Raw genomic sequence first — 72,089 nt, forward strand, 5'->3', positions numbered from 1 at the left:
TCCTCACCCATCATCAGCATCTGGAGACCACACACAGGAAAGTGTCTATCGTGAGACGGAAACACCTCAGCAGATGAAAGTGCTGCTGGCCTGACGTCACACCAGGGATCCTTGATTCTCACTATCCCACTGGGGTGGGAGGTTGGGTAAAAAACATGCAAGTACATATGTGTGTGTGCACATCTGTTCACTTGTATGTGTTAGTACTTATATTCACTTTCTCCTAGAAACAAGGGGAAATCACAAACCCAGTTTCCACCCATGTAGCTAAAACACTACATTTGCAAAAGCTTTGCTTCCTGTAGTTGTGGGGGGGAGGGCTCAGGTTTCTATCATTTCAACTCCAATATGATTTATATTTAAGGGCATCTAGGGTTTAGCTGGGAAGTATCATCAGCACTTTAAAATGGTTTCTCTGGGGAAATGTTCTGAGTTTCAAGCAGAGTGTTTATATACCCTCAGCACACAACTACGTGTGAGAAGGGCCTGCCTGTACCTCTCTCAACCCCACCAGGGGACCGAACTCAATCATGGGCACATAACTAGCAAAAAATCAAGTCATTCAAGTAAAATGTAACAAAGGACCCTCATTTTGTGACTTCATAAGTCTCCCTGTCTTCCAACAGTAGGGTGACCACTCTTCCCAGATTCCACAGGACTGTCTTGATTTGAAAAGTAAGGCCCACATCTGGGGACCCCCGAATGCCCCAGCAAAGCAGGATGTGACAACTTTAAGAAGAGAGTGAATGCTTTATGATTCAGCAGGGGCTTTGAGATCCACTCTCCTCTCCGGGAATATAAAGGCTGCTCAGGCATTTCCAAGCACCTGTCCATTGATCCTCCCGAGGGGCGCGTTTCCTTGAGAAGTGATTGGAGTAACGTGCCAAGCTTTAACACGCCTGCCTCGAGGATGCTGCTCACCAGGGCAGGAGGCTGGATTCCACGGCACCACGGCACATACAACACTGTCCTCACCACTCTTGCTTGAGTCAATTGTGTGGTCAGGGCCAGACCCAGGCCTTCAGTTAGCACTTGACTCATACTTTTCTTGGAACATTCATTCACAGCCCTTCCAGAGGTGCCTCCCTAACCTTTGGCTCCTCATACACCTCCACATGGGACGGGAGAAAATAAGTGGGAGACGTGGGAAACGTCATCAGAAGCTCCGGGTCCTCTCCTCGTCCTCTTCCCCAGAAGTGATGGGAGAAGGCTTGTTCTGTGCAGAAGGTCTGAATGTGTCTGGCTAAGTCCACTCAGGAGCATTAGAGAAATGTCTAACCATGTGCCAGAAACAGAGGTCACGAGCATTCGATTGTACCATGTGAACGCATGTGCACCTACTCAGGGCCCTGAACCCATATGAGATGAATCCAGCATCTTGGCATTAAGTTGGTTCAGTTTTTCAGCCTCTGCACTATTGACATTTTGGGTCAGATAATTCTTTGTTGTGGCGAGGGAGGGGGCAACTGTCCTGTGCATTGTAAGACACTTAGCAGCTTCTCAGGTCTCAACCCAATAGATGCTAGTAGCACCATCTCCAGTTGTGATCATCAAAAATATTCCCAGACATTGCCAAATGTCCCCTGGGGAGAAAAATCACCCCTGGCTGAGAACCTCTGAGTTAGAACAGTCCAGGCATCCTTTGCGCATCCCATCCTCTTGGACCTTCACAGTGTAAGCAACATATTTTGATGCATGTTACATGAAACTAGTTGCCCAGGATGTTCATAGTTTTTGCACAGAGAAAGTACTCTGGCCAAGGAAACTCGGAGAACTCTGTGTTCCATGGTCCAACATATTAGGAAAATGCTGCCTAACACACAATAAATCTTTCCCCTCATGGACAGTCAAAATACATTAGGGCATGGGAGGCTCTAAAACGTTTGTCTGATGGTAAGAAAACCTTTTTAACACTGTGTGACCCAGACTTTGCTTTCTCCTGGCATGGGAGATTCCTGTCTTAAAATCCAGGCACCCAAACCAACTGAGCCAATCTTTCTCAGTCCCAAATCCAAAAATCCCAAGGAAAAGACCGATTGGCCCAGACTGGCTTAACTGTTTCAGGATTCCAGACCAATCAGTGGTTTCAGGATCAGTTAACTGTCTGCTTCTGTTGCAATAAAGAGATTATATCTCTGGTTGGGATGGGGCCGGGGGCGGTGTGGAGCCATTCCTCAAAGAAGGGACATACTAAGCAGACAAAACAATGATGCCTGGCCATCGTTCTTTAATAGCGACTTCCTCTCCAAGTTCTTTTCTCTTTTTCTAAATGCCCGGGCAGCTTCATCATCTTGATTCTTGCTCAGATTTCACGGAAACGGGTGGCAGCATACCTAAATTGCTGTACAAGTTACAAGGACATGGACCATTTTTCTTAAATTCCTGAATTAAAAGAGTTTGTTTGACATGTCCAGAGCCACTATAACTGGCAAGGGTGAGCTGGCTATGGATACAGGTCCACAGCTTTTGCTACAATGGTATTCCACATAGTTATCCCTTTGGAGGTTTGCCACCGTGAACAGCCAGTGAGGAAGGGTCTCTGAAGGGTTAACATAGTCCTGAGCAGACCCCAGACACCACGATCAGGCTCACTCCACTTCTAGTCTGAGGAAGGGATGCCGCCATTTTAATACTGTGTCCTGGATGGTAAGGAAACCAGGTAAGTGGGCTGCCAACACAATCTTCACTCTTTCTATGAAGATTAAAGCACCTCGTTCCAGCTAGAAAGCAGATGGGAGAGTCCTAGGTGTGAGCCACAGTTCTCATTTCCAGGAGGGGCGTTAGGCCAGGTGATGGGTGAAGTGAGACAGTTTCTGGTCCATGGGAAGAAGATAAAATGAGTAGCTACTGGCTATTTATCAAATCATAATGATTTGCTAAATCAATCAAGATAGGGGTGTCGGCCTGACTTCTACTTCCATTTCTACCACTAACTGTCTTTGTTAATGTATTGAAGTTAGACTTAGTGCAAAGTTTGGGCGGTCAGTCACAGAATGGAAAATGGCTGCGTTTTAGTGGGCCTGTTCCTTCTGGTTATTCCTATTAAATATCTCAAGCATATATAAAAATATAAAGAATAATATACCACACTCGCATGTTCTGCTCATAAAGCTTAACAATAAAACATTGTAGACACACTAGAAGTTGCTTGTGCATGCTTGCCCCCTTCACATTTAATCTCACAGAAATGTCTCACATACTTGTCACCTCCTCCTATATAGGAATCATTAGTTACGAAACAAAACATGTATTGAGCTATAAGCAACACAGGACCATTAAGTACAGAATAACTCGGGGAACCCCCTATTGTAGGGTGAGGCTTCTCTATTTGGGATTCAGCTCAGTTTTGCCTCCAACGCCAAACTCTGAATAAATGTGGGAAAATAGGAGTGGTCAGGGAGTCATGACTAGGAGTGCAAAGGCTGCACGGAGCATGACTGCATTGCAAATGCCAATTTCCTTATTTCATTCAGCCTTCTTTCATTCATTCATTCGATTCATTGAGTGCCTATTTTGTGCCCGGTATTGTGCTAGGCACTGAGGACAAAGCAGTAACAAAATGGTCCGAAGTTCCTGCCTACACAGAGCTTAGCCGTGTTTGGGGGTGAGGGAGAGACAAGATAAGCTCTATAGGAAGTTAGAGCTTGATATGTGCACATGGGGTGAGGGGGACAGCAGGTTTGGGCATAAGTGCAAATGGTAAAAAAGAAAAAATAGCAACTTTGGGGAATGAAGTGATGAAGGGGCATTACAATTTTGGATAGGGTAGTCCGTGACTCCCAAGGCCTCACGGTGAAGGTGCATTTGAGCAAAGACCCAAAGGAGGTGCAGGAGGGGATGAACGGACTTTCCAGCAGAGGGCACAGGCTGTGCAAAGGCCTTGAGGCAGCAGCATACTTGGCATGTTCCAGACCTAGCAAGGCGGCCAGCAGAGTGAGCAAGGGTCGGGGGACAGGAGAGGCAGATGAGGTCGGAGGGGTAACTCTGTGTGAGTGCACGTGCCTGCTGACCACTGCACGTAAGGAAGAAGGCCTCTTCTCTGGGTGAGATGGGAACCACTGGAGGATTCAGAACAGGGGAGATCCTCCGTCTCGGAACAAACCATAGGAGGACAAGGGTGAAAACAGTATGACCAGAGATGATGATCGCAACATTATAGGTGAGAAATGGTGAAGATAGGACAGTGAAGTCATTGCATTCAGGAGCTATTTTGCTGTGAAACTAACAATTTCCTGACAGATCGGATGTAAGAAAAAAAGGGGTCAAGGATCATCGTAGGGCGCTGGGCCACTTGGGCCTGGACATGCTATACAGGTGTAATGGCGGCGGTGGGCGTGAGAGCTGCTCAAAGGCTACAGCCTGCCTGGAGGAAGTACCCTGATCCAGCTTGTGTCTCAGCTGCACAGGTCCCCACTGGGGCCCTGGGGCCATTCTATATGCCCCCAGCCACCCACCCTGACACAGTGCAGGTTCCTGGCACATATCACCATGAAGGTGACAAGTTCTCAATGCATTTATGGTGAATCCCCCTTCAAAGAACCATAAAACCATGTGCATCTGAAGGAACCTTAAAGATCATCTATGTGGGACTGTTGGTTGTCAAAAACATAAGCTTGGGGCTGGCCCGGTGGCTCAGGCGGTTAGAGCTCCATGCTCCTAACTCCGAAGGCTGCAGGTTCGATTCCCACATGGGCCAGTGGGCTCTCAACCACAAGATTGCCAGTTCAATTCCTCGAGTCCTGCAAGGGATGGTGGGCTCTGCCCCCTGCAACTAAGATTGAACACGGCACCTTAAGCTGAGCTGCCTCCCAGATGGCTCAGTTGGTTGGAGCGTGTCCTCTCAACCACAAGGTTGCATGTTCGACTCCCACAAGGGATGGTGGGCTGCGCTCCCTGCAACTATAAACGGCAACTGGACCTGGAGCTGAGCTGCGCCCTCCACAAGTAAGACTGAAAGGACAACAACTTGACTTGGAAAAAAGCCCTGGAAGCACACACTGTTCCCCCAATAAAGTCCTGTTAAAAAAAAATAAATAAATAAGCTCTCCTTAACTAAGAAAAAAACAGTATTGATCAAAAGCCTAGGAACAGGCTAAAAATGCAAAGCTGTCAGGATAGGCAGCTCCTTGCTCTGTTGTTCTCATGGCCTCTGTACTGTCTCCACATACGTACTCCACCTGCTTTCTCTGGCCTCTAGTTTAAATTTTTGAGGGAACTAGGGAGACTGGCTTAATTACCATGGCCCATTCTTGGTTCCAGGCCACTTTCAGGGTACTGGCAGTCTTTGGCTGTGGTGGCCTTAGCAAAGAGCCCAGCCCTGGTCCAACGCATAACCATCCTTGACCAAAGAATTGCCTCACTGTTTCCCGGAGGAAGACCCAAGTTTCAGGGTCCTGTAAGTGACTCAACCAGAACCTCCCTCATTGATGAGGAGAAACCAAAAACCAGCTACTCAAGGGACTTGACCGATATTAGAGCCATGCAGAGAATGGAGAAACAAGAGCCCACGCCTGCCAGGTCCCCATGCTACCAAAGCACCACACCTTGCTTCGGACGGTGCTCCTCCCGGGCATCCACATACCTTCTACCAGGCAGAGCTTAATGCATTTTTTAAATTTGTAAATCCATGACAGACGTATTGCCCTGAGAAATAAAAGAACTGGAGGAAAATCACATAAGAGCAAATTGCTGTGGGACATCATCTCAATTCTAAAGATTGGCACACTTATCTTCGCAAATATTTTAGGCTTTGTGGGCCATGTGGTCTCTCTGGCAACTGCTCACCTGTCACTGTAGCAGAAAAGCAGCCACAGACAATATGTAAATGAATGGGTGTGGCTTTGTTCCACTAAAACTTTATTTACAAAAACAGGCTGTAGCTTGCTGATGCCCCTATCTAAAAGTTATGAAACAGTTTAAATAGTGCATCTGAAGTATTAGGGAAAGAGTAAAAATTAAAGAAATAGTTGTATCCTTTTTTTTGGCCATTATTGTTTGAATATTTGTAAAGTAGCAACATAGATCTTTCTTACCTTCCTAATTACAAATATTATGACATTTGCCAAAAACTTACCATTTACCTTACAGCACTGGTTTTGGGAAGGGGAAAGCAAGGAAAAGGAATGATGATGATGACCTCTAACATTTCTCCTACAAGTGAGAAACCAATACTTTCCAAACTTCTCTCTCATTCCTCCTTAACCAGAGCTAACAAAATTAACTACTTAAATTTCAATTCATTATCCCAGTCTCAAGACAAGGGTTTGCTAAGCAATGCAAGTGCTCTAACTCAATCAACAGAAAACTGAAAAGCAAAGATAGCCTGGGGAATCTGTGCACACCTCAATAGGTACCACTTTTACTAAGTCACTCGTCTCGTAAGAGTGCAACCAACACTGTCTCAAATCAGAGTCCCAGAATAGGATGGCTGTGGTTACCTGATCCCTCTGAACAATTTAAAGCCATGGCCAAGCTGGTGTTCCTGAGATGAAGCACTCACTCCTTCTACAGAAAACCCTACACCAGGCTCCACCATAGCTCACCAACTCGCAATTGCATCATTTGGTTCCTCAGCAACTGCATAAAGAACACTATGCTTAGCTGGGAGGTCCAAACGTCATGCAACTCAGTATCTTACTTGCTCTAACTCTGCATCCAGACTGAAATCTTGGATACAGGTAGCGAGGTTATAGCCATGCAGTTACCTGAACCATTTCTACAAGAGTAAATGTCTCTTTACTTGCGATAGGGTTGCCAAATAATTATTCAAAGTGTCAAAAAGATGGGAGGTATGGGGCGGAGAGAAATAAATACAGGCATTGAGACTGTGTCCAGAATTGGCACATCTCCCATTTTTGCACTGTGGGAGCTGTACTGGCATATCCTAGTGGCCCTGTGATCCACAAGGCCGCCATTAATAGCTACTCTGTAATAAGCGAGAGGTCGTATTTCATACATGTCAGAAGAATCCAAGAACACCAGAAGAACCCAAGCCAAGCTAAAATATTAACTGAATTGCTAAGATAATTTAGAAATGTAAAATGACTGCACTATTTAACACGCGACCAGAATGTCTTTTGATGGTGTGCTCTAAAATGAAATACCTACAGGTATGCTTCCTGAGTTCTGAGAGCTAAGCACCATTTACAGCGAAGCCCATAGTTCAGGATCTTCTATTCCCGCTCTCCCCATTGAAAAAAATTATTAATATTACATGTTAGCCTTAGACTGTTTTCAGGTGCCATGCACACCACACCCTCTTCTGGTCAGTTAGAAGAAAAATGGAACACTGTTAGGAAAGGAATTTTATCAGAAGTGGTACAAACACTGGTCAAAAAAAAAGGAAATATTCTGGTACAACTGAGAGGCATCCTGCCTTTCTCTTTGTGATAATCAAAAATTTATTTCAGGGGTGGCTGGATGGCTCAATTGGTTAGAGCACAAGCCCTCAACGACATGGTTGCCGGTTCAATTCCCGCATGGGATGGTGGGCGGCACCCCTGCAACTAAAGATTGAAAACAATGACTGGACTTGGAGCTGACAGGCCCTGGAGAAACACACTGTTCTCCAATAAAATTTAAAATAAAATAAATTCATTTCATTATGGAAATTAGTAATCCTACTATTTTCTAACAGGCGAGTCTATTCTTTTCAGATTCCCTACATTTCATTGTGACAGTGACACATTGCAACACAAGGTCTTGGACTACTCTAGGGAAAGAGTGATCAGGTGAGGCTCAATAAATACAGTCCCTGAGGTAATCAGTTTCGCCCTGGCACATTTCACATTCCAGAAGACATCTGAGGAAGCGGAAGAAAGCACTTTGCATCCTCTGAGCATTTTGTGTCGAGACACAATAAAGCACAGTGAGTAAAAGCACGGACCTTGCCATGGGACTGAGTTTGAATCCCAGTTCTGCCATTTACCAGCTGTGTGGGATCTTGGGCAAGTTACTTAACATCTCCATGACTGTTTCATCATCTAAAAAGTGAGAAACAGTATTTCCTCAAAGGGCTGTTGTGAGAATTAAATGAGTTAATATTGGCAAAAGGCTTAGAACAATGCTTGGCAGAGTAACTACCGTGTTTCCCCAAAAATAAGACCTAGCCGGACCATTAGCTCTAATGCATCTTTTAGAGCAAAATTAATATAAGACCTGGTATTATATTATATAAGACCTGGTCTTACAGTAAAATGAGACCGGGTCTTATATTAATTTTTGCTCCAAAAGAAGCATTAGAGCTGATGGTCCGGCTAGGTCTTATTTTCAGGGAAACACAGTAGCACAAAAGCAAGCTATAGGAGCTTTCTCCTAACACAAAGATGGTTTCTGGCTAGATACCTAGGCCCATGCCACAGATCACACCAACCATCCCAAATGGAGATTTTTACTCATAATTCCTTCCTGCTGATTTCATAACCTTCTTTGGCAAACCCATGAGAACACTAAGCTGGGCTTTTTTTCTCTATCTTACAGGCTGAGCAAGTCATAATTCCTTAGGTCCCTATTCTGAAATGATAGACTACATTCCAATAATCATTTTATTAGTTACAGAAGGATCTTCACTAGTATTTACATAGTGCAAAAAAAAGCAGTTATTACTCCTAAAATGTGATATAACAATTATCCTTCATACAGCAAAAGAACAAGATGAAAATCCCTTCATGTTATAATGCATACTATTTTTTCTAGTTTTTTATTAGAGCATTACAATTAAGACATTAAATTATATATTTATGTGATATATTTAGAAATTAAATTACAAAATAACACATACTTTTAAGGTGTGATGTGCCAACAAAGTTTAGATTTTTATGATTAATTAGGATTCAGATTTCCAATCAGGCAAACAGTTTGGTTGATTCTGCGATTTGTGTAAAGGTTGGACGGGGCAAAGGAGAAGGAAGGCGTCTGTAAATAAATTATTTCACAGAAAAATTTTTAAATAAAAAAAAAGATAAAGTTTTTAAATGGATAAGTTAATGTTCTAACTTGTTGGCACAACATACAGAAAATACTTAAATGACAGGTTTTTTTTTTAAAGCAAACAGCAGCTTTACAAACAGAAGTACTTCTTTATACATATATTAAAGTAATGATGTGTTAAGATTCAACAGCTTTAGGTTAAAGAGCTGAAAAATGAGTGTAGAATTCACTACTCATTTGCACATTACAATTACCACCCCCCAACGTCCCCCAGCTTATTAAGAAATCAGACAAGTACATTATTTGGATATTAATTTCTCAATATTTAAACTATGTGAATTCCTTTTGACTAATTCTTTTCCAAATACTGGAAGATATAAAATACCATCTCCACAAAAATGACCTCCAGTCAAGCCTTTAAAAACTTTTCAATGTATATCAGATTATTTTCCCATGTTTAGTCAAAAGAAATATATTACATCATTTACAAACATATTTAAACCAAAAATTAATATGAACATTTGTCTTTTGAGAAGTAATCTTCACAGCAAACAAACCTACTAAACCAGAAATCTAGTTTTGGGAGTGCAATTCATACACTGATGTATTGAAAAAGAAATCTAATATTATTGCCAGTAAAACTTCTACACACTAAAAAAAAATCACTATGGTTTTATTTCTTGTGATGATAAACCCTTACACTCACCTCTCTCTAGATCTCCCAAGAGCCACTCAACCCTAGATCCAAAAAAAGCCACCTCTCTAACTTTCACACCTTCTCTTGTATATAATGTACACAAATTCCAGAATTTATCGAAAGGAAACAAATTATAAAGACATTATTCACACTTACTTAAGGATACTTTCAACATAGTATCGTTTCCTTTAATAAATTTTGGTGTGTCCTCCAGAGGTCAGTGATCCGTCTCATATCAAAAAGGCTGTGGTCCCTTCCGTTTGCTGGCAGAAGATACTGCACGTGCAAGAGCATTTAGCGAACACATAATTGAACACTTCTAAAGTCTATAGCAAAAGGAAAAGTTATGGGTGTTTGCAAGATTTCCTCAACTTCTCTTTTGATACAAATGTCAAAAATCTAAAATGACAATTCTTATTCAGAAGAGATATAAAATATACGAAACCTTTGAAAAGCCATTACTTCAATCAAGATCAAGAGTCGCTGAACCACTGACACCGAGCAAAGAAAATTTACACCATTAAAAAGTATGAAAAGTCTTTAAATTCACTTTTAAGATTGTCAGTAGTTCAAAAACTCTATCATTTCTTTAAATCAAATGACACTTGCAGATGTGTAGACAGTAAGATCTGCCACATATAAATCCATGATTATTATTTCAGAGGCTTCATTCCTTACATGCTGTGTTCCTTTAAGTACTGGATATTTTGTGCCTAAGTCTATACTGAACAGTTTAGACAGGACAGTACAATAATGTCCCCTTTTAGCACACTAAGAAAGTTGAGAGACTGACATTTTCTACACAGCGATGCTCCTAACCTCTCACAATTCACAAATTCTAAACCATCAACCAAAAATCTGATCTCGCCAGTAATTAAATACCAACATTATAAAACATCAAAACTAGCACAGTAGTCCCAATGAGTTCAGTAAAGAATCTGTCCAAGTCTTCCTGCCTGCCTCAGTGAGGCAAAGCCTGCCCCATAAAACCAGGGCAGGGAAAATTACCCCTCCCTCCTCGGTTCAGTGCCTGCTTATGGGAGCTTGTAAATGTAAAGCTGGTGTGTGTGTGTATGTGTATGTGTGTCAGTTGGAGGGAAGGCAGAATGATAGGTAATTTGTAATTCTCTCATCATTATACAAACTTGTAAAGGTCACTCACTACCAGGTGATGACTGACTAGCAAATAAAACATTTAGCTAGTAAGTTTAATTTCTCCCAAGCAGGTATACACATTCCTAGAGAAGGGTAGAGATAAGTAATAGTGATCAAGAATTAATACCTGTGTATATCTGCATATTCTAAATCATTTAATAGTTTCAGCACAATTAGAACAACTTTCTCTTTTCTTCAAAACTTCCTCTTCCAGGCCCTGACTAACCAGGATACAAGTTATAAGTTGTGTAAAGTTCCTTTCCCTGACCTCCTATCAGTAACTATGGTTAGTGTTACATGGCAGGTGCTTGAGGCTAGAGGCAAAGTATGCATTTTTAAAAGGTGAAATGGTTGTTCACTCAGGGTAAGTTTGAATTGCCTAACAAATCCATATCTCAAATTCAGAGGGTCCTGAATCAGAAGCATGCAAGAGAACACATCAGTATAAAACTCTGTTTCTCAATAGTTTACATGTAAGTGCTGCAGTCATACAATCAGTTACAGTTATTCAATGTCAAAATTTGCCTACTTTATGTAATTATGACTATGTACAAAAGCATTCCTGAGGTAAGAAGCAAATAGGAGACAGAACCTGGAAGGTCCTATCATGGGTGACTTTTCACTATTAAAGACAATATTTATCACTTTCTACAAATAAGGCCAGCTCTAACCTATCACGGTGGCTCCTTTGCCAGCCTAAGTATCAGAGGCTCCGTTTTTACCCATCCCAAGTCTGATCGATTACAATGATCAGTGACTTCTGAAACAAGCATTGATGGACCAAATAAAAGTTGAATCAATTTTTAACACAAAACACTTTGTAGACTGTTAACCTCAGCCTTTTTTTTTTTTCAGTTTTTCAACTCTACTGCCAGTTCTTTCTTAAAGAAGCCCAAACAACTTGAAAGAAGCGTAGTCTTGAAGCAAACATTGATAACTGCTCCTATCCTTAGAACGTCAGAAAGTTGATCTAAAGATCAACTTTAGAGAGTTGATCTTCAACTTTCAAAATGACTCTAAATAGGTATTTTAAATTTATTGCCTTTAAAACGTGCTCTTGTTCTTCTTTTAATCATTATTTTCCGTAACAAAATAAGCTGAAACAATTCTGTATTTTCCACACAGTTCTTAGAAAGACACTTCTATGCTAATTAAAAGCTAAGCTATAGATCATAACAAAACAAGTAAAAAGACAGCTACGAAAATGTTGTCAGGAATTAAACATGTATTAAATACGGGACAGTGTAAAATGTTGAGATGAAGCGTAAGAGATAATGGCTGTAACCCTTACACAGCTGGAGACAGAAAGCTGACATTTCCTGAGTTAAAGATTTGGGGGCGGATGATTGGAATCGGAGAGCTCGATGTTCAGAGAGCTGCACTTGCTGGGCTTCTGCGGCCCCAGACTTGCTTGGTGGTCAGTAGTCCAGGCCTCGCTGTCCATCCCTGGCTCCAGCCCCTCAGGCACCTCTGCTTCCTCTTCCCCACTTTGCTCTGCATTGTCTTCCTCAGAACCATGAAGGGTTTTCCCAAGCTGAAGAGTTTCCATGGTTCGCTGGGTCTCGGAGACCCAAGACTCAATTCTACTATTGAGCTGTACTTCTACAGATATGGGTTCGTGAGTATAATCTTCCTCTTCCTCCTCATCTTCATCATCTTCTTCTTCAAGCATGCCAGGTACCAGAGTGCTGGTCGTGCTGGTGATGGAGGAATTCAAAAGATCTCGGCAACTGCCATCCAAAGAGCCGGTCTCCGTACTCTGCTGTGAGGCCCACTCCAGGTCATCGGGCTTCACTTCCTCTTTGTCACTCACTGTCGACTTCCCAGGGTTTGCAGCTGAGGTAGTACTGCCTGCGGCCACTAATGATGGCTGCTTATCAGCGGGGGCGGTGTCAAAAGGAAGTTTACTGGGTTTTTCAGACGTGCTGTGTTTATAGGAAACCTCTCTCTCATTTTCTGATGTTTCCAGGCCATCTGAAGTTTCTACCATGTTTCTCCAGTTTGTTTCTGCAAATACCAAACAGATTTTTAAAATCCAGAACCCAGTTTCAGAATCATGCAACTCGTAAAAGAGGTAAAAAACAAACAACAGAAATTTGTTGGCTCACGAACTGACTGGAAAAACTAAAAACTTAGATTATTCCAGTACTAGTTTAAATGTAATAAAGGGAAAACAATTCTCAAACATGCATTTAAAATAAAAAACAAGGAAGCAAAAATAAGTCTATTAGTGCTTGACAATGCATAAGACCTTATGCCAATAGGAGTTCACTGACACTCAGATATAAAATCCATATATTCATGAAAATCAACACACTGCCTAACTTTTTTTTTGGCTTTGAGGTGTACTGGGCTCAAGGATCCACAAGTCACAGATGACAGAGCCAAGATGTCCAGCAGTAGTTCTGATTTGACAAGTTTATAGAACCGTGCTCCCTGAGCCAGTTATCTAAGAGCTATCTTTTGGTCTATTAACAGGACTTGTTTCCATTCATAAGCAAAGACGCTATCCACGAATTTCTGACATTTGTGAAAATTTGCTTTATAATATATGTGGCTTGCCTTACCAAGTTAACTTTGAGAGCCAAAAAAAGTGTTATTATATATAATACAGTGGTGATAATCTAAATTATTTTAAATGACAGTAAGTCAGTTTAGAGTTAAACTAGTGTTTAGAGCTCTACTAGGAATCGGGAGACGAAAGACAGCTCTCTGCCTCTGTATTTTCTTTTCCCCCCCATTTTATCATTTTATTTTATGCATTATTACTGACGTATAATTGACATTACATTATATTAGTTTCAGGTGTACAACATGATTTGTATTTGTAAGGACTGTGAAATGATAACCACAAAGTCTAGTTAACATTATCACCATACATTTTTTTATTGTGATGAGGGCTTTTAAGATCTACTCTTAGTAACTTTCAAATATGCCATACAGTACTATTAACTACAGTCACCATGCTATAAATTATATCCCCATGACTTACTTATTTTATAACTGGAAGTTTATGCCTTTTGACCCCCTTTGCCCAAACCCTAACCCCTGCCTCTGGCAACCACCAATCTGTTCTTTGTATCTGTGAGCTTGGTATTTTGTTTTGTTAAGATTCCACACATAAGTTAAATCACATAGTATGTCTTTCTCTGTCTGACTTATTTCACTTAGCAGAATGCCCTTAAGGTCCATCTATGTTGTAAATGGTTAAGGCTTCATTCTTTTTTATGGCTGAATAATATTCCACTGTATATGTAAATATACCACATCTTCTTTATCCATTTGTCCACTGAGGTTGTTCCCGTATCTTGGCTATTGTAAATAATGCTGCAGTGAACATGGGGTGCATATATCTTTTTGAGTTAGTGGAATTACCCAGAAGTGGAATTTCTGGATATGATAGTTTTATTTATGATTTTTTTGAGGAACCTCCATACTGTTTTCCACCGTGGCTGCACCAATTTACATTCCCACCAGCAGTGCACAAGGGTTCCCTTTGCTCCGCATCCTTGCCAGCACTTGTTATGTCTGTCTTTTTTTATGACAGCCATTCTAACAGGTGTGAGGTGGCATCTCATTGCGGTTTTGATTTGCATTTCCCTGGTGATTAGTGATGTTGAGCATCTTTTCATGTACCTCTTGGACATCTGTATGTCTTTGGAAAAATGTCTATTCAGACCCTCTGCCCATTTTTTGATTGGATTGTTTGGTTTTTTGCTACTGAGTTGTATGAGTTCTTGATATTTGTTGGATATTAATCCCTTATTGGATATACGATTTGTAAATATTTTCTCCCATTCAGCAGGTTGCTTTTACGTTTTGTTGATGGTTTCCTTTGTTGTGCAGAAGCTTTTTAGTTTGATGTAGTCCCACTTGTTTATTTTTTTACAGGTATAATGATCAAGCTGTAGTAACAAAGCAAGCCTATTCATATTAATATATTCCATTTAATTGTCACCTATTAACTATATATATTGACACAGACCATATTTTGGGTAAAGTCAGAGCACATGGTTTGGAAAAAATCCTTTCTTTCCTGCAGCTACTTCAAAGCATAGAACAGGTCCTTTCCACTCTCACTCCTACCTCGTGAAAAAAATCTATTCCTCCTCCTAAAGTCTCATTCTCAGCAACATTATCTTTTTCAGTCTCAAAACAGAAGAAACCTTGTAGTAATCCTTGGTCCTATCTTTCTTCCTTGCTATATCCCTTCATTCCACTGAACTCATAGCTGTACTGTGTCACTTCTAACTCAAAAACTACTATATCTGATCACTACCGCCTTAGCTCAGGTCTTCATCTTGCTGTACCTCTGTAATAGTTTCCTAATTGGTTTTTGTGAATTGATCACATCACTGTCTAATGGGCTTCCTATTACCCTAGTAATCCAAACTCATCAGCTTGCCTTACCTGAGCCCTTCATGATCTGATCCCTATCTATCTTTCTGGTCCCATTCATTCCGACGCCCAGCCATGTATTCCATGCTGTGGATCACACTGAATTCCCATTGCTCCCAGAAGCCACACGCTTTCTGTTTACAGTTCCTTGTTTTATCTAGGTGTCCTTCCTGGGAGAGGTGTTTTCCTCCTTTACCTCTCAGACTCCTACTCATCCTTGATAAGCACCCTTAAATGTCAGTTCCTCTGTGAAGCCTCTCATGACTTTCCTAAGAGACAGTTGCTAACCTGAAATCCCACGGCCCGTTCTGCATTTACAGTTTAAAGCACTTGTTTTGTGTGCTGTCCCACCCTCTCCTCCCTCCTCATTCCCAATCCTGCTCATCTGTGTGTCCCTATGGTTGGTATACAGTAAGTGCTAGGGGGGAAAAACCCTATTAAATGAACATTTTTTCCATAATATGTATATATATATATATATATATATATATATATATATATATATGTGTGTGTGTGTATATATCATGCAAAAAAAAACCTTTAAAAGGCATAAAAAAATTTTAAACTTCAGATGTACATTTACATTTCTCTCCAACAATTTTTTTCCTCCTTCAAAAATACTACAAAAATTCACGTGGGGACCTGGAAAAAGTCCCACCTCGTCCTCTTGACAATGAGTCAAGGAACAGGAAAAAAGGAAGGAAAGAGGTCAGTAGACAGAGCCAGGCGGACCTCTCTCCAGACTTGGTCTTGCGCATTCCTCTACGTGGTAGGTGAGCTGAAAGCCAGATGGATCCTTTGGAAAGGAAAGGGGGTATGTCCTTGGAAGCAGAGACAAAGAACTCTGCAATCAGCCATCAAGAGTCTTGTTACAATGATCAAGAGCTACCGAGGTCACATATCCCCAGGGGAGGGCCCAGGCTCCCACCTTAAAGTAACAGGTAAAGCTTGATCAAGAGCAGATGACCATGCAAACACATGAACATAACAGAGAGAAACATAGCAGGTATAAAAGTGCCATCTTTCTCTAGGGGACAGAAGAGGTCTGTTGGAAGGTGGGGGGTAGAGGGGGTGTGAACGCAGGCAATCTACAGCCAGAATAGAACATCTAGAAATCCACTTCTGAAAAGGGACTAGAAAGCAAGTTAAAGACAGGATCAAAGATCTCAACAAATGGTACTGATCCAAACCTACCCTGCTTCTGAACTGTTTATTTTAGCAGAACTTATTCAATCAAGCTCTTCTTTGCTTATTAACCCCTTCTATGTGTTCCTATTCTGTTATTGGTTCTTTATGAAATTATCTTTTTAACTTTCACGTCCCTAGTGGGTTTGTCAGAGGATGAGGTGTATTTCTCCCTTTAGTCAGTACACATAATAAATAAGCTGTCCGTCTTAGAAAGTTGTATATAGTACACAAACAAGCAAATGAGTTCACGAGCCTACAGAGGAAGGAGTGGTGGCAGAGAACGAGCAGGAAACTCAGGATGGATGAACTGCGGTTGTCCTCCTCTCCTAACTGGTTACTGAATCCGTACCAATTATGTGGTCCTACTGAAAATTCATTCGACAGACAGGAAATACACATCACAGCGGCCAACGGTGCAGGTCCGAGTCGGACTTCCCAGCTTTGACACTGGCAGCTTATTCACCTCTCTTCATCTTAGCTTCCTCATCAATATTTCTTAGGCCACAGGGTTGCTCAGAGGATTACATGCCTTAATAAATGTGAAGTGCTTAGAAAAGTGCCTAGCACACAGTGAGAATTCAGTAACTGAGCTGCTGTTATTATTATTATTATTATTATTATTATTATTATTATATATCAAGGACCCATTATGTGCCAAGTCCCTAGTCTCAAAAAACTTAGTTTAGTTGGGATTTATGTTCGAAACTATTTGTTTCATGTAAATAAGATAGAATTGAGACTCAGCTCAGGGGGAAGAAAAACGTAAGCAAAGAACACAACTAAGGTGCACACGAAGGACCAGAAGGCGGGACCATCACAGACGCCTTTCTGTTTTACCAATGGTTAGCATCCCTCTCCCAGCTTTGCTTTTTACTTAAACTGTGGAAATCAAAAGAAAACATTTCAGAAATCTTGCACGAGGATGGCATGGGAGACGCTGCTTGTAGTCGACCCAGCAGTCAGTCTCCATTTTCTTCCTGGCTAACAGAACCCCCAAATTTGGGATGCACTTGAACCCAGTCCCAGGGGATGAATTCAAATAGTTCTTAGACCACTGTGGCTATCCTACAGCACTTTGCCAAATAGTCTCTCTTGCATGCAACTAAAAGTGGTCATGTGATTAGCTCTGGTCGAATAAAACAAATGTCTTATGAAAAATTTTTCCTTCACTGATAAAAGCAGCACACTGTCCAAACCTCCTGTTTCAGACTACTGTTGTGATGCCCGGAGCCATAGCAGCTACTTTTGAACATGTGCTGATAAGCACAAAAATAAGAAGCCACAGGCTGAGAATGAAAGAACAGAAAGAAGGGAAGAGCTAGGAACATTAATGACATTGTGAAATAATATCCTAAATTCGTAGGCCACATTAGATTTTACGTTTGTTGCTGAATGCATCTGATAAAAGATAGAATAACTTTATACTTTGTTCTCAATGTTATTTAAGATTTTGTTGGAGTCCTGATAAATCAGCTCATCAGGCCAGAATCTTTAAGGCTCTAAATCACTCCTTAGGATCCAACCATTAGCTCACAGAACTTTCGTTTTGAATGGAACCTTACATAAAACCCTCCTCATTTTACTCAAGAAAAATCTGAGGCCCAGAAATTAATCAATTATGCCTAAATCACCCAGCCGAAGTGTGAAAAAGCCAAAGTTTCAATCATTGAACACTTTAAATCTGGTGCTCTGTGAAAACATCTCTTAAACCTCTGAGAGACTCTTTTCATAACTTTTCTTTCTATGTGCCCAAATGAAGATCACTGCCATCTGCCCAAATCCACAGCTTTATGAATGTACCTTGCAGTTTGCATTTGATACCTGGCATGTCACTATAGAGTGATCTCATTTACAAAGTTAGCACCTTACTTCTTTATTTTCAACTAGCACCACTCCACCCAAAAAGACATGTCTGCCTCTAGGCCAGAGCCACCTGTCTCTGACCAGCAGTCTCCTCAAGGCCAACAATAACCTGATATGTTGTCTCTGGTCCGGCAGCTTGTCAAAGGCATTCCAAATATTTAATATAATTACAGACAGGAAGACCGGAAAGGGAGTGTGGGAAGAAAGGAAGAAAATGAGGATTCCGTTTTTCACATGTGAAGTTTGAGGTGGCAACAAGGTATTTGGTAAACTCCCACACAGATTAAAAAAGAGAAAAAAAGAAGAAAAATCAAAGAGCCAAGTTGAAGGAAGTGGCTATACTGTTTAAAAAAAAAAAAAAGAGTCGGGGGAACTAAGTGGAAACTAAATCAATAAAGTGGAGAACTTAAGAGGTCAAAAGTATTACAGAAACAAGGCAAGGAAACTACTAAGACGTGGAGGGCAGTAAATAATGTTATTTTAAACATTATTTAATGCTGCTTTTTTGTCTCTATTTCTTTTTGACTACAATTAGATTTAACTCAAGACAAATGACGTATGTCTCCGTTATAAAAGCTCAGAATGAATAATATTCAAGTCTTTGTTTATCTTAGTAAAATACAAAATTTTAATAATTGAGTATAAAGTATTAAAATAAACTCCCCAGAATTTACTAAGTGATAGGCCACAGTGTAGTACATTTTGCTTTTTAAAAATTAAGATTTTTGTTTTTTAAGATTTTGGAAATGGGACTAAATTCCAGGGTCTCACAGAAAGCCTCAGCCCCAAATATTCTCCTAGTTCTTAATGGACATGTTCAATACAATTTTTTTTAAACCAAAAATTTCATGAAATTTGAATAATTACTAAGATAAAAACAAAAGGAAATCATTTTCAAATGATCTTAATCACTAAAGTTATTTCAAAGTTTAAATAATTTAAAATGGTAGGTAAGAACTTACCATATTCCTTCTCATTTACTTCAGAGATGGGTTCAGAAATAACACTGCAGAAAGAAATGGCACTCGCTGCAGAGGGATTCCGAGAATGGCCCATGTGGTGTGGCACCTTTTTCACGTTCTTTAAGGCTTCCTCCGCCTGTTCTTGTTCCATTGCAGCAACCATATCTTTATATGCTTTCCTGGCTTCCTCAGTGAGTTCTACTAACTTATTAAACAGGCTCTACAGAGAAATATTTTGATTAGCCCATTTTTTTGTTACACTTTTTATTCCTATTATTGGCAATAAATATCTGTTTCACAATCAGATACACTTTCAATCAGGACAAAATCCAAATGGTATGCAAACCATGCACAGTACCTTATAAAACATTCTGTAACTTACATATATTGTTTATTTAATTCTCACAAGACTGAAGAAATTTCTTGATTCAATACTAGTCACTAACCGTGATATATTAATTCTTGTAGAGTTTATCAATTCAACGACTGCACCCTTCAGCATCTGGCACTACAGTGGGTACAAAGACCAATGGAACACCACCCTGCTCAAGGTAACTTCTATGTGGCTAGAAGGAGACAACAAGAGGCAGCTATGCTTCAGGCACAGTATCTGAAGTGCCCTGAGATGTACAAAGTGTTTTGGCCTTTGGAGAAAATATCAAATCTAACTGTTGGGCATCAGTGAAGAATTCATGAAGTAATATGACAGCTGATATAGGCCTTCAAAAATAGGAACAATTTTGAGATGAAGAGAGTGCATTCTTAGCCTACCATGCAAAACCACAAATAAAGATACAGACTTAAAAAAGTACAAAGCTCGTTTGGGGAGCAGTGAAGAATCTTATTAGGAGTTAGAATATAAGGGAACGAATGTATGGAAGGTGATGTCCAAGGACGTTAAAGAAGATGGCAGGTCTCCGTAGAAATGAAAAGTTCCCTGTAATGTTTTCTTGTTGGAAAAACTTGAAGAAGACCAAAAAGAAGTCAGTGATGGTATGGCTAGCTGGGGCCTTGAAAATAACGAAAATATGACACATAAGATAGACAAGCCAAAGATATTAAAACAAAGGCAAACTATGAAAACAGAGTAAAGAGCTTGGAATGTGGAGCTAAATAATCAGAAGTTCTTACATCAGGGAAACACAAATGAACATGAATGGAATTAGTAATTCCAGTGAATTAGGTGATAGAGCATATTCACGTTAATAAAAACGGCAAAATTCACATAGCATTCAAGTTGTACTTCAACAATGATGTTTGATGATGTCCAAAGAAAACTGAAGTTTCCACAGCCCAGAAACGCAATCAAATGACTTTTAGTAGTTCTTACATTATAATTCAGCAACACTCTACTCCTGTTTAATGTCCTGATTTAGTATCACAATGCAACATGCCCATTCATTAAGTAAAGAATTTCAGATGGTAAACACGACCTGGACATTTGTGAAAATATGTTCAATTTTACATATAAAATTATGTTTTCAGACAGAGATTGAAAAAATACAGTATACTTTGTTTCCTTTTACCAAGGCACTGCCATTTAAGTATAAACTGTAATAAGAAGAAAGCATGGCAAAAAGTGTCATATTGCTATGAAATAGTATCTCTGAAAATTAAACTTACAAAAGACAAACATAAGTAGCATGCTTCACCCAGCTGCAATTTAAACTGTTTAAAGTAGCAGGTACAATACACACTGTTGCTAATTGTGTTGATTTTTTTAAGAGGGTGGGGTGCTAACTACTAGTAATATGAGAAATATGTTCAGGATTTATTTATTTTAAAAAATCAGGGATGATGGATTCTGTTAAAAACAGCCCCTATGTATTACATGTAACAGACTTCATAAATAATTGCTTGCAATGTTTAACAAACCACGCACTGAAGTGAAGCCAACAACAAAAAAATAGGCATATGGACATGTGATTTTGAGGTTAACATTGTTTTTACAATATAAATAAAACAGAAATTTTGGGGAATAAAAGAATATGAAAGAGAAGAAAATGAAATTGGAGAGAGAAGCTATCAGGGAATAAAAGCCTTGAAAGTCAGTGTAAGGACAGGAAGCTTACTTACTTCAAAGGTTAGTTTTATCAGGTGGCAAAATAACTAAGGAAACATTACTGTGAATGGATCCACTCGATAATATATCAGTATTTCCTTTACCTCCATTTTAACAGTGTGTTTTGGTTTAAACAATAACTTACGTACCTAAAAACGTTAGAGGGCAAGTAAAACAATCTACACACAAAACTGACAAGCATACAAATAACCTGATACGTATAATTCAGTAGGAAGTCAATACAATTAAAAACAAACATGTCTTTTCCTGACCCTGATCTCACTCATGTTCCTTAAACTCTAACAGTGAACAAAAAAGGAGTACATTTTTATCAGGTGTCTTATATATGACCCTTCTTTCTCACAGGGGTATTTATCACCCAAATTCTCACTTGTCGTTTAACACGGCAGGCAGATATACATTGACCACAGAATTTATTAAACAAACATTTATCGCCTACTGATGCTCAAGTAATGTGAAAGGTGCCAGGGAAACAAAGACAAGGGGCCTGCCCTGAAGGAATTCACAGTTAAGGGGGAAGAAATACATCAACTACAGCAAGGCATATGTGTAATCGAGAAAAACATAGGCTACTGTGGGAGCAAAATATTAATTATATACTCATAAAGAGTAGGTGAGTATGTGGATAACTTCATGGGTGATCGGGGAGAAACTGAATGGATAGGGGGATGGGGGTATGCAAACACAATGACTAGACAGGAAAGGATATTGTATTAGCTGATTGCAAGAGGAAGACGAAGGTATCATGCGTGCAGAATTACTCTGACAACTGGTTTAGGAACTTTACTTTCTAAAGAAAAAGCCTCTCCAATTAAAGGATTCTTTTCTCTTGATTCTTAGTAGCACAAAATATACCCAACATAGAGACTGAAGAAAATTATTTTACATTGTATACATCAGATAACCTTTACCCAGCAATTAAATAAATTATCAAGTACTACACAGTTGAACCCGGAAGAAAAAAAAACACTGATAGAAATGGGAGCTAAAATTTTTTTCAAAATGCTGTACAATTAACTTATATAAAATTAACATAAGTTAACCAACTTACGTAAAGGTTAAACACTAAAAAAGGAAACATAGTACCCAAGAATTTTCCACTCATTCTTGGAGAGTCATCATCTCACTTCTTCAAATGCTTAAACACAACACTGGCATGTGTCAACAGAAAATGTAGTATTTGGGGGCGGGGTGGGGGGAAGTGAGGGAGTATATGTCTTCTAAAGCCTTACCTCAGCACCAGAGTAGTTGAAGATTCCCACTACACTAACAGGAACTAGCTTGTTCACACAGCGTCCTAGAGCTTTTCTTCCAAGGGCAAACACAAAAGGAATTTCTTGTTCCCGTGCCATGGCGATAACATTATAGAGAGCCTCATCCAGGCCACCTGAGAAAGTAAATCCACGTAGAGGTTTTAATTTAGTTATTTCCAAAATGGAGCTACTTTAGCTAAAGCATAAAACAGGAGCAAAGGATTCTGTGAATGCCACACATTTTCTTAGGCCACATTTTCCTATTTGAATTTGCATTACATGTGGATATATGTACATATTTTCTTTTTCCCCAATTAAATTCCAAATTCCTTCAATGCTAGTATTTTTGTCTCTCCATAGGGATTAGCATAGCAGGAGAGAAATTTCAAAATAATAAATATTTGTTACAAAAAATTCATTAAAATTGTTAATAGTGGCTGATTGCTTTATCCAATCTCTCAGCTCAAGTAGCAACCTATCACATTTAGTAAGATTATACATTACTGGTATTTTTGGTATTTCTCTCCTATGGAGACTATGCCTGCTACTGCTACTTGATGTAACTGTCTACTCCAATCACCTGAAGGGCCTCCCCTTCATGGAAGGACAAGGAAGTGTGCAAGACACAGGATAAAGTACTTGCGAGCCAGCTCACCCGAGATACTCTATATGTAACTACGCTTCTCTGAGGGACAAAGCTCCACCATAAGCAGGAAAAAGAGACCTTTATCTTTTTCTTAATTCTTTTTAAGAGAAGAAGGCCATCAAAGAAAGGTAATATAAAAGTGTGAAAAATAGAATATATTTGCAAAGGTAAAGTAAAGAAAGCACTCTTATTAGTCCCCACTCTGATTACAACAGAAGGCACACTTGATCGGGCCAACCTAAATCTGTCACTAGTGTTCACAGATGAGGATTTTCTTTACAATCCAATCTCAATTTTATTACTTAATTTCAGGTACTGAAAGGTTTCATTTTCTTTCCTCATGCTCTCAATATTGTTTTACCGATACTCTGCTAAGATTGACACTTTAAAATTCACTGTATATCCTACAATTATGCTAAATAAATATCAAAACACTTCAAAAGTAAAATGTTCATACCTTTTGACTGGATTTTTTCACAATTTGGAGAAATTATAACACACTTGATCTTGTTTAACTTCATATGTTTCGTAACTTCCCTTAGGCCCATAACCAGGCGTCTCCTTGCTTTGGCTCTTACAGGATCCTTTTGGTAGATGCGTTCCTGGAAACTGACAAGCTCTTGAAGAAGAAGAGTCACACATTCATCAATCTCTTTACAAAGAACCTGATTACAATACCTACAAAGGAAACCAAAAATAAGTTAAGTCCATTCTAATTTACTTTTCTAGAATTATAAATTTAGGGAAAAAATAGATCCAGTAAGAGGTTTTCATTTAAAAAAAAAAAATCAAGACTTTGAATCTCTTATTCCTTTAGTCAATTAGAAAAACAGAAGAGTTTTTCTGAATTACAACAGGCTGGCTTTTATGTAAAGGATAGGTCAGCCTCAGGGAAGTACTATCCAAACTCCCAATTATGAAATGCCTAAGGATATAAATGAAATGTTAGCCTGCTATTAGATAAAAAATGCTATTAGAGATAAAGCTTTTGGTAAGGAGATACAGAGTTTTCATTTCAATGAATATTAAAGACACTTCCAGCAGGAAAGGAATATAACTTTGCAGATGCTAACTGAATGCCCTAATACCAACAATTCATCCTCCATGCTTGGGTAAGTCACCATCTCTGGGCATTAGCTTCCTCAACCATAAAGATAAGAAGTTAAGTGAGATGGTCTCAATGGTCCCCTAACTCCAAAAATCTATGTCTATGGAGAATGAATTCAGCAATTAAATTGAAGCCAAGACATATTAGATTGGTGCAAAAGTAACTGTGGTTTTTGCAATTATTATTATTATTATTATTATTTTTTTTTTTTTTAGATTTTATTGGGGAAGGGGAACAGGACTTTTATTGGGGAACAGTGTATACTTCCAGGACTTTTTTTTTCCCCAAGTCAAGTTGTTGTCCTTTCAGTCTTAGTTGTGGAGGGCGCAGCTCAGCTCCAGGTCCAGTTGCCGTTGCTAGTTGCAGGGGGTGCAGCCCACCATCCCTTGCGGGAGTCGAACCTGCAACCTTGCGGTTGAGAGGACGCATTCCAACCAACTGAGCCATCTGGGAGCTCAGCGGCAGCTCAGCTCAAGGTGCCCTGTTCAATTTTAGTTGCAGGGGTGCAGCCCACCATCCCTTGCAGGACTCAAGGAATTGAACCAGCAACCTTGTGGTTGAGAGCCCACTGGCCCATGTGGGAATTGAACGGGCAGCCTTCGGAGTTAGGAAGATGGAGCGCTAACCTCCTGAGCCACCAGGCCGGCCGGGCAATTGTTTTTAACCTTTTAAACTGTAATTACTTTTGCACCAACCTAATATCAGGCAAAGCAACCGAATGAGGCTCTTTGTGATACGTATGGCTATAATACAAAAACAGAAAGGAAATAAGTTTAAGGCCACTATAGCTATTTCAGAGATAAGGAAGTCATTCAAGTTTACGTACTCTTATATACTCTACTTTTCTAGTTCTCATTCCTAATCTCTACCATAAGCAGCAAGTACTTAACAAGGAGAATTGGTATAATTTCTAATCTAGGAATAACAAGGCAAGCAAATTTTCACTTCTAAATTACATTATATAGTGGAAAAATCTAGGCCTGCTCTTTTTTTTGGTGAAAAAAAAAAAAAAAAGTTCTGCTTGGGAATTTTTACGTTGATTTAAAAAAATATTTACATAAGTATGACACTACTTCAGAACAGAAGATATAACTGGACAGATTGAGGAAAGACTAACTAGCATATTTAAAGTATGCAAAATTAAAGAATGCAATCAGAGAACATCAAAAATGTAATTTTCCGGCAGCCATATAGCTCAGTTGGTTAGAGCGCAGTGCTCTTAACCACAAGGTTCCTGGTTCGATCCCCACATGGGCCACTGTGAGCTGCGCCCTCCACAACTACATTCAAACAACTACTTGATTTGGAGCTGATGGGTCCTGGAAAAACACACTTAAATAAATTTAAGAAGTTAAAAAAAAGGTAAATTTCTTCACAGCTTTTCTTTAAGCTGTTTATTTCATACATATGTAACATTTTATTCTCCAAGTGTTTCCTTTGCTCCACATCTGTTATTTGACATTTAATTAACTTCCCAAATCTAGGCACAAATTATTTACTCAAAAGCAATAGCATTAAGAAAAGGAACAGAACAAACCGATGCCGTTTGGATTCACACAGATTTTACTTTCACCCTGGAATTCCTTCATATGTCATTGTTAAAGGTAAAATTAATCCATCTACACAAATGTTAAAATCTTAAAATCCTTCACAGCAAAAACTGTTAATTCAAAGTTACTCACAGACGGGCAATTTAAAACATAGAAATATCTACTCAAAAAAGAAGAGCTTTATGTAATAAGTTCTCTTCATGTAACAGGGTCTGAGAAACTTGGTATTAATTGGTTAGAGAAGTTTTTTGAAGGGTCAATAATATAAACAAAAAAGCAAAAGCATTTGGAGAGGGAAAACTTCATAGTACAGCATTTTATATACAAGATGTAAGAAGTCAAATTTCCAAGTCATGAACAATATCTAATATAAAAAGAATATATTTACTGACAAATCACTTTCACGTGAACACTGATAGCTGACAGAAGGCAAATGCTTTAAACATAATAGAACAAACTGTTAAACAAAAATCAAAGAACAACTGAAAGATCTTCAGTGTCTTTGTCTGCTCAACCCACCAAGTAATAATGACAATACTCTATTCAGAACTACAATCGAGGTACTTAAACTATTCAACCTCAATAATGAGACTAAAACTTACTCTCTAAATCTTTTGCTGTGGATTTTGGTTATTGTTGAAGATGCCATTGGACTGCCTATTCCAGAACTAGCTGGAGAGCCTTGTGACACAGGTGTCATACAGTACGGAGAGTTCTGACTTGCGGGAGAGAGTGAAGTATCACTGGGCATGCTCAGTCCAGTATCTGTGGAGATGTGAGGTGAGGGGAAAAATTTAGAAATTTCAAATGCTGAAAAGCTCTACATTAATCAACACAATTTAGAATGGTAGGTGTCTTTTGTATCACTTTGGAATTCTCCAGAAGCTAACAAGTTGGACAGTGTTCATATTACAAATAGACATTTCTCATATACTACAAAATGAAATCTTCCTATTATCTCTTAAAATATACTCTTAAAAATCAAGCACAGCCTACAAGTCGCCACAGAAGAGATGAGAGAAGGCCAAATTATCTAAAGCATGTATTCCTAGAAGATTTAAATTGAAAAACAAAGGTATTAACTTCTATACCATAAGATCATATTACCCACTTCCTTCATCTCTATTTTTCCACTTATTTCTTAGAAATCGCTTTTAACTGCCTAAAAATTACCATTGCTACTGGCAATGATGAATTCTACCTCACTGATTTTCTCTACACCACTCCTGATTCTCCAAGCACCACCCATTTCTTTCTCATTTGGTCTTCACTTCTGTGCTCAGGCAGCCACATTAGATCCCATCTCTCAACTGCCTCCTTAAGTTACTGCTTCTTTCTGAAACAGCTAAACTAAGGAAATGAGTTAGTATTTGTATATCCAGTCCATTAATTAGTGGTTACACACATAGCTTATCTCACTACGAGATTATAAGCTTTTTATATAGCAGGACCAGTCAACTATATATCTTTATTACATTTTCCGACCTTCTCACCCCCATATGATAGTGTTCAGTAAACAACTTCTGAATGAATAGATGGATAATTACTCCCAAATACAAAGAGAATGGTATGTAATTGAGAGTAAAGGGGAGCCAAGTATGTCCTAGCTGAACAATCCTTAGAAATAAACTCATTTTTCTAAACACAATGGAACACTACTACTTAATCTACATATAAATCAGATGGAAATGCTTTAAAGAAAGTTGAGGAATAAATACTCTACACCAGCAGAAAAAGGGACCTAGCCTGATCTCTCTTAAAGTCTTTCTTCCATAGCAGTATTATGTTACAAGGACTCTATAGTTTTGCTGTGGTCACAGTTAGAATCTTGATATGATGGCTACTGAATGGGACTGAATCTTATTGACCAACTGGACTCTGCACTACAACAGACTGTATACTTCTCTACTCATTGTGTCATATGTATTAATTCCATAAAACCAAGAAAGGAAATCAAGAAAAATACTCTTTAAAGAAAATTAGTCCTGCGAAGAGAGACAATAGTGTTCTAGATATAAAAGAAGACAAATGAAAAGAACTACAACAGTTATAGAGGATGCATTGGTGAGATCATAATTATGAGGGTTTACAACAAATTCAGGATTTAAGTCTCAAAAATGCCATCGACCTACCACATAACACTGCCGCTTCCTTTTAAATATCTCCCTACAGAAGCATCTTCAAAAGAAATAAAAGCAGCACTCTCAAAACTAAACAAATTTAGATCCAATTAGGAGAATAATGAATGATGGCTTCCCTAGCAATTAAAATACTCTAAAGCATTCCATGAGAAGAAGGGGGAAAGAGGTGATCTTACCTTCCTGGGAAACAATCTCCTGTGGCAAATCATCAATAAAATCTAAGTGCATTTCTATTGGTTCCTCAGATCCCAAAAGATTGTGGTCCACAGTTAAACGGCCCTTCTTTTCCTCTCTTTCTTTCAAAATAACCTAAAAGTCATTACCAGTCTTTAATTACTGATCACTCTTTAAGTATGTACTAATGATTAAAATGGTCACTATTACACAGGTACAGTAGTTCACTTAAAAATGGACATGAAGATTTTGGTTGGCTACGTGTTTAGTTGGCTACATAGAACCTGACTGGCAAAAAAGGTAAATGTAATTTTAAGTACTGCAGTAGAAGGCAGCATTGTAGCCAAAATAAAGGGAGGCAATTATGCTATATAATACTACAGCTCTAAAATCACGTCTGCTTCATCCTTTAAATCCTGGCTGACAAACTAATTTCGCCAAATGGATAAAATAAAGTTTGGAAAGCAGGTCATATAGTTACATTAGATTTACATTTTGCAGTTTTCTACTATTTGGACATGGATTACCTCAATTCTGCTCCTCCTTATAATAACAATACTGAGTTAAACAGAGCAGATATTACCCCCAACTTACAGAAGAGGAAGATGAGGGTAAGAAAGATTTGCCTAAAACTACATAAGAGCTGAAGTTAGTAGTCAAATCCAGGGCTTCTGAGTCCAAGGTCTGATATTTTTGGATGCTAAATGTTTAACTTTTTAAAAAAAAATCTTATAGAAAAAATTCATTCTCCAGGGCTTTGTTCAACACAAAAAGATGGTCATAATGCTGACAATGTCCCCATCATCTTTATGATGACACCTCTGAACACTTCACAATAATCTGTTGGCTAAAACGCCCCAACTACATTTGCAAAACAGATTTAAAGCCTTATTTATCTTGTAAAACAGACATCCCAGATTCTGGTTTACCTTTTTAAGTGCTGTGGGCCGTTTTAATTTTGCAATTTCCTTCTCTTTTCCTTTTTTTGCTTTAGAGGAAGTGATGTCCAAAGAATTAAAGGATGTCAAACAGGGCTGACTTTTGGTTAAAGGTTTTCTGTTAGTAGAGTCTTTAGTGTGAAAAGAAGCTGCAGTGACCACTACAAACAAACAAGAACATTAGTTTTTACTATTACGGCCAACTCCTCATACTTTCAAATTCTCTAATGATAAATCTATGAAAACAAGAACATCCTCTTGTGGAAAAATAGACATCAAATTGTTGGAGCAGTACATAGCCATGCAATACCCGCTCAGACACAGCTTTTACCCATTTTTTCAGCCTCCTAAAAAAAAAAAAGACAAAGCCAATGCAATTAACTAATTTAGCAATCCAAAGTAGGGATATGTAAATTAGTACTATTCTACTGCAGCAATTCCTTGGAACTGGTCTCCAATCAGAACCATTCTACCTCTGAAATTTCAAAACTCTGCACCTCTACTTATTGCTTCTAACTCCTGTCTTACATAATAATCACCCTTCTCTGTAGTCTAGTCTATTACTCCTCTCCACACTTCAGTCTGTCAGTAAAGAATGATGATTTCCACCCCCACTCCCAGCCGCATTCTCAGTACTATTAAAGCAATTCTTTTATGCCTAATCCCCTCATTCTCCAGTGGCTACCCCCAAATCCTTTAGCAATCCCAAACCGCTCATCTCAGTTTCCCTCTAGGAGAAGAGCTTTTCCTGCTACTTCCCTCAGAAGATGCTAAGAAGATGCTATCCAATATAGATTTACAAGCCACCTGAGAGGGGGTGGCAGGCATCCTTACTCCTGTCCAAGGCTCACCAATCACCTCTGCTCTTAATCCCATTTCAGGATTAATTCCTTGAGGATCACTCCTTTCATCCGGCATCTTTCAAGTTCCTCCTTAATACCCTCTTTTTCCCTAACTCCCAAGGAGAAGCTAAAATCTCTTCTACCTAATGGAGCACCATGCTCCTAATGCCCATGTCGCAGTCGCAGGTTCTATTCCCATGGTTCACCCTGGAGTGGGACTGCCGTGAGCTGCCATGAGCTGCTGCCGACCGATGACTGGCTGGGGACAGACGGGGGTGGGGGGTGGGGGGGGCCGCGGACAAGGCTCCTAATACCAGCACGGGCCAGGGAGCTGTGTCCTACACAACTAGACCGAGAAACAACGACTTGAACTGGAGTGGGGGAGAGGGGAGGCCAAAGAAAGGGGAAATAAATGAATGAATGAAAAAACCCAAAACAGGCAAATCAATAAAACCTTTCCCTTGACTGGCTTCCCCTCAAACTAAGGTACCATCACTCCCCTTCCCTTCCCTGTTAAAATTCTTAAGAATATGTTTTTCATCACCAATTCCCAAATCATTACAATCTGGCCTCTGCCCTACCCACTCTCTTGAAACTGCTACTGTCAAGATCACATAAAACCTTGCCGTTGCCGAATTTAATTCTTGGAGTCTTCGTTCTATTCTCGTTCTTGTTTGTTTTTTCCCCAGTATTTGATACCAAAGACCATATCCTCTTCCCCAACACTCTACCCTCGCTTTCTGTGACATTACATTCTCCTACTTTTCTTACTCTTTCTCAAACCTATTTTTCTGGTTTTCTGAATCTGAGCATTCCACAAGGCTTTATCCTGGAACATCTTTTTCCTAACTTCTCTCTCCCTGACAATCTTATGTATTTCTACTGCTACAACAATCCTCTCTATTTGAAACTCACTGACTTCTAACCTAAACTGCATATACACAACTGTAAGTTAAATAGGAACCACCAGGATCACCCTAACTAGCATTTCATACACAACAGGCCAGAGTCTGTTCTTCCCAGCAAAATTCTCCCATGACCCTCATTTTGTTAGGCATCACCATCGCCCTCACAACCACAGTCCTGCAAGCCAGTGAGTTCAGTCATCTTTGATCTGTTTCCACATTTCATCAGTAAACAAAAACCAAAACCAAAAAAAAAAAAAAACAACCCTACCAATTCCTTACAATCCTTTCGCATTTCTATCATCTCATCCTTGTTGGACTTGCTAAGGAAGTTGGTTTCTTTGTAATCAACATTTTCCAATTTAAACACGGATGCTAGGCTACAAGTTAATCTCATTTCTATCAGCCTAGAATCCTACCCCCCTTCAAAGCCCAGTCCAAATGCTATCATATATGAAGTCATTTGTAACATTCTCCCCATACCTCCCTGTTGATATAAATCACTCTCTCTTCTACAAGTTCATAAAACTTTGCTGGTATCTTTCCTAAGGCACTGCTTTTTATTAGTTATTTGTGTGCAACTTTTTCTGTGACTAGAATATAAACTTCTTTCCACAGGTATATCTTAATCATTATCTGTAATTCCACAGTTCCTGACATCATGCTTTGCATGTAGATATTTATAATTGTATCTATTAACACTTGCTAAATGAATCAAACTTGTAACAATAAGTCATTTGAAGTATCACAGATTAATAATCTCTTCTCCATAATAATTAACATTTATTGCACGATTATAACTCTGATACTCTTCTAAGCACTTTACATGTATCATCTCATTTATTCAAAACAATCCTGAAGCAGATACTATCATTACTTCCATTTTAATGTGAGGAAATTGAAGCACAGGAAGGTTTAATGACTTGCCAAGGAAACAGATGAAAGAACAGGATTCAAACTCCAGTCCCTGCTTGTAGCCATTAGGCCACACCACGTCCCGAGCACTGCTCAGCCCCATTCCCCGCAGTCCTTTACTTAGTGAGGGCTCTCCCCAGCTCAACAACATGCAACTCGAAAGCTTAGTATGCATTCAGTATTATGTTTACTAATAGTTACTCAAAGCTAAGTTTCAAACTGGATGGATTACTGCCCATAGATTTTAAACATTTTGCCCATAGTATTAAAGTCATACAGTTATCTTTTCATCTAAAAATAGACCCTTTACAAAGAAACAGAAAATTAAATTTTGCCTCTCAACATCAGTGTGTTTTGGTTGGGTGCCTTTACCGTCCCTTTATTTTATTCCTCATCGTCTAAAACATAGACTATCAAAGAAATGAGGGACCACATCAGAGCTGCTGAGCTCTAAATTTGACAAGGTTTGCTAAAATATAAATTAGTGTTTCAGTAGAAAGCCAGATCATGCTCTCCCTCTCTTTCCCTCTCCCTCCTTCCCTCCCTCTTTCTCTCTCACTCAAATAAACACACACACACACACACACACACACACACACACACACACACAATTTGATCAAAACTCCCATGTTTCCCATTTGGTTTTAAACTGGGTAATTTGATAGTTATAGAGCCAAATTACTTATGATTCTTATTTCAACCTTTGAAGAAAAAAAATTGATTGGTTCAAAATGTACATCAACTGACAATGGAACACAGACCTGAGGACCTGAGGAAACAAACTATACTGGTATCTGAGGAAAGAGAGTTTCAGGAAAAGGAAATAGCAAGCACAGAGACACAGCTAGGAGCACGCTGGGTGCGTGTGGGGACAGTGAGGGGGCTAAGATGGCCGCAGAGTATGTGCCAGGAGAGGATGGTGATGAGGGCAAAAAGGTAACAGGATCAGCTAAGATATGGCCCTAGCAGGACTCTGGCTTTACTCCAAGTGAGACGAAAAGTTACTGCAGAGTTCTGAGCAGTGGAGTGATATAATCCAGCTTATATTTCAAAAGATCACTCCTTGTAAAACAGACTGGGCTTAGGGAGAAAGAAAGGTAGGGGATAGTTAGGAGGCTACTACATACAGTGTAGTACAATATGGGGCTACTAGGGTAGCAGGAAAGGAGCTGGTGAATACACTCTGGAGTTTTTTAGATTTATATAATTTAGACTAATAATATCCAAAATATATTACCAAAGCCAAATAGCAAATTGCTCAGACTAACGATATCACCTGTATATGACAGAGGTCTGGTATTAGTTATTTGCCGTGCTTTCATGGCTTGTTGTTGTTTTTCCAGAGCTGCTAACATGTCCCCCAAATCTAGCTGCACAGGTGTTTTATTCTTTTTTCCAGCTGCCTTTGATAAAGCTTCCTACAAGGTAAATAAGAAAACATTTATTTTTTGTTTTAGTATGTAAGTGTGGCAATTTAAGATGATTGTATTTGTCACTCCTATCCATCCCCCCAAACCTACCAAATAAATGATTACATTTGTTCACAAAAAGCAATATACCTGTAATTTCTTTTGCTCCATACTTATTTCTGAATATTCTTGAGCTGTGGCAAGGGCTGCTGCTAAAGCTTTCTTCTTCTGACTTTTTGCACGTTTAGGAACTGAGGTTGTAATAGGAATTGGAGTCTGAACTATATTGATTGGTGAGTTTTCAGGTAAATCATCCAACTATGATAACCAGAGAAAAACATCTGTCAGTGATTCCATGAAAATCTAATCGTAAGGAAAGATAATCCAGAATGTGGGATGTTATACAGTATAACTGGACTAGACTCTTCAAAGAATTCAGTGTCATAAAGAACAGGGTGAGACAGTGGGGGAAATAATAGACAAAACAGCGTAATGCAAAAGGTGATGTTTGTCTGCACCTCAGACTGAAAACAAAATAAAATAACTCCAAAGTAAAGTTTTGCAACAACTGGGGAAGTGTTAGTATGGACTGTATATTGTACGATGTCATTTAATTAATGGTATTTTCTTGTCTGTCATGAAACTATGGATTTCATAGGAGAGTATCGCTGTTCTGGCTATGTTGAAAAGAAAACAAACTACTAAATGCACCATTTCTTCTATACTATTCTGCCCTGTGTCTTTATACATACCTATCATATTGCTTTTCAACAGCCATAGTTCAAAAGATGTTTAAATATTTTGCTTATCTTTTTAAAGTCACTTACTACTTTTGAAGAAAGTTTCTGTTGAATATTCTCTTCTTTAGCATTTCCATTCTCATTTAGTTCTCGAAACCCATCTTCATCCTGAAACAGTTTCACATTTTAAGTAAAAACATAGTTCAAAGAAATAAACTCTTAAAAACTTTTTATAATGCTCAAGAGTAATGAAATACGGGGGCATTAATTTTTTTAGTTCTAATATTAAACTATTTAAAGTTAGACTTCAAAAGGAAATCTCATTCTCACATGCTAAAACGTTGCTAATTTAATTGTTCAAGGATGGGGGCATAGCAACACATACCCACCCTTTTGATTTCTGCATCCCTGTTCAATTTTTATTAATAAATTCTACCCTAATAGAAAAGAAATTTAAAAAGGATATTATCACATTTCAGATAATCTGGAAAACATTTTAAACAGATGGCATAATATGAATTTCATTAATATAGTCCATCTTGCATTACTACACACACCTGTCAATAGGTTAAAAGTTAAAAAATAAAAATTAAAGGGGCAGCCGGATGGCTCAGTTGGTTAGAGAGCGAGCTCTGAACAACACAGTTGCTGGTTCGATTCCCACATGGGCCAGTGAGCTGCGCCCTCCACAACTAGACTGAAGGACAATGACTTGGAGCTGATGGGCCCTGGAGAAACACACTGTTCCCCAATATAAAAAATAAGTAAGTAAGTAAGTAAGTAAATAAATAAATAAATAAATAAATAAATAAAAATTTTCCTATTCAAAGTAAGTTCTTAACCAATATCTTCCTTTACATTGAAAATTATATCTAATATCTTTAACTAAATGTTAGTATGGAACCAATAATATGCTTAAGTGCAAATAACAAATCTGCCACACGTATTGTTCCTGATAGAATAATTGAGATGCACTGTCAAGTCTTTTAGGTCAATTACTAAGCGTATCTAATATAATGTTCATCTCTAGCCTCTGGGCTCAAATGTGTTTTCCAGTTTAATCTCCATCTACTAACGTAACCCTGTTTCCCCGAAAATAAGACGTACCAGGACAATCGGCTCTAATGTCTTTTGGAGCAAAACTTAATATAAGACCCGGTGCCACGCCACGCCACACCATGCTATATTATATTCTATTATGTAAGACCCGGTCTTATATTATAGTAAAATAAAACCGGGTCTTATATTAATTTTTCCTCCAAAAGACACATTAGAGCTGATTGTGCAGCTAGGTCTTCTTTTGGGGGAAACATGGTATTTTATGAAACTATTATCCAATAAAAGTGAGTTACTCAAGTGAGGTACCTGGGATGCTGTTTACCATCTTGACACAACCAAATCCTACTCATTCTTTAAAATCTATTCCAAATGTTATCCCTATGCTGCCCAAAATCCAAAGGGATTTGTTTCTCCTTTCAACTCCAAACACTCAATCAAGTATTTAGGCGCGTCCACGTCCATATTAGTCCTCTACACAGCAACTTCCCTAAGGAGAGTATGTTTATTCACCTTAATGTATCGTTCAGAGCACCTTATTTTCCACATATAAATAGATCCCAAACAAGAGGCAGTTAGATGAATAAACAATAGAAACACTGCAATTAGAATATAAACTTGCCTGCCTGTTAGAGAAAGTAAAATGAACTTTTTTCTTCCTTCTCCAAGACTCCCCTGGCTAGCAACTGAAATTAACAAGACTGAACTACTCAAACATGAAAAACTTAACAAACAGACTGAACAATAGAAAGAAAAATTACAGAGAAAGTTTTACACTAGGTGAAATATACATAAACTACGTATACATAAAATATACGTACTAGGTGAAATATATGTTACTACTTGATACAAGTTACCTCAAAATGATACTCATGACAAAATTTATAAAAGTGAAATTAATGAAGTTAATGTTAGATTAACTATAGATAACCAAGACAAAAATGAGTCAATACTTCCAAGTAATTTATAATCTAATTATAGTCACATGTTAAAACATAAAAAGTACTTACCATAATGTAAGAAAATTAGTATCTTAATGGGAACATTTGCTATAACAGTTTACAAAAAGAGTTTGAAAAAATACCTCCAAATATAAAGACTCAGAATTTGGGTCGCCTCTGTGAGACTGACTGGGGTTTAAATGCTTATTATCTTGTCTCTTTTGCAAATTCTGTCTTCTTTCTGAGGAAGTACTATGTCCTCGGTATCTGAATCCAACCTAAGTAAACCCCAGAGGGAAAAAAAAAACATGTCTTATTATTTTTAAGTAAATGTTTTATTGAAATAAAAACATACATACAGAAAAGTACAAAAGCATACAACTCAATGAATTTTCATAAAAGTGTATAATTTATCATAAAAGGTTAAAACTTTTGAGAAATATGGTCATTAAAAGGAATATATGAAAATGAGGTAATTAATGCACGTTACTTCCGCCCCCACCCTCACCCCATACATGAATTTATTTGTAACAGCTAAACACTGGAAACAACACAGATGTCCTTCACTGGGAAAACAGTTAAACCCACTGTGATACATCTATATACTATGAAACAGCAGTCAGCCACAAAAAGGAATAAACTATTGACACACCCAACAATCTGGATAAATCTCCAGAGAACCATGCAAGTGAAAGAAAGCCAATCCTAAAATGATTGTACGAGTTCATTTACACAACATTCTTGAAATGACAAAATTATAGCAAGGGGGAACATATCAGTAGATTCCAGGGGGATGAGGAGAGGCTGGTGGGGAAGGGTCAGGAAGGGAGTGTAGCTATAAAACGGCAACATGAGGATCCTTGTGGTGACAGATCTGTATCTTGACTGTATCAATGTCGGTATCTGAGCTGTGATGTTGTACTATAGTTTTCCAAGATGTAACTATTGGAAGAAACTGCACATTACCTTTGTATTAAACTATTGTTAAGTCTTTCAATATCTGCTGGTTTGTTCAAAAAAAAATTCCTAATAAAGACTAAAAATTAAAAATTTTGTTTCCAAGAAAACAAATGTAAGAGAATAAAATTTTCATTCAATCATATAAATTATTATTATCTTATGAAATTTATAAAATATTCAACTGTTCTAGGGGCAAGAAAAAACCAATTAAGCATTTTAAGAATCTTAAGACATTTCGAGTTTCCCCTCTTCAGTACACAATGCCGCTAATATGAAATTCCTCTTTTAACCAGGACACTTGGAAGACATGAAAAGTGTGATGTTTATTATCGGTTAGCCTAAAATTCTAACAATAAACAGAACTCGAAGCAGACCTAGATGGAAGGTGCTGGCTAGATGGAAGGCTTTGGACTATGAAATCAAAAATACGCACAACAAAGACTGGAACCACCTAGCAATTCCCACGCTAAGTAACTGCTCTAAAAAGACTTGTTGTTAAGAAACAGAATTTGTACTCTTTTGGGAAATAGGGTGCATGGCAGAACTAAAGGCCAAGAGGATAGTCACACAGCGAATTTAATTCTTCCTTAGAATATTCACTACAATTACTTGGCTACTTCCTATAACCTATAAGCACCTATTAAGCAATTAGATGACTTCCCAGATACCCAAGAATTTCTTGATTTTAAATATTTACCTCATTTTAAAATAGGCTCATGAATATGGATAGAGAGATGGACAGAAGAATACACGTGATGAAGCAAATTTTAGTAAAATGTTAGATAGCATCTAGCTGGTAGCTATATGAAAGTTCTCTGCAAAATTATTTCAACGTAATGTCTGTTTAGAAATGTTTGTAATAAAATATTTTTAAAATTGGCTCATAAAAAGCTATTACAGGGTGGTGAAACGAATGCAATGTATAATGTGTAGGTACTAAAAAAAAAACTTAATTCACATAAATTAACATGGAAATTATTACTAATAATTAAGCCCCAAGTTAGGGATGAATAAAAAGAGAATAATTCCTGAGTACAACTCTTCATTATTTCAAAAATGCAAACCTGCCCTTCAACCAGTATGATAATTACATAAAAAATTAAGCCCTGTTGTAAACCAGTTAATATATAAATATTAATGTTGTCACAAACACTAAAACAATTTGTTTAAAAAAAAACAAGTGCAACTTGATTCTTACACTTGGAGATATAAAGCTCCAATTGAAATTTTTTAAATTTAAAATCACCAAACAAATGGTCCCAACAAAGTTCATGAGGACCAAACACAAAAGTATTTCAATTATCTCCTGGAATATATAACCTCGTTTTTTTTCAGTTCTAAGAAAGAGTTTTGTTGCTGGAAAGTGGGTATACAGAACAAAAGCAGAGAAACCACAGCTTCAAATATATATTAAGATTCTTCAAGGACTAGCGCAAAATTAATACTGAAACATCAAAGTTTTCATACCCCATATATGTAACAAAAAAATATCAGGAACTGACGTACGAGAAATATGTACAAATTTATTTTCAGAAAACTATGCAACACTTCTGAAGAACACAAAAAAATGACTCAAAAAAAGGAAGACATACTATTTTATGCATAGAAGGATGCCACACATCATAAAGGTAATTCTTTCTCCCTAAGTTGATAGATTAATGACCAATGGAACAAAACAGAAGGTCCAGAAATAGATTTCAATAAATATGGGAATTAATTTAATAGGTGACAAGGGTGGTTATCTCAAATCAGTAAAGAGATGGATTTTTCAATAAATGGTGCTGGGAGATTTGGGTAGCCACCTGGAAAATACAAAGTAGGATCCATTATCTCACACCATCCACCAAGACAAACTCCAAACAGAATAAATATTTAAATGTAAAAAACCAACAGCATAAACACACTAGAGGAAAACAGGCAAATTCCTTTATAACCCTGGAGTAGGGACAAGGCTTTTCTAACTGCAATTTAAAACACAGAGCCATTTTAAAAAGCAACAACAAAGTCAAGGATATAATATATATCCTTATAAAAATAAACTTCTTAATGGCATTTAAAACATAAACTTATGCATGGCAATAACAATGAGCAAAATCAAAACTTAAAATAAAAACCTAGAAAATATTTGCAACTGACATTACAAACTAAAGTTCCTAGAAATTTTAAATATTTCATAAGAACTTGAATTAAAAGATTTTAAAATGTATAAAAGAGAGATCAAGACACAAAAAGTGAGCAAAGGATATAACTGGACAAATTCACAGAAAAACACAAATGGCCCTTAAGCACATGGAAAGATGCTCAACTACATTAATACACATTTTTAACCTAATTGGCACAAATCCAAAATCCTGAAACCACATGATTTCTTAGGATATGTAAATATGCACTCTCCACATTATTGTTGAGAACGTAAAATGGTACAATCTGATGATATTTACCACATAACACGACTTTACCTTTTCACCCCAGCAGTCCCTTATCTACGAGTTTATTCTACTGCTATACAGACACACATTTCTAAATGACAATGCAGCATGTCTAAACAGCAAGTTTTCAAACAACTAAGTGTCCATCAATAGAACTACAGCGATCAATAATGATACATCCATATACACTAGGCATTGTTTTTTGAAAACGTATAGAAACTCTCTACGTAATAATATGAAAATGTCTCCAAGGAATACTGGATGATGAAAGCATAGCACATAGCACAGAACGGAGCGAATAAAAAATAAGATACATACTTGTATGTACTTGTAATTACATAAAGAAACTCTGGAAAGAAACTCTGGGAAAATACACAGTAAACTAATTAAAATGAAACATATATAGGGGACAGATACAGGGAAGAGGGGAAGACAAGAGGAGACGGGTGAAAATGAGATTTTGTATAACCTTTATTTTTCAACCTATTCACAAAGCAAAACCATTTATAAAAACTTAAGTTTTAGATTATGTCAATCATTTAAAATTAAAGCTTTATTGGGTATAGAAAGAATCTGCTTTTCAAATGTTAAAATACTCATAAAAATATTAAAAATCACTGCATGGTACAGTAGTTAAAATAGCATGGTGCAGCTGCAAATTTCTGATACATGGAACAAAACAGCCTAGAAATAGCAAATGACGAAAAGGGCTGCACAAATCAGAGAAAAGAATGGATTACAATGTTAGGACAACTGGTTAACTACTTTGAAAATCTACATCATTATGTTGTACCATGCATCAAATCACTCTCAGATGAAATTCTGGAAACATTATGCTATAAAAAAGCAGAAAATACAAGTGAATATTTCATTACTAAAAGACTTTTTAAGCCTAAAAATAATCAGAAATTGCAAAAGGGGGAATTATTTTGACTTAAAATAAAAAGATTCTGCATGTCAAAAATCAAACAAACACAAGCTTAAGAAAAGTACAAGAAAACATCAGAAGCAGGAAAGAAAACAAACACATTGTTCAACATCTTGCTCCAGTTCTTTTGGAGTGAAGAGAGATACAAAATAAACAAACCTTAACATACTCATACTACACGTATCTTCATAATTTTCTTTTTTGTTGTTCTTTCCCCATTTCTTACCAGTTTTGAGGTAGAGAGAAGATGTTTTTCCCTATCAGTAGTATTTCCTCTCCAATGGGCTACTGATATCAAAAGCAATAGTAGCAAGGCTGCAAAGTTGGCAGTTCTAATAGAATTTCAACAAAATTTTAGCACTTAACTAAACATTGTGTAGATTTTGTTTATCTAATCTATTTAAACAATTCTTGTTTTAGCTCTTTTGTTTTTAATCAAATAAAGCTAGACTGTCTCACAAGCCTGCCACAAACAATTACTCATTTTTGCAATAACCATAGGGAAGAGGGCGTTATTCTGCTTGTTTCCCTGACACCCTAATTAATGTTAGGGCACATCTGAAATACTTCATTTTAGGGAGACAAAGGAACTGGCAAGTATTTGGTCTACATAAACCATTAGTAACTTACTCTAATTTCAGTTCATCCACAGATCTAGTCATATAACTTTATTCCTTAAGGAACCCAGGAAGTCTATCTAAAAGAGGAAAAGGAAAGATACTGACCAATGAAAAAGTCCTGATTTCACAGACAACCAAATGCAGGAAGCCCGTGATTGGAGGCTTGTGGCAGTATGGAACTCGCTCTGCAGTACTACAGCTAGATCCTGCTCCCCAAGCCCAGGAAGCTGCCAGTCTGGCCACACTGTGGCAGGAGGCAGTCATCACTAAGGCATCACTAAGGCATCACTAAGGCTTGTGGTGTCTGCAGTCAAGTCACGTCACACGGACAAGGCTGCAGTCCACAAGTTCAAGAATCCATATTTAAGGCATTAAAACGCTTTAAAATTTTTTATATGGATAAGTTAGCAGGTGAACCAGGACTGGAGGGTATTCTGTTTTAAAATTATGAAATATCCAAACATATTTCTTAAATACAGAAAAGTAGAAAATGGTACAATATGCACCCATATATACACCACGTACTTTCAACATTTTTGCCATTTTGCTTCATTACTTAAATAGTAATTTTATTGGCTAAGCCATATTAAAGTTATATATTTTATTTTTAAATAATTCAATATGCATCTCTAAAAAAGGACACTGCCCTCTAAAACCACTATACCATTTACAATAATCCATCTCACACTAATCAAATTTCTCCAACCTAATTCAAATTACCTGTGAGTTATTTCTTTGTTCAGTCTGCCTTCCACCTCTAGAAAATGTCTGACTTTTTTCCATCCAAGGTTTTTTCTGAGTTGCTTGGCAAGTTACATTGGACCAATTTACACCACCTGTAACAAATGAGATTTAAAAATATGATTTACTTATAAAGGATGCCAAAACCTAAACTACCCCCTAAATTCATATACTGAAATTCAGTCACTATAAACGTAATAGTGGAAATTTTTCTATAAACTTTAAGTGATAGTCTAGTTGTTAGTAATATAAGTATCATTTGCAGAATACCTCTGGCTGGCATTTTCTCAATTTTATCCGCAAAATTATACTTTCAAATTAACTTGAATCTCTCTGGAAGAGTTCTAATTTTTATGCAGCATCAACAAACTTCATGCTTAAAAGCAAAACTTTGACATGACAAAGAAGAAAGTATAGGAAAAACACTATGCAGAAAAATAAGTACCTGCACATATAGATGATTCCACATGCTAAAAATAGAAACAAAAAAGACAATTATTTTCCACTTAAGTTTCATAATGTTTCATTATCTAGTCTAGTGTGAAGCATGCTTATTACAATCTTAGAAGAAAATACTTCTTCATAAATGAATCTTTTTCATATTAATAAAATACACAAAAATGTTTGTAACCATCCTATTACCACAGGAATTGTTAATGAAAATAGATACTTAACACGTTGCGTACGGATCACGAGAATCTTCACGAGGGATTTAAACCCCGCCGTATGCAACGTGTTAAGCTTTAGCAGAGGACACAAGAATACTGACGTAGCTCACTGATCAAACAAAGCAATGTCACACATACATTCATGGTGCCAGAATCAGGATTTCGCAAAGCCCCTGCTGAGGGCTGGCTGGTGCCGTGTTTGGGACTGCAGTAACCACTATCGCTGTCAATGTCAGCTTCACTAGCCCCCTGCTCACTGGAGGATTCGGCAGTAGGGTGAGATGTTCTTCTCCTCCTGCCTTTGGACTTCCAGAGCATCGTGGCAGAGCTCTCAGAAAGAGACTTGTTAGCGATGTCGGACGGGAAATCTACAAGGCGAGCAAAGCGTGACAACTCTTTGTGAGGATCCAGTTGATAAATTCTTGTTACACTATCGTTGAGGTTGTAAGAAAATAAAGATAGCTAACATTGTAAATGGTGAAAAGTTTTTGAAAACATCATCAAAAGGTGAGCTATTCCTGACAAGTTGGTTTATAACATGTTTATTATGAAAAGTGAATAAGATACTAGCATATTAAAATATTAATATGTTAAAACTAAAATTACCCATTTGAGGACATCACTAATCCTTTGAAGTACACTGCCTGGCCCCTCGATGGCTGCATCCTCTTCCCCCCTTGGAGGTTACCTCTATTATGAATTCTGTGTTGTCAGTCCCTCACTTTAAAAAATAGATTTACCATGAATTTTTGTATTCCTAAAACACAGATCATGTAATTTTTAAATTTCAAGCTATAAAAATGAAATTATACTGTTCTTATTCTGCTGTGACTTGCTTCCCACCCCGCCTCCTCAACACTGGTTTTGAGATTCTGATACATGTGGCTGTAATTCATTAATGTCCCTGGAATCTAGACGGCCTGTGTATGACTACCATAACGTATTTACCCTTTGTACCACTGATGGCACTCTTGGATTGGTTTGGGGTTTTGCTGTTATGAAAAGCAATACTGCTGTAAACATTCTTATACAGACATTTATGAATGTATATGTGTATATGTGTTTCTCTAAGGTAAATATTGCTGGGTCTTAAGGAATACATACATTCAACTTTACTTGGTAATGCCAAATAATTTTCAAAGGTGGTTAAAACAGTCTACACTCCAACAGCAGGATAAAAATATCCCCACTGATTCACACATTCACCAAATACTGTCTTCTAGGCTATAATTTTTGCCAATTGTTGGGTATAAAAAGATGGCTCATTGTGAGTTTTAATTTGCATTTTCCTGCTTAATAATGAGATTGAGCATTTTTTCCTGATGCTTTTAGCCACTAATGTTTTCCCTTCTGTGAAATACTTTTTAATTTTACTTCTGGATTGTTTGGCTTCTGCCTATTTTTCTAATGAGTTATCTGTTTCTTATTTTTCTTTTTCACAAATTGTAATCACAAGACATTAAAAAACAAACAAACCTAACAATTTCCACCCAACCCAACAACTCATAAATTTTCTTTTTCCACGTTCCTGCCCATAATTTTTAGAAATCCTCAATATAATTTTGAGTTGTGCTATTTAATATTATGTATATGTTCTTCATAATTATAGTATAAGAAGGTTTTATATTATTCCACTGAGTGGATGTCCTGTACTTCTCTTGACTTGTCACCTGCTACTGGACCCTGGGAAGTTCTCTGTGTTTTTGTTGCACATCTTTAATCAAATAGCCCCTTTTCTTTCTAGGGAGAGATTCTATTTGGATACATTCACAGGAGTGAAGGGAAGATTCCAATAGTTCCACCAAATTGTTTCATCCCACCCCCCGCCCCCCACTGTGTCCCAGGGGCCCTGAGGACAGGTGAGATCATGTTCTTAGTGATTCATATGAATTCTTTATATGTTTGTCCTCATACTAATCTGTTGCCAGTTATATGCACGGTAAAAATCTTTTCCAAGTTTATAGCTTATTCTTTCATTCACTTTTGATAAGTAGAAATTCTGAATTTTAGAAACAGTTCCCTCCCTGCAGTCATAAAGATATCTATCTATATTTTCTTCTACATGTGGTTTCTTCTACATGTGGTTTTCCCATTTAAATCCATCTGGAATAGATTTGCATAGGGTATAAGTTAGGAATCTGTAGTGCTATCTCTGTCATTTTTTATGTATGTGTCTCCACATACGTGAGTCTTTTTCTGGGCTCCTTGTTCCATTTTTGTATACTGCATTTTGTATACTATATTTTTGTATAAGTCTACAGGAATTAAGATGGCTTAATAGGTCTTGATATCTAGAGAAAAAGTTATTTTCGAGGGATGTCCTGGCTCTTCTCAGACTAGTACTCCTTTATTTCAGAATTAGTTTGTCAAGTTCCCCAAAATTTCTATTGGAATTTTGACTGGAACTTCAATGAATCTACAGATTAACTTAGGGAAAAATGACATTTGCAATGTCAAATCGTCCTGCATGAACATGGTATTTAGATTTCTTTTTAAATGTCCTATAATGAAGTTAGTTTTTTGCATAAATGTCTTGTACATCTTGTATAAGTTTCACTGCCAGAAACTATATTTTTGTTGCTACTGTAAATGGCATCTTTTCTTAAACTTTGTACGGAGCATACTGAAATGCAATTAACTTGTATAGTATCTTACATCTACCCATCTTACTAAATTCTTATTGAATAATACAAGCTTGTGTTCAAGAGTAAAATTTGTTTCAAATTCCTTTAAACTATAGTATTTCATTCTACCTCTGACTGATACCAATTGATCCTTAGAAACTAAAAACAAACTAAAGAATAAAAACACAGAATGTACAGTCTTCAGAATCTGGAAACAAACTAAAGAATAAGAATACTGACAGAAAGTATAATCTTCTACTTAAATTACACCTCCATCCTTTCCTTTTATAATTCTTATTATTCAGAAGGCTATCTTTATGGTCATAATAAGCAAACTAAAGAATTTTTAAAAGCAGTCCCAGGGTTGAGAGCGTGTAGAAATGGGTCACTATGACTAGGAACAACCAAAATACAGCAAACTTTGCAATATATTACACTGTGATTCTTTTCCATATCAATTCCAATCGTCAGAGTCTGTTACTCTCACTGTTTGCCCTACAAATCACACAATAAATGTACTATCAACAAGACTGTTTTTTAACTGATTCCCAGGTCCTTTCTTGGTCCCAATGCACTTAAACAATTGTGAAAGAATAACTGACTACATGTCGAAACGAAAGGTGCAGCCCAATTGAAAGTATGTGCCATACAATTCATTTTAAGGCAGACTACATTTGAGTGGAGAGTAAAGGGGTAAAAATCAAATGTGCCTTTGAACAGATATAATTCTTGGTCTTAGATCATTAACAAGGAGTTGTTTTTTTTTTAACTAGTGTCAAAGACAATGGGTGAGAAGAGATAGATATCTATTCTATAGCCATAAGGCTAAGATCAGAGATACATACTGCAATTTCATGGTATAAACAGAAAAATAGATGGAATATTGTAAGACTAGTACCAGGATAAAGCTTTTTTATTTAATGCTTATGCCATCCTCTAGAACACTTCTGACAAAATTACATCCTACTGGTCCAAAATTTTTACTTGTTTGACAGGATATACCGGGAGTGCCAAAAAAATGTATACAAGTGGACACTTTGGTCAAAATTGTTCAAGCAGTTGTCTGCCATAATCAGAAGTGTCTGGACGCTGATGGTAACCACTTTGAGCACCTCTTGTAATTGCAGAAGTCAAACGTGACTTGTATTCATCTTTTGTTATTGGTATATATTATTAAAATTTTAATACAGTTTTCCTTTCTTAACATGTATATACTTTTTTTTTTGACACCCTCTTAGGAGTTGTCACTCCTAAGTTTGGTTCAGTTTTATGTTAAAGTATGAAACAGAAAACTTCCTAAATTCTTTCTATGTAAGTATCATAGAATGTTAAGATGTTTTATAAAGGGTTTTAATCTAGTTATGAAAACATGTACAAATCTGATTTCTATCAAAATGAGTCCCTCATATTTCTACAATGTCTGCAAAAGTCCATCTCTGATTTCTGAACTGCTTCACCATTTTATAAGGAAACCTCAAACCCTTCTCAAAAATTGTGCATAAACCAGCAAAGCAAGTTGAAAGACTATTAAGGACATGGACTGTTTCATCCTTCCTAGAGAATTTCACAAAATGACAGGATAAATGGAAGGATGAAAATCTAGAATCATGAAAAGTGGTACAGTCCACAGTTATAAAGTCAATGCATGACAACAGATGAATATCAGTGATGAATATCATATACAAGAACCCTTGCCTTACCGGTTTGCTGTGAAGCATCTACCAGAAGCACAATTTTTGATCGATTATCAGGACCTGCTGCATTTGTCTCTTTCTGAGTAGCTACATTTTTCACCAGTGGCCTTTTGCTTTTTATGTGCGGTTGTAAAAGCTGTTGCTGATTTAAGTAAAAATAACAAAACAAAAAATTAAGATTCTACTCAGTGTATTAAACATCACAAAATACACATTCACTATAAAATACACCTAAATGTATGCTCCGAATTAATGGTTTCCAACCCATGGGGAAACAGGTTATTGTTAGGATTTCATGAAATTATCTGCAGCCAATCAGAGGCTAAATAAGGTATTACACACATTTATACAAAATTTTTCAAATAACCATTTACATTACTATAATTAAAAAAATATGAATTCATTTTTAATTGTTTTTTGCATTTTTAATTTTCTCAATCAATAATTAATAAATAATAGGAGTAAAATGTCATATATAAGGGGATGTAAGTTTTTATTTAAAAGAGTGATAAAAAGGGTGGTAACTTATACAAAGGCCAAATTATAGTTTCATGATAGCAGTGAAGTACAAAAGATTTCTGTTTTAGAGTTTACAAATATAAAACAGCTAATCCTTTCTTTTATTTTTTAAAAATACGAGTATTCTTCGCTTAACAGCAATTTATACAACAAAACTCTGAATTTAATTTCCTAATTTCAAGTGCTGGGAATGCACTCTGAGAATCATGCTATTTCAACATCTGAAAGTTATATACTATTATCTTATCTCCAATATTTATTTCTCTTCATTCTCAGAGGTCCCAAAAGGATTTCCCTCGACCCATGGTGTTACCTAGAACAAACCTTAATTCTCTTATGATTTCAAGGCCTTCATGTTTTGGGGTGTTTTTTTTTTTCAACTTAGTCAAAAGGGTGGTGCTGACCTAAAGGTGGTTTCACACATTTATCATTCTCCTTTTTTTCAACCCTAGGAGACCTTGTGTTCATACAGTAAAGCACTCCTTAAACAACAAAATGCTATTCCTACTAAAAATTCACAGGCTAGAAACAATGAAGTTGAAGGGATTTAATGAATCAGAAATATTCTTCTCCATAGTATCTCCTGCTGATTTTGGAAGACTGACGTATCCTGAAGTGCATGAGCCAGTCAGCACTGCTAGCATAGGATCCAAACTGACCACCGATTAACACTGGTGTCACTACGCAATGTTTATCACTAAATCAATATGGAAATATTTGTTCATTACATTTATGCAAATTTAAGTTCCTCTTTGAAGGAACTTAAAGATGACTGTAAATCATATTATCAATTAAAAATGAGGAACAATAAAAAAATGGGAAAAATTATTTTATAAATGCTATACCCTTAACTATTTTATAATAGTGAATGAAATGTTCTATAGTAAATTCTGCATTAAAAGCTAATCAATACAAGTAGCTAATTACTTACACTAACAGAAATATCAAACATAAAAGCCCACCAAAATCAGTCACTTACTTTTGGTACCACTGGCCCTCTGTTACTGTTTCTGCTTCGATGACTGGACAATGGGAAGACCTGTCCAAGCTGATTTGGATGCTCAGTGCATTCTGTGGTTATAGTATTTACAGTACTTGCAGCCTGAAAGGTGTTGGAGTATGGGGTAGGAAAAGGATGATAGAAACCCATAACTTGGGCACATGGTGCTGGCATCAGCTGATAATATGTATACTCTGTAGAAACAGGTGGCTGAGCAGATATAATGGGGTAGGCAAGGTATGGTCCAGCAGGGTTTGGATTGGGCTGTTGCCATCGTATATCATTGTTATATAATGGAAACTGTCTGTAAAACCAAATCAAAAAATAACAATTTCATTGACAATTCTAAAAGTAATGCTAAAGCAAAATCTCATTTTAATGAAAGAAAAAAACAGTACAGAACAGTGGCTTCATAATAATTCTGGAAAAGGAGATACCGTTATCATCTAACTTTCTTTGCTATAGAATTATGTACATGTAGTAACAATTTAAATGACAGTATAAGGGAATTCAACCTGACAATTTCACTGCATTCCAAAAATTTTAAAGTATATATATCATTCCTATTTGTAACTCTCCCCTCAACATCCTCAGGATATTTCTGCCTAACAGTTACACACTTAGCAGATGGATGTGCCAACAGTCCCAAGTTCCCATCCGATGCTAATGCCGATGACAGCCTTCTGCAAAGAGCAGGGTAAGGTGATCATCGTGTAAGGTGATCATTACAATGGGTGATTTGGTTGCTCCTCCTCTCCTTCTTCAGCTCAGTCCCAGGGCCTCCTAGTCCTCTCCCACACTCCCCTCACCACTTGGCCAAGTCCAGCTCTTTTCCTGGCTCCCCTCCTTGGCAATGGAAGCAGGCTCCAGGTCCAAGGGAAAGAAGAAAAAGACAAGCCTGTCTATTGCGATCTTATCCCTAGCATCAGAGCTTCTTCTAGTGCAGTTCCTGTAAAGCACCAGCAAGACTCTTCCTTTCTCACCAGTGCTGCTCATGGAAGGCTGCTGCTGGCGAAAGAGGGGTCCTGGGGAGCTGGAGCATAGGGCTTTTCCTCACTACTCCCATGACAAAGCAAAATGGAAAAACGTCTACTGCCATAATTCTAAAATTCTAAAAAATATGCTGCTGGCTTACTCATGAATTCTCAAAAGACTATCTGGTAAGGTAAGAAAAATTTAATTTACCATACTGTATACACTTGGTTACTTTGTCAAATAAAAAAATAGCATTATTAAATACAGTTTACAAATCACTTTGAACATAGTCCATACAGGTCAATACCGGTGGTGCCAAAAAAATGTATACCAACAAGTGGACACATTGGTCAGTGTTGCTCAAGCAGTAGTTTGCCATAATCAGAAGTATCTGGATGCTGATGGTAACCACTTTGAGCACCTCTTGTAATTGCAGAAGTCAAACGTGACTTGTATTCATCTTTTGTTATCAGTATATATTATTCCAATTTTAACAGTCTTCCTTTCTATTTTTTAAAATTTATTTTTATTTATTTATTTCCCTCGCTGCTTCTGCCTCCCCCACCACACACTCCAATTCAAGCCGTTGTTTTTCAGTCTAGTTGTGTAGGACACAGCTCCCTGAACGATGCTGGTATTATGAGCCTTGCGCTCCCCCAGCTGAGGCAGTCGGTCAGCTGCTCACAGCAGCTCATGGCAGCCGAGCTCCAGGGAGAGTTGCTGTTCACAATCTTAGCCCATTTTCCTTTCTTAAAATGTGTATACATTTTATTGGCACCCTCTGTATTTTTAATATAATGCTAAATTTAATTGAGAAGGACCCCTTAGCTTCTACTATTTGTCCAATCCCTAAAACTATTGGTCTTCAGAATACTGACTTGAATACTTAATTTCTGAGAAAGTTGTTTAGTGATTTCATATCTCACATATCCAGAATTTCTCAAGAATGTGCTTTGGCACACAAGTGCACCACAATGGGCTACAGATATGTAGAAATATTGCTTTAGTCCTCAGGGGTGGTTGGGCAGAGGCTAGAGCCCAGCTACCTCATCCATTTATTCCATCGTGCTAGAGAATAGAGAAGTACAATTTTCTGTGTGTGACATAACTTGAAAGAGTCTAAAATTACTTCTATATGGCATAAAATGAACTGCACCAATGAAGTGCTAATCATGCAGACAATCTAAGCAGAGTTAGAAAGGCTATCACAACTATCACAAGTTACACCCTAGTGGTTACGAAGGTCACACACATTATCTGGATTGCTAACTCACCCTGTGACAATAGCACAGAGCTAAATTTAAACTAGAATCAGTGTCTAGAGTTATATGCTGATGAACCATAAAAACTTCAAAGTTAAAGACAATCTCTTGGTATTTTCTTCTTATGTCAATTTTGGTAATTATGATTAGATGCCTAATCTCCAAAAAAGAAATTCTGTTTACCTCTTTCTGAGTAATTCTTTCCTCCTTTTAAGTCAACTTATTTCAAACAAATTTCAATTACTTATTATTAGAGATACAGCCAAAGAACTCAGAAAGAATGAGAAAGTAATCCATGTTAATAATTTTCAAATTTCCACATCATCTGGTTTTATTTACTCCTCTTAAAAAAAGAGAGAGATGGTTAACGTTTAGAAGTCATAAAAGGAAAAATTAAATAGTGTGCTTTGGCAACTTCTGTATTTCCTTAACCCCCCCCCCCCCAAAGAAAATAATAATAAACAAATTACCTATTAGATTGATTTTCCTGCACAAACGGATAACAAGTAATCAAGTAGCTGGGAATTGGAGTTGGTTCCACACCAGAAACATTTCCGTTATCATTTGGGAGTGCCATAGGGATCATAAATGCATCGGGATTCTTCTTCTGGGGAATAAATGGCTCTACCTCAGCTGACAGCTTGACATTCTTCAAAGAGAAAGTGAAACATGTTATTAACAAATGAGCAAAAAACTTAAATAAGTTCACAATTTAACAATAAGAGTCTGTTTTTGCAAATAGTAATTGGATCTCTTCTCAGTATTTGCCAAACATCCAAACAGCCAATGACAAATTGAAATAATTAAATGATTAAGTTATTTAGACAAAGCCATTAAATAAAACAGGGAATGACTTATCCAAGGTTACGACATTTCAATGAAATCACTTATGTAATCGAAGCTGTTAAAACAATCAAGAGTATAAGGAAGTCATACCACAGAGTCCAAAAATAAAGCTGGTAGTAAGAAATCTAGCTCTTTGGACATAACAATGTGTTTTTAACTAATTTTGTTAGGGGAAAAAAAAGCATTAAACAGAGTTCTGAAGGATAATTATATATGTTTGAATAGACTAAAAAGTAGTCTATTTCTGCCCATTTCAGGAAATTAGATTAGTATGATGAAATTAAAAGGAAGGAAAAAGTCTGAGATGAATTAAAAAAACAAAAACAACATAGGGAGGAAAAAAACTTCTGGTTCACAATTAAACTGGGAAAAAATGAGTACTTCAGTTTCCTCTTAGACAAGCTGAGCAAACTAAAGTAATCCAGAATATTTTATTTTATTTTGTATCTTTTCTTAACAACATGTAAGGATGCACATGTGGGTGACAAAACTATAAAGAAAAGTAAGATCCTTAAAAGTCAGGATACGAATTAGAAAAGAGGGAGTAGTGATTGGGAGGAGAGAGCTGGAGAGCTTCTGGGGTGCCTGGCAACGCTCTACATCCTAACTTGGGTGATATTTCCAAGGTACTCATTCACCTTATAATAATTTATTTGGCTATACATTCACTTGATGCAGTTTTCTTTGTGCATTTCTTATATTTAACAACAAATTTTTAAAATTGTAAAAAGAAAAAGAAACTGTAAGACATTCTGTAAAAACAAAACGTTAAAAACCACATAAATATTACAATCTAAAAAGATATTAAACACTTCTTAATGAAACCAGTAAGTGAAATGCAATCCCATGTTTCAACCACTCAAACCAATGACCTCAAAGCAACAATTCTAACCAGAACTTTTTCCCAACCAACATGCCAGGGTGGCATTTATTAGCTCTCATCAAAGCATAGTTCTGAGAATAAATTTCAGGCATGTTTCTCACGAAAGTAATCAGTAAAAAATCCAAGAAAATCTAAAAAGAAGATCTGATGTGCTCAATATAGCTTTATTCAGAAAAATTGTTCTCCAAAAAGATTCCACTGTAAATATTCAGAAATGCTTATAAAAAGAGGGAGAGAGAACAAATCTGAACTGCATAGCAGTACTAATTCAATATCCTTTCTCTTTACCTGATTTAACTTTGAAGTCTACTTTTTACTATTAACCAAATCTGAAGTAGACATAGTAATGACACTTAGAAATTGTGAACTGAACTTGGTTTCTTGAATATCAACACAGAATGCAAAAACTTCAAATGCTAATAGAATAAGTCAGTAATTTTCACTGTGATAGTCATTAGAACTCAAAACTTATTTACATAAGGTATAAAATATCAACCTAACAAAAGTTTCTTCAATTAGGGGAAAAAAGCTGATTTCAACAATAATTCACAGATAATGGAAACTTTATATAGTTCATACATATGCATACGAAAAAGGAAAATTTAAATCACATTTTAACCATACTAAAAACGCAATTTTCAAGATTTCTTTTTAAAATCAAAAAGTCCTTCTGAACATATGAGAACTCTCTGAACCGTTTTATAAATCTGAACTAGAAGACATTAGGATTTGTTTTAAAGCAAGAAATATGGTCACATCAAACTCTCAGTCTAATATAAAAAAGGAACAATACTAATATAATTCTGAAGAAATAAGAAAAATTTTAAATAACTTTTCCTGACACTCCCCTCAAAAAATAATACCAACTCATAAGTTGCTTTGGTAACAACAAATTCAAATTCTAGCTCAAGTCAAAAGTTGCAACAAGTTTTCTATATCTAGTTTCATCTGTACTTTTACTTAAAACTTTTATGAACTTAGGCAAGCCACTGTTCAAACACTGTCATGCATAATTTATAACTAATGTCTGCACATACACACAGTATATACCCTTAAATATTAAACTTTGTATTTGTTTCTATTCTAAGTGTAATCCTAGGTATCTGAGTTCAACAATAAAATTCACAAACACTGAAATGGATCCTTTGTGTTTAGCAAAAAAGAGAAGCTGCTGTAGTCAACAGCTGTACAAACAGAAGATGTCACTAGTAGGAACAGACTGGCAAACTTTCTCCTATAGTTACAACTCTGTATGGTTTTTAAAGTTGTTTATTGTGACTTTGGGGCCTTCAGTATCATACATCAAAATGCAGCATCTGTTGTTTTCAGGCCTGAAAAATGCTAAGATCTGGAACTATTCTTAAAATTCCACATAATAAAGCCCATATAGATAATATGTTAAGTAAACAATATATTCTGGCAATATTTCAATTATATTAGTATAGAAAGCAAAGAAAAATGGCTTACATAGTGGACAACAAAACATTATGAGAAAATTAGACTAGTTACTTCATATGGTAATATGCTTCAGTTTGAAATTCTGTGTTTAGTCTCTACCTTTGCCAAAATCTATTTTTTAGAAATCAGAAATTACACAGCAAGGAACTGTCTTCTTAAAGAAAATATAAACATGGAAGAAGTCTAAACTACAAAAAAAAATTCCTGTACTATTTGCTTACAAAAAAACTACACAGTAAAATTATCTTTATATTTTAGAAATTTCAAAATTTTCCAAATTAAGTGAAAAATCAATCCCAGAAACCTGTATTTGAACAAGTTATACATTCATCTTAAGTTTTGCATGTATTAAAGCAAATGTTAGTAAAACTTCTTTAACGTGAATAATCTAGAGAACCCAAGAATTTATCCAAACATGAAACTATAAAAATATTGTTTAAAGGAGTTTATTGAAAAAATGCATTCAGAGCTCTAAGAGCCTATATAATTCAATAAATATGCATTAAGCACATGTTCTGGAAAGAGTACTGTATAGACAGGTTTTGGGAAAATGGGCAAACATTACTACGAAGCAGCCATCAGCAGGAAATATACACTAAACTCTTCCAAGATAGAACCTCTAGAAGAGTGCAAATAATCTTCCCAGATTAAGCAACAGGAAAATGACACACACTAAAATGAAAACTGAACTAGAACATAATAATGCACTCTCCCACAGTGATTTTTCAATATGTACCACACCTACAGAAAAAATACGACCATGGAAACCCTCCACATTCTTTCTATGTTAAGGTAAAACTATGATATACCAAACACTAACATATTTTATATCTCATGGCCAAAGGTAAAATAAATGTCTTCTGAATGAAAAAAAATGTTAATGCTGAAGAGATAGATACCTGCCCGCTGTCTTGTTTTCTGATTGGAATGGCTTATACTGAAAACAAACCACTTGCCAAAACAAACTGCAGTAGTTGTATGTTTTGCAAGACTTCAGAAAATAGTGAGGGGAAAAAAATCAAAGTATTTAACTTATACTCTGCTCACTTGCTTTGCTATCCAGACATTTCCCCCTTTTCTTAATAATCCTGCATCTAATCCTGTTAAAATCTGATGGGGGCCGGCCCGGTGGCTCAGACGGTTGGAGCTCCATGCTCCTAACTCCGAAGGCTGCCAGTTCGATTCCCAAATGGGCCAGTGGGCTCTCAACCACAAGGTTGCCGGTTCGACTCCTGCAAGGGATGGTGGGCTGTGCCCTCTGCAACTAGAAATGGCAACTGGACCTGGAGCTGAGCTGCACCCTCCACAACTAAGAATGAAAGGACAACAACTTGACTTGGAAAAAAGGCCTGGAAGTACACACTGTTCCCCAATAAAGTCCTGTTCCCCTTCCTCAATAAAATCTTTAAAAAAAAAATAAAAAAATCTGATGGTACTTTTTCTAAAAACCAGTTTTCTAAATTTAATAGTTTTTGTATTATCTAACTTATTAATTTGATTTACATGTCTTTACTCTCTTGCTTAATTTTTATTTTCCTTTAAAAATGTTTAACAATGAAAGCATTTATGACTATGCATTTGCCTCAGAGTATAGCTTCAGCCACATCCTGTAGGTTTTCACACGTAGAATGTTATTACTTTTTCAATAACATATAATTCTACTTTTTTACTTCCTATTTGACTTAAAGGCTTAGGGAATAATGCCTTTTAAATTTTCAAATGGTATTTTTCCTAAATGAGATTTACTTTCTTTTTTATTATAAAAGTATTATTTAAAAAATCTATTAAGACAGATCACTAACTTATATCCATAAAGGCGAACTATAAGTCTTATACACATTTTATAGTAACTTATCTAAAATATGTTTAACTTGTAGTGCTGATTACTATTTGAAGTTTATAAATTATTTAAAGGAAAGAATTATAAGCCAGATAATTTTGTATATTTATTGGTGAAAAGTCTTTTTGCTAGAAGTCCTATATATTTGTTACATGTTTGCTTTTCTAAGAATTAAAGATGTTAGTGATCAATAATTTTATAAATTCTTTTAAAAGAACCTATCTAATGTTAATGTACTAAAAATGAAGCCACTGTTTAAATTATATGATAATACAAAAGAGACTCTAAACCTCAAGTGTTCTGCCACTTCTAAGGCCATTGTTTATTTTACGAGTTCTCAAAACACACATCTTAAATTTCCTAAAAATAGAAACACTAAAGCCTTTATAAACAAAATGAGCTCCATGATTTATTCTCTACATCCCTTTTCTCCAGCTTTTTATTTTTAAAGACAAAAAAAAAAAAAAAAATGCATTACTCCAAGTAATATCTGTTCTTAGAACATCTAACTTTAGCAGTCAAAATTAAGCCACTTGTTTTGATTGAACACAGTCTTGCTAAAAGAGATTACTCCTGAGATTCTCTTCTGGTTACAACATTCTTTCAAATAGTCATTATTGCAAATATATATATATATATATATATATATATATATATATATATACACATATGCATATTTTTTTTAAGTAATCCAATAACAACAACATGAATACCTGCAGGAAAAACATTAACTTAGATTTTTTTTTTTTTAAAGTTATATTTGTGCAAAACTCCAGGGATTTCAATTAGGTTAAGATGGAATGAAGAAAGTTTGTTTAAGTACTATTTAAAAAAAAATCAAACTTCTGTGAATTTCTAACTATTTGAATATTATAATGAGTAAGTTATAATGCTGTAGGCATTCCCAGAAATTCTGAATATAAACCAACACTGGTTTAAAATGGAAAAACAAATGTTTGTGAAGAAAAATGAAAATTTAACATATTATACTATTTTTCATATCTTTTACCTAACTAAATTCACTTTATTAGTAAAAATATAAAAGTATATTCCAGATAACCTGAAAAAGCCATTATATTACTCTATGTATGGAATAGTGGAAACAAATGAAAACTCCACAAAGTTGAGAAATCTCAACTAGCCACTATCTAGCATTAAATTAATGGTTCTTAGCTTTTTTCAATGATGGATCCCTTTGAGAATATTATGAAAATAATGGAATCCTGCTCCAGAAAAATGTTAATATAAAACGAAGCGCACTCCTTCCAGGTCATCCAGAGACCCCTGAATTAACTGCCTACAGCATGAACTAGACAAAATAGCATCACTTTTTTGGATGTCAGTTTCCTGTGAGTATGTGTGGGGAGAGAGGGGTGGCTGAAATTTTTCTCTCATTTAGGATTAGGCTGGGAAAGAGGCAAGAGGTACCCAGAAAAAAAATTCTTCAAAGGAAAAACCTACATTTGTGACTGTTTTCTAATTCTTAGATTTCTACAAGATTTTAAACAGGTTGTGGACTTTGGAAAGATGTACGATGAAAGGAGAAGAGGCTCTCCAGTTCAAATAATTTGCTCATAGCACTTGCTGTTAAGATAATCACCCACAAGTTACCATCCAAATAGTTAATTACATTTCCTCTAGGATGAAAGGAACCATAAGTATACATATGGTAGCATTACTGGTTATAGCTCTGGTATCATGAAGGACCAAAATGTTTAACCCTTTCATTAGTAACACACATACAAGAAAATCATTAAAGAAAATTTCCTATTCGTCAGGCATTTTTGATAAAATGTGTTTTATGTCAAACTGGACATAGCCCTTACATAGAATACTATGGGTCACAGGAAAGCCTTATATATTTCCCAATCAATTTTGCTTTGATAAATCCATGTATTGTTTCATGAAACTCATTAGTGTTTTCAGACTCATATTCACATAAAGCTATTTATAAGTACAGCTTTTGTAAAAACAAATATACACAACTAGGAAACTGTACTTTGCCTGCTAACAGAGACCAATTTCAAAATCAAAACTGGCTTTCACTAGCTACATATAATCATATACAAGAATTTGGGACATCCTGTCTCATTTACTAAGGTGCAAACTATCCACTTGTAAAATAATTAGGCAAACCACTAATCTCTCTTTTTCCTTCATCTATTAGCCGAGTTGATCACTGGACAAGGCCTTCAGTTGAAGAGGGGAATAGACAAGTGAATAAACTTTGACTTCATCAAATTTGTTTCGCAGAAGTCACAAGAACTGAAACTTTTTCGGAGACAAGAACCCTTATTTTAGTTTGTTTTTTATACTGTAATGACAAAGTAAAATCCCTGCCTCCCAGCACCTACTGGTACGGATAACCAAGAACTTGATGCAATTAAAAACAAGATAGAATACTACTGGGGACTCCTTGTGAATATGGAAACGGGCTCGGAAATGAATTCATGCTTCGGGTCCTACACCCTTATGATATAAGGCTCGATTTAAAAAAAAGTACACACTAATTTTTGCAAAATAATTGGGTAGAAGGGCAAGGGGAACCCGTACTGTTTCACATCTTAAAGGGAACACCTCCCTAAAACCACTGCAAAAACAACGCTTCGCTCAATGGAACGTAGCTCTAAAAAGCCCATAACCCCCCTCCGCTGTAGTTATCACACATTCTCTGACATTCTGGATGAGAAGCCTTCAAAAGACTTTCCACCTTGAAAACACATTCCAGAACTGAAGGGAATGGCTTGGGGAGAGGGGGGAGAAGATTCGCTAGAAGTTATAAACCTTTCTCTCGGGAGAGCACCGGCAATTTAGGTCTTCTGGCCCCTAACACCAAGCCGGGAGGAGGGGCAAACTCGAGTCCCCAACCTTGGGGGGTAACCAGGGCTGAAAAAGTCCCCAGGCTCCAGGCAGCATCTGGAACAATGCAGGAGAGCGGGGCGCAGCTGGGCTCCGGGGCGAGGGACGTCTGCTCCCTCAGGAACCCAAGGGCTCTGGCCGTCCGGGCCCGCCCTCGGAGACCAGGGCCGGCCTCGGGGGAAGCGGCGACCCGCGGCCCCGGGCCCGGTGGCCCAGCCGGAGCCCGCGTACCTGGTCTGCGGGGGCTCGGTCCATGGCGCCTGCAGCCGCAACGGGCCCGCTTAGTCGGTGTGGAGAGCGCCTCGGGCCGCTTTCTCCATGGCCCCCCGCTCGGGTCTAGACCAGGCTCCGGACCGCCGCCCCTGTCTGGCTGGTCCCGACCCCGAGTCCGGCTACGCCACTGACCGAGGAGGTGGCTACCGCTTCGGGAGATGGAGGAGGCGGCGGCACCCTCGGGGAGGGATCATCTGGGACGGAAGCCGAGCAGGGCCCAAACGAGCCGGAGGCGTAGTCGGAAATGGCGGCTCGCGGAAGGGAAAGGAGGAAGAAGGGCCCGGAGAGGCGGTGGGCGGAGTGACTGCAGCCGGCGGTGGCGGGAGCCCGGGCGGGCTCACCTGGAGGCTGAGGCCCGGTGGGGCTTCCTAGCAGCCGGAGCTCCAGCCGCTCTGCGCTTTGCGTGGGACTCACCTTGCGCTCTGGATGTTGAAACTGGAGGGGTATTGGGCCACTTGGGACCCAGGACACCCGCGTGCCGAACTTCAGGGACCTCAGAGACCACGTCATGATCCCAAACTACCTCTTAGTGAAGTTAGAAGAGCTTTTAGCTGCCCACTGTACATATGGTCTTCTTTCTGTTACCCAGCAAAAGGGAGTCATGACCTTAAAGGAAAAGACTATAGAACGGCCACCAAAGAGAAACCGAGTCAGGAGGCTCCACCAACACTTATTGATTAGGTAATGCATTGTCCAGGTCCAGGCCCTAGGCTCAAGTCTAGGCCGATCTCGCCGATCTCATCTCAGAATCCCTAATTTTACCCAGAGTCTGTATCACACCACCCAACAGATAATTATGTATACTCTGGTATGTTACTTTTTCCACTGTACTTATTTATTGTTCCTTTTATCTCCAGTTCATTAGCTCCATGAGTAAAGGGTTTTTATGACTATGAAATAGTGCTCATTGAGATTCTTCTATGTACAGGATATTTATTTAAACTTTAAGAATAGAATTATAAGGAAGTATAATAAAATGTCACAGTGCCCTTCTTTTTTAACACAACCTAGAAAAGATTGCAATAGCTATTAGAATACAAAAAATTAAAATCTATGAAGAAAAAGAAGACATTTTTTAAATTCCACTTGTTACAGATGATATGATTAAATTTTATTTTATGCAGCAACAAATATTTAATGTGCCAGGTGCTATGCTAAGTACTGGAGGTATTGCAGTTAACAAGACACTGTAAGAGCAGAGAACATGTTTGTTGTGTGGGCAAGACGTACACAGAACAAGTAATTATGGTGAACTGAGCGTCATGAAAAAGAAAGTTCAATAGGTTTTACCATACTGTGGGACGGAACGTCAGGGAAGTCATAGCTTAGTAAATAACACCCAAGCAAAGACCTGAAGAACGAAGTAGGAGTTATGATAAGAGGAGGAGAAGTAGGGAAGTTGTTCCAAGAAAAGGAAATAGCGTGTGTGAGGATTCTGAGGTAAGAGAGAAGAGAGTCCAGCATTAGTACTTAAACAAGCTCATGTCTTGAAATGAGGTTCAGGATGAGAGGGATAACCCAGTAGAGCAAGACCTCTGAGAAGGTGGAAGGGGATACTGTACAAAAGCCAGAGGCAGAAATTGACCTCAGATGGGAGTAGGGACAGCCTGTTTAATGGCTTCTATTTTCTCAGTGAAGCAGGAGGCTAGGTTATCCGTTGACAATGGAGGGAGGCAGAGTTGTGATGATCGTGCATTTGTCAAAACAGCAAACATATTTAAGACTTGTGCATGTCATTATATGTAAATTTTACATCAAAGGGGGGAAAACTGTAAATACTGAACTCTAGTTTTAACAAATGCATACCTATGTAACTCAAATCTCTATCAAGAGATAGAATGTTATCGTTATTCCCAGTGGCTTTAAAAACTTTGCTGCTTATATCAAATGTTTATCTTATGCACTGTTGCATCCTCACTATCTATACCAATGCCTGGCATACAGCAGGTGCTCAATAAATATTTGTTGAATAAATGAACATGTGTTATGATATTAAATCAGAATTCTTTCATCCAGGGTTGGGTTTTGTTAGGCATGTGCATGTTATTGAAGGAGGATTCAGTAGGATGCGAGCACAAAATTCTTGTATTTTTCACCCCACTGTCTTCAAATTTTCTGAGAGCTACTTCTTTTTCTGCCCTGGATGAAATCTCATGAAGATCATGCAAACTTCATTCCAAGTTCAAGCTTTTCCTTTTCCCAAGCAGTCCTATTTCAGGCTGGAAGCCTGCAATGGGGAAAGTGGTCTTTTGTTTTCTCTTTTACATCTCCATCTCCTCCACCTTAACTACTTGCTGCTTAAGTTTTAGATTCCTCCAGTTTTGGGTTTTGAAGGGGAGGGTGGTGGAACTTCTCAGATGTCTCAGATGCATGACATGCATGAAATTGCTTACGGGCAACCGCTTATGACCCTCGCCCTCAGTCCTTGGGCTTCTGAAGGTTCAATCCTCTGCTTGAGCCCTTAGGTGGTCAGCTAAGCTGCCTTCTTAGCTGGACTCCCATTTAAATGGCAGAATTCCACATTTTGCTACACTTGATTGATCACATATCTACCCATCCATCAGCCCATCAATTCATCTTATTTTGGATGCATAACAAAGTAAATTGCCAATATCAGAACACTTTTCCTTGGGAAACGTTTATGTATCTACAGTTGGTGAAAGTGCAACTCGTTTGCAGTGCCTCTCTGTCTCTTTTTAGTTTGCCTCTGGTTTTCTCAGGAAAGTATCAGATCCCAGGTCCCTGTATTCCCCCAGACCCCAGGCGACATTATCAAGTTCTACAAGTGTTTCTCTAAGAGCTCTCATGTAGCTTGAAGTAAAAGGAAGCATCTCTTTTCTTCCCATGGCAGGTGTGGGTAGGTATCAGGTGTCTCCTCCAAAGCAATACTCTTCATGAGTCACCCCACCCCCACCCCCTATGGGCTGGAGATGAGCGATGAATAATGCTAAGCCACAGTTTCTAACGTATCGTAGTTATACCCCTTATAGGCTATGTGTCCTCGAAAGTCACTTAAGCCTCTCTGAGCCTCAGTTTCTTCATCTACACATTGCATAGGGTTTTTGAGAGATTCAAGTTAAGGTAAGGAATGTGAGAACACACTGCAAGCTCTAGAGGAGTTGTTCTCAATTCAATCTGGAGCACTTTTAAAACTAAGATGCTTATGCTCCTACTTAAACCGATTAAGTTAGAATCTCTGGAGCAAATCGTACAGCCAACCAGAGCAGCCACAAAATCTTAGATTATGTCACTCCTCTCTTCAAAACCTGCAATAAAACTTCCCATCTTAGAGTAAAAGCCAAAGTCCTTAGAGTGGTAACTGAGGCCCCATGATCAGACCCCCACCTCGTGCCTCGTTTCCTACTCTTCATCCTCACTCAGTCAGCTTCAGCCACACGGGTAATTTGGGGGTTCTCCCAACATTCCAAACATATTCCCACCTGGGAGACTTTGTCCTTGCCGCTGCCACTGCCGGGAACACTCTTCCCCCAGTCATCCCACATGGCTCAAGCCCTTGCTTCAGGCCTTTGCTGGAATGTGATCTCTGAGTGAGGCCTTCCCTGACCATTCTCTTTAACATATCATGCATGTGTGCAATCCCTTTTCCCTTCCAGCTTTTTCTTCCATATCGTGTTTCCCTAAAAATAAGACCTCGCCAGACAATCAGCTCTAATGCGTCTTTTGGAGCAAAAATTAGTATAAGACCTGGTCTTATTTTATTATAAAATAAGACCAGGTATAATATAGTATAACAACATAACATAACATAACATAACATAACATAACATAACATAACATAACATAACATAACATATAGTAAGTCTTATATTAATTTTTGCTCCAAAAATATAATACTGGGTTTTATATTAATTTTTGCTCAGCATTAGAGCTGATTGTCTGGCTAGGTCTCATTTTCGGGAAAACAGGGTAGTACTTAATCACCATCTAAAATGCTATTTATTTTACTGGTCTGGTTTATTTGTTGAGTATCATTTTCCACTAGAATGAAAGCTCCGTAAGGGCAGGGGTTTTGTTTGTTTCATCCACTGCTGGGAAGTTCCAGTGCTTAGAACACTAGCATATAACAAGCCCTTAGTAAATATGTATGGTTGCTATTCCAAATGGACACTCTGAGCAGGCACCTTACTCAGCCCAAAACCTTCAATGATGAATCACCACCTACTCCAAGTGTATTCCGTGCTTTCCTTCATCCCTGACTTTGCTCATGTGGTTCTTCCTACTTAGCATACTCTTCCCATCTTAAAACTCATTTCCTTCATTTCCTGGATGAAAGAATCCTCAAAATTCCTCTAACTTGTTGTGCCACATACTGTCTTAAATTGCTTGTGTGCTGTCTATAATTATTTATGTAATTGTTTCCATTCTTGGAGTGTACTGTCCTTGAGAACAGTGTTACCCAATAATGTTTGTTGAATGAACAAATGAGTTTGCCTCTATAGCTGACTCAGACATTCACCAGAAGAAGAGAGGTAATTAAATGGTAGTTTAGGATTTAACTAAGTAGTTAAATCCTAGTTCAGGCAAGAGTGAGTTGAAAAGGAATGAGTTTACTGAATAAATGGACTCTGAGAGCCAGATGAAAAGTTAGACACGGCATTCATCTTTATGGCAGTGAGGTCTTCAGGCCAAGCCAGCTAAAAACAGGAAATAACTTCCCAGATTTAATATGATGTCCTTCGGATTCTTTTTATGAACTATTCCAAATCTCAATCTTTTTTGGAGGACACTATCTTATGACAGTAAAAAAACAATAAATCTTTGACATTTCCCCTTCATTCGGAAGTGCTATATAATCTGAAATTGAAAAATCTCCTTCAACTCAATGTGTTTCTGTCCTGCCTTTAAAAACCTTTGTTAATAAGCTATCTAGTTTTTTCAAGTCAGTGACTCATACCCTCAGTTCCTTAAACCTAGGTTCTTTCTGGAATGTCCTTTCTGAACCAGTAGGAGCTCACTTCATCAGCAGGGTCTGATTTTCGGAGCTGGGAACTTACGAAACTCAACCTGTGAATGTATAACACTTGTTCGCCTTGGTATGTTACCAAGTTTCCCTAAGGCTTCCAACCAATTTGACTGAGCAAGACATGTATTACCAGTGTCAAGAGGGAAAATAAGAAATGCTAGTTAAATAACTCAAGTTGGTAGAGACAAAGCCTCTGAAAAAATCCCCACTCCAAAGAACACCATCAAAAGAAGCATACATTACAGATGAATTTGTTTTATTCTTTTTTTGAGTTTTAAATGATTTTGCATAAATAACATCAAAGCAGATGGAAAATCACCTGCCAACTCACCTAACACATGAAGAATTTTTTCGTAGTCTCTGTTCATCTATATGCATAGACACCTATACAAGGATGAACAATTAAGTTCAGGAACTCATCCTAGAAAAAGTGCTACATACCTCATTGCTGAATATCACTACAGTCACCTTAGAAGTACTCCCCTTGGGAAGCTGGGCACCGATGCCAACGCCTAGTCCACCCTTCAAAGCAATTTTGGAACTCTTTTTCTGGAATGGCCATCAGAGCTGTCGTCACATTACTGTTGATGTCCTGAAGGTCATCAAAATGTCTTCCTTTCAATATTTCCTTTATCTTCAGGTAAAGAAAGAAGTCATTGGGGGCCAGATCAGGTGAGTAGGGAGGATGTTCCAATACAGTTATTTGTTTACTGGCTATAAATTCCCTCACAGACCGTGCCGTGTGAGCTAGTGCATTGTCGTGATGCAAGAGTCACGAATTGTTGGCTCGTCAGGTCATCTAACTTTTTCACACAGCCTTTTCAGCACTTCCAAATAGCAAACTTGGTTAACTGTTTGTCCAGTTGGTACAGATTCATAATGAATCAAAAAAGGTATCAAAAAAGGTTAGCAACGTCATTGCAACAAGTTCACGAACTTAATTATTAGAATATTGTATATTAGTATTCCATTAATATACAATGGAATATTACTCAGCCATAAAAAAGAATGAAATCTTGCCATCTGGAACAACATGGATGAACCTGGAGGGCATTGTGCTAAGTGGAATAAGTCAAACAGAGAAAGACAAATGCCATATGATTTCACTTATAGTATATGGAATCTAAAGACCCAAATAAATGAACAAACAAAATAGAAATAGACTCATAGATACAGGGAATATTTTGATGGTTGCCAGAAGGGAGGGGAGTTGAGGGGCTGGGTATAAAAGTTAAGGAATTAAAAAGTACTAATTAGTAGTTACAAAATAGTCATGGGGATGTAAAGTATAGTATAAGGAATGTAGTCAATGATGTTGTAACTATATATAGTGTCAGTTGGGTACTAGACTTATTGGGTGAACACTTTATGAGCTATATAAATGTCTAATCACTATGTTATACACCTGAATACAGTATTATATGTCAACTATAATTTAGAAAAAAAATAAATTTTAAGAAAAGTGGCAGAACTAGAATTTGAATACAGCAAGCAAAGCAACTTGCATGGAAGGAGATCACTATTTGCTGTTGGTGAAACTAGTGCAGGAAACCCTTAACAGTTTGCCTTGGATCTCAAGCCTGTTTGGTACTGAGCTGGGTAAGGCCTCCTAAATGGTGCCTATCATCAAGAATGCCCTGATCCTGACCATGGCTGGTCTTACTGTGCTCCTCCTTCCAGCCTGAAATGCCCTGAAGTGGAAAACAATCTCAAACCTAGTGAAGTAATCAGACTTGGGCAGAAAGAGGAAGTAGGTGTTGGGCAGGGAAGGGGTCCTTCTGGCAAGTTCATGCACCTATCACAGGAAAGTGGTTTTGGATGTTCCCTCCCCCGCCCCAACTGGTATCAAAGAGTGTGGCAGCTACTGCAGCACAGCTGCTCCAAAGACTCAGATATCCATATGTCTGTTAATATATTTTCCCAGGTGCAAGAAAATCTATTGTCTTTTTTGCAGGCGGTAGATGTGTCCATTCCAAATAATGGAAAACCAGTGTGTTTGTGAGGAGGGGACAAGGCATATGCAGTAAGGGAACAAAAAAAAGGAGAGGAGAAGTAAGAAAAAACAGAGTGAAGACAAAAGACACTTCAGGACACACCATGGACATCACGGGCATGGCATGAAGCTCTCTTGCTTCTCAACCCGCCAGTTACCAAAGTCTACGGCAGAGCCAGCCCCAAGGCCACCACCAGGACCGGGAAGGGACGTAGGGAATAATAAGTGGCCGGGAGTTCTGACAGAATCCTGCACACACCTCCCATTCCTTCATCTCTTCCCAACCTAATCAAGTCTCCCTTTCTTTCTCTCCAGCTCTTCCTTTCCCATTCTGCCACTCCCTTTCCGCTTTCCATCTCTCCTTCCTTTACTTTTTCCTTCTCTGCCTATCTTCTCACCCTGTAAGTGCTCTACTCAGAAGCATGCAGCCCTGAAAGAGCTGCGAGCCCTGGCTCTGGAGTGTGACTCATTACTGTGTTGTTATGAAGTGAGACATTTAAGCCCAAAGCATGCAGTGTCCCGTTCTTACCGAGGTCCGGTTCTGCGGGTTATCAGTTGACAGATGGCTTTGCAGCACTTTCAAAAGTGTAACTCAGTCCTGAGTCTGCCTACTTCACCCCGGACCCCGTGGCAGCCTTTGGCCTAAATCACGTGTAACACCTTGTAATTCCACTGCTGCAGGTGAAAAATGTTTGATGCTATGGGGATCTATGACTCATTGCTATTATTTTCATTCCTTCTATGATCTAGGTTGGTGGTTTTGTAACTTTATGTTCTTGAAATTGTATGTTAGTGTGATTAGTTTGGATTTAGTTTGAAAATCATTAAGGTTTTTTTTTAACTGCCAGGGGAAAGTGTATCAGAGGGATATATACTGTATTTAGAGGGAAAAGATGCAATGCTATAGAAAGTTGGACAACTTTAGATGGTAAAATTTACTCTTTAGAGCTGTTAGCAAGAGTGCTAGACCATTCATTCAACATATATTTATCAGAAGTGATACATGCTATAAATAAAATTAAAGTTTGATAAAGGGATAAAAAAATGCAGAAGGGCTATATTGGATAGGTTGGTCAGAGAAGACCAACTGAAAAAGTGACATATAAGCTGAACTGAGAAATAAGTAAGGGAGTGAGCCATGCAAACATCTGGGGAAGAATGTTCCAGATAGAAAAGACAGCATATGCAACATCCCTGAGATGAAAATGTGCTTGGTGAACTTGAAGAACAGCAAGAAGGCCAGTCTAATGAGAATAGACTCAGGAGGACAGCAGTGCAGTCACAGAGGTATGCAGAGCCTACTAGGTTATAAGAAATAATTTTGATTGGATGAGAAACATTGGGAGGATTTGAGCAGGAGAGTGATAAGATCTGATTTGTGTTAGAAAGATCACGCTGGTCTCTGGTTACATAATAGACATAGGAGAACAGGGGTAGAAGCAGGAAAAGTGAGAGAGGATGGGGCTCTGAGGTTTGAGATACATTTTATAGACGGAGATGAGAGGACTTGATGATGGATTTGGACGTGGGTTGTGAGGGAAAGAAAAGATTCAAGATCACCTTTACATTTTTAGCCTGAGCAATGGGTGAATGATGGAGCCATTTACTGAGTTTGGAAAAGCTTGAGAGGAAGGTTAGTAAATCCAGTGTTCAGGTTTGCACACATTAAGTTTGAGATTGCCTGATACCCAAATGGAGATGCCAAGTGGGCAGTCGTAAAGCAAGTCTGGGGCGCATTGAGAGTTGCCATTTACTGTAATGTTGACTAAGACATACTTCTTTACCATCACTGTTAGTCAATAATTACATTAGATTTCAAAAATCCTTTTTTGAAAGGATTCACCTCCTACGAGGGCACTGCAGTGCAGCTTGCAGAGCCCGCGGGGCTCTCTGTGTCAATGCTATATGTGGGGGGGATTAGACATGAAGGAATCACCTGGCTTACGGAGTTCACAGTCAAATCCTCCAAAGCGCCTCTTGAGCAATTAATACTTAACATTTCAAAAGGGCCCTACTAGCGAAACTGTGCTCCTTTAAATATTGTTTGTAACCTAGGCAGCAACTCTGGGCAACAGAAGCCCCTGAGCACAAGGAATGTATGTTCCGTAATATCTGTAGATCATTTTCAGACATACTAACCACTTCTGGAGGATGTGGTGAGTCAGATTTAAAGATGTGGAGCATGAGTTCTGGATGAGGAAAGAGCTTATTATTCAAATGCGATGGATGGAAGCCCAGAACTTATGCCACAGGGTCACATCACCTGACATCACATGATCTGGACTATTCCAGATCCAAGGGTTGCATCATATTCAGAAGGTTGAGGATATGTGCCTCAGGATATGTGAGAGTATTTCACAGGATAAATAAATAGCCATGCACAGAGAGATGGAAGATTTTTCTTCAGCCATGGCATTTCAAGAACCAGTAAACACTTTGCCCACAATATTTTGTCACAAGGTGTTTTGTCAGAATTATGTTGAAGTCCTTCATCTTACTTCTTCAACATAACGTTGTTCACACAGCTGATCTTGCCAAGGACTTCGTTGTGGAGAGAGTATCCATCATTTTTCTCCCTAGAGAAGTTTCTGGGCAGGAACACAGGGACCTAGGTGCAGAACATCTGTGCCATTAGAGCTTCTGATTGAACTGTAATTGGAAAAAGAGAAGTCTGATTGTAAAAGGTGTCAGAAGTCTCAAAGCATTTCCCAAGATACTGGGAGCTTAAAAGGCTCATTCTGGCTCTGCCGCCTTTAATGGAGCTTGGCATTTCCTCCTCCAAGGGAGTTGCTCACCACCTAGATCCCATTCTTGTACTCATTCACTTGAAAACTAGACAGGTATATATTTGCTATTAGAAAAACACATAAAGAGCTTGGTTATCTCATCGAACAAGGTCTCTTCACATCAGTTGCATGTACCACCATAGGCTGTATCAATTGTGTGCCCAAAGTCATTAACAGTGGGCATAGACTGTGAATGGGCCAAATCAGGGTTTCGAGTCCAGCTTTGCCACTTACTGCTCCGGTGGGCTTGAGCAAGTATAATGACAGTACCCACCTCATAGGGTTACTGTGAGAATTAGAAGCATACCTAGAAAATGGGAAGCACATAATAAATGTTAGCTAGTATTATGATTAACATCATTATTTTTAAAGCCTATTGGCAAAGAGATTTTTTGGAATTATAGACGCAGTACAAATAAGGTACTCATGTAGGCCTTCATTAAGTTTCTGCAGTTAGTTAACACCATGTTAGTATCTGTAACCTCAGGGAGTGAGATTTGATGTAAGTCTTGACCTAGCTCAAGGTTGTCAGTGACTTACTATTTTTTTTTATTGAGGTGAAATTCATGTAACATAAAATTAATGATTTTAAAGTGTACAATTTAGTGGCATGTAGTAAATTCACAGTATTGTGCAACAATCCCTTCTATTTAAATCTGAACAATTTTCATCATCCCCAAAAGAGACCCCTACCCATTAAGCAATCATTCCCCATACCCCTCTACTCCCCATCCCTGGCAACCACTAAACTGCTTTCTGTCTCTATGGTTTTACCTATTCTGGATATTTCATATAAATGGAATCATACAATAGGTGATTTTTTTGTGTCTGGCTTCTTTCACTTGAGTGACTTATTCTTGAAGATGAAATTGCAGATCCCCAAAGAATCACCATCCCATCATCCCATTACTGCTGATATCCTTGGAATTTTCCAATGCTTAATGGAGACTCTGTTCTCTAGGATTTCAGATTCTGTCCTCTGTTAAAGAAATGCTTGGGTGGCCGGATGGCTCAGTTGTTTAGAGCCCAGTGCTCTTAACAACAGGGTTGCCAGTTTGATCTCTGCATGGGTCAGTGGGAGCTGTGCCCTCCACAACTAGATTGAAACAACTACTTGACTTGGAGCTGATGGGTCCAGGAAAAACACACTTAAAATAAGTAAAAGTTGAAAAAAAAAAAAAAAAGAGGAGAAAATCAAATTTAAAAAAAAAGCTCAAATCAACAGTGTATAGATTCTTAGGGAAACTTAAGGAAGTTCCAAATCATTTCAACATATCAAGTATCTGAGACACATGATGTCCTCTTAATCTGGAGATTTTGACAACAGTGCAGTTTAACCCTGTTATTTTATAGAGAAGGACTTTAAGGCCCAGTATTGTTTTCTTTGGCTATGATGATCAACAAATACAGTGAATGCTTAAATTTTTAAAAAGTCATTACAGTAAAAGATACATTGCCATTAATCCCCCTCAAAATACTCCCTCTCACTTTGAACACACTTATCCCATCATTCTTGCCACTTTCTGAAGCAGTTCTGGAAGTCCTGTTTTGTGAGTGCCTTTAGTTGCACTGTTGTGGCTGCCTCTATGTCCTAAATTGATTCAAAACGTTTACCTTTCATGGTCATTTTCCCTTTGGGGAAGAGCCAGAAGTTGCACAGTGCCAGATCCGATGAGTAAGGTGGACGAGGACACACGGTAATGTTTTTATTCGACAGAAATTGCTGTGCCAGAAGCAATGTGTGACACAGAGTGTTGTCATGATGGAGGATGAAACCATTGGCCCATTTCTCAGGCCGTTTTCTATGCACATCATTTCTTAAATGCTCTAAGAATTCATGAACTGCACCGAACAAGTTGAAATTTGTCACACACTGTTACTAAGGTTCTACGGGCCACTTCCCCTACGTATTGAAGATCCCTGCCTTTCCATCGGATGACACTCAGAAACAGCATTCACCGTATTTTTTTTATCACACCTCTTATAAGATACATACAATCCTTGATGTACTTATTACAAAAACAGTTCTGAGAAGAATGTATAATGTGCTAGAACCTAATGAAAGACTGTCCCTGACTTCAAGCTGCTCACTGGAGAGAAAAAGGACAACTACTCAGACGTTGAAATACAATAAGTGCTCTGCCTGAAATAAGCACAGGGTGCAACGGCAGCACATCTGAAAGTACCTGGCTCCATAGGAGTCATTGGAGGGGTACTCCTTACACTCTTTCTTCTGCAAAAGCCTGAGTATTGCTACTGGAAAAGTAAATTGTATGTACCACGAGACAATGCTTTTTAGAATGTTAAATTGTTGTGTTACTTTATTACCATAAAGCAAGAGCACTGTTAACCATGGGTGCTTCTCCTTGCATTACTGGTATTCTGTTTGGCCACTGATGCCAGGTGGCATTAAGGGATAGATTGCAACGTAAGGATAATGTTCCTTATTGTGTAGAACTAGATGTTTATTGACTAGGAAATCCTTGCTGGTATTGAGGGAGGCAATTTCTCCTTAAACTATTTATCAATTTAAACACATCACAAGTTTTTGGGGGGACATTGCTCTAAGAGTAAGTGTATTCTCTTATGTTCTGTATCAACCCTCTGCTACAATCATGCCTCATACCCCCACTGTTTGCAACCTACAAGTGTTGTCACACTTGGCCTTGTCTATGCTCAATATCAGTCTCCAGCTGGTTACCAGCTGATGGTATCACCAGTACTCTGGTGAAAATGCGCACACCCATTTTCATAATATATAAATAAAAGTGGCTCTGAGCACCATCTCATCTCTCCTTCTCCCCAGGGACTCCTGGGCTTCTGTCTCCTAGTCACTTCTGATTCTGATGGCCTACTTCTGCTGAAGTCTCTATCCTTGCCCTGGGTCTCACCCTCTGTCTGTGCTCTCTCTTCTCTGCACCACATCACACTGTATTGGGCACATTTAATCTCTCCACTTCCCAGAATACTATTGACCAAAGCGATATCCAAATGGTTAGAGACAATTGAAAGGGCTCTAATGATACACAGGGGAGCGAATAACTTAAAATTGAAAATTTTCAGTCCATTCCAAAGTCCCTGTGGCCATTTCTCTCTAGCTATTTTTTCCCCATCTATTTTTTTCTCTCCCCTAATTTCCCTCAGAAAAAGTTTTCTCCCACTGTATTAGTATGCAGAGCCCCCTAGGTCATTCTGATGCATGCTGAAGTTTGAGAAACCTTGACATAAGCCAACTTTTAAATATATATTTATAATATGTACATACCTAGGGATCCAACACATCATTTTTAATGGTTGTATTTTTTTAATGATTCCATACTGATGGACATTTAGATTGCTTCCAATTTTAATATATGAACATACACTACAAGAGTATATGGAAAAATCAAAACAATTATGAGAAGATCCAGTTATTTTAGATGAAATTTTTTCTTTAAAAAATTACTTCAATGTCATACTATTGTTTAACAAAAACAAATAGGAAGGAGAGAACAATGTTGGAGCACGCTGCGGTAGGCTAGAAGCAGCATGGGGCCAGGGCCTATGTCTGATTTGTTTGCTTCTCTATACGCCCAATGCTTGAATCATGCCTGACACAAATTGTCTTAATTTGTTAAGACTTAGTTAAGTCTATAATGAATAAATGGATTATTTAAGTGCTGCTGAGTCTGGATTTGCCACAATTCAAGCTCTGGGACTTGAAATTTTGCACCAGCGAGGACTATACCTGTAGCCCTACTTTGTGTCCAGGCCGTACCTGTGCCGAGGGCATGCCTGCTTTGGGGAGATGCTCATGACAGCACTGCAGTGAGGAGCCAGGTGTGCATTTCAGCACAAAGCCTTGTTTGCTCCTTT

At 37.9% G+C, this 72,089-nt stretch overlaps 1 protein-coding gene across 2 annotated transcripts; it reads right to left on the minus strand.

Annotated features, from left to right (window-relative positions):
• Positions 1 to 8,529: 8,529 nt before the first annotated feature.
• SECISBP2L (SECIS binding protein 2 like) lies at positions 8,530 to 58,637 on the minus strand. 2 transcript variants are annotated; one of them, XM_019730681.3, is made up of 18 exons: positions 58,430 to 58,631; positions 50,783 to 50,961; positions 48,055 to 48,379; positions 46,563 to 46,698; positions 42,377 to 42,606; positions 42,016 to 42,040; positions 41,550 to 41,665; positions 36,036 to 36,170; positions 33,983 to 34,063; positions 33,306 to 33,473; positions 33,023 to 33,164; positions 29,076 to 29,245; positions 28,149 to 28,281; positions 26,434 to 26,596; positions 23,631 to 23,851; positions 22,507 to 22,661; positions 19,192 to 19,411; positions 8,530 to 12,787 (listed from the first exon to the last, which is right to left on the minus strand). In XM_019730681.3, the coding sequence occupies exons 1-18, from the start codon at positions 58,451 to 58,453 to the stop codon at positions 12,105 to 12,107; spliced, it is 3,306 nt and encodes a 1,101-aa protein (XP_019586240.3). In that variant the 5' UTR covers positions 58,454 to 58,631; the 3' UTR covers positions 8,530 to 12,104. The 2 variants fall into 2 exon arrangements, with proteins under 2 accessions (XP_019586240.3, XP_019586241.3); XM_019730682.3 differs by lacking the exons at positions 28,149 to 28,281; positions 29,076 to 29,245 and having other exon boundaries at positions 11,966 to 12,787; positions 58,430 to 58,637.
• Positions 58,638 to 72,089: the final 13,452 nt, after the last annotated feature.

This window comes from Rhinolophus sinicus, chromosome 3, assembly GCF_057876585.1.
Source record: "Rhinolophus sinicus isolate RSI-liver-muscle chromosome 3, RSI-T2T, whole genome shotgun sequence".
In the NCBI taxonomy this organism is placed as follows: Eukaryota; Metazoa; Chordata; class Mammalia; order Chiroptera; family Rhinolophidae; genus Rhinolophus; species Rhinolophus sinicus.

Bases quoted from the DNA above. Each gene is read 5' to 3' on its own strand.
- SECISBP2L (XM_019730681.3), bottom strand. From the start codon at position 58,453: ATGGACCGAGCCCCCGCAGACCAG. The intron at 42,041-42,376 runs GTATGTGTGACA...TTCTATTTTTAG, and splicing joins CTGATTCTGGCACCATGAAT to CATGTGGAATCATCTATATG. The intron at 19,412-22,506 runs GTAAGGCTTTAG...ATTTCTCTGTAG, and splicing joins TCAACTACTCTGGTGCTGAG to AGCCTGTTTAATAAGTTAGT.